Source organism: Elgaria multicarinata, chromosome 3 (genome assembly GCF_023053635.1).
Source record: "Elgaria multicarinata webbii isolate HBS135686 ecotype San Diego chromosome 3, rElgMul1.1.pri, whole genome shotgun sequence".
In the NCBI taxonomy this organism is placed as follows: domain Eukaryota; kingdom Metazoa; phylum Chordata; class Lepidosauria; order Squamata; family Anguidae; genus Elgaria; species Elgaria multicarinata.
Window position 1 is genome coordinate 66,041,809 of NC_086173.1, and position 72,089 is coordinate 66,113,897.

Here is a 72,089-nt window from a genome sequence, read left to right on the forward strand (position 1 = left end):
AAAGAAGATTCAATTCTGTTTACCCCACTCAAGTGCATGTGCAGAGAAGTTTAGTAAATTTTAGATGGCCAGAAAGAAGGGAGTGGAATGTGAGTGTGGCAGGATCTACACTACAGCTTTAAAGTGGCTTTCTAACAGTAGTGACAACTGTTGGGGCCCAGGACACACTCCATATATAGTTGTCAAACTATTTTCATAGTGTCATATCCTGCTTGGCATAGATCTGGCCTGAGTGTGGCTGATTTAGTCGGTTTGCAGAATCGTGAGAATCATGTTCTATTTAAATGAATCTGAAGTTCATCTTACCTGTAACACCATCTTGAGGATATGTAACCATCTAATTTATTATTGCATTCCAATCACATAAATTAGCATGTAATCAGTGGAACTTAAATTATGTGCCCAACTGAAACTACAGGAAGAAGAACATAAGTACAGGATTATAATGATCAAAATTGTAATTTAATCAGACTAATGCAGGCTTTCTTCTTATTTGTATGAAAGAGAATAATGCCTCTTTATAAACAAGTGTCCTCATCCAAAACTATACACTTTAGGGTGTCTCACAAGAAAATTAAGCTAAAAGTCTGAAGCTGAAACTTATTTCAAAAGATTTCCTATTCTAATGGAGTTATACCTTCTCTAACTGAGAGTAGAAATGGGCCCCATTATCTTGATAAATACTTTTCTACTCACTACCTCATTCCAGATGAAATAAATGTTTTCCCAGAAAAAAATAATATAATCCAATATGTAATGATCCAGTACTGAACTGGACTTCTTTAGCTGGGGGAAAAAAACCTTTCAAAATCCCCATTTAAAACCTTGTTGAATCAGCAGGCTTGGAACCAGAAAGACATTTTTTTGCTGATTCCTCCTTCTCCCTGCACTCAGAGGATTGGGAGACCCTCTGAAACAGAGTGGGGGCTGCAGAGGGAAAGAGAATTGGCAAAAATTGCCTCCTTCCATGGGAACCTCCACTGTAACTTGGTCCCTTCCATGAGTGGAAGCGACACTGTGGATCCAACCCATAGAAAAAGAAGATAAAGAACTAGGTTTGGGTCCAGACCTAGGGGGCTTGATCGCACTTTAAATATACCCATTGAAATTAATGCAGCTTAAGTCTGATTGATTTCAATGGGTAAATCTGATAGATTTCAATGGGTGTATTCTAGATATGATTCTTAGCATGAATGTTTGGATCTAACCCAAAGAATTTAGAAACGAAATAGAAAGTAATTCTCAAATCTTACTCTGATCATCTTTATCTTATAACTATACAGATATTAATTTCTCCACTTCATCTTTATCTAATAACTATACAGATATTAATTTCTCTACCCACCCATTCTCATTTGCAGCACATAACCAGTTTTGGGATAGCAAACATAACCAGTTTGAAATAGCAAACTCCATAACCTTGGACCAGCATGTCTGGTTGGGCTATGACCCATGTGTGCAACCCTCTGTGCACAGCATCCTTTGCTGGGCCAGACAGAGGGCTTTCAGATCAAGTTTTAGGACACACCTTGGATCGAGCTGATATGCCAACATAGAATGGTTGGGCACAAGCGGCAGGCATTCTGAGCACCTCCTGCTCACTTTATTTCAGCTGCATTGATCAGTGTCCTCCCTCAAGCTTTACTCATTCACCAGGGTGGCAATGATTAAGGTTTGCTTAAAGAAAATCTCTCATATGGCAAGCCTTGCTGACCTTCATATAACTCAGAAACGTTGGCCTGGCATCTTGATTGTCTGGCCCTGTTTATTCCCAGGCTCAATTTGAAGGAGGGTAATAACCACCAGGCCCTGGGGAAAACCTGGAGAAAAGTTATAGCAAAATGTTTCAAGGAGTGACTCAAACATGGTGATTTATTTATCATAGAATCATAGAAAATTAGAGCTGGAGGCAGCCTATAAGGCCATCTAGTCCAACCCCCTGATCAATGCCGGAATACACCTTAAAGCATACCTGACATTTACCTCAAACAAGCTTTTCTTTTGGTTTCTGAACCCCAAGCCGAGCATCAAAAGTCCTTCTGGGCCTTCAACAGACAGGCTCCAAGACCCACCTAAGGGCAAGTTTATTAAGGAGTTAACACAATTAACCAGTGCCAAAGACCACACAATTTTAAACCTATTTTAAGGTTTTAAATCACATTTATTATACTCACATAGGGTCACACTCCATGTCCTGCTGGACGTTGGTGATGTTGTATGTTTTATCACCTTAGAGGTAGGGCAGTCACATCTGGGGCTAGAATAACCTCTCTGTTGCGATATGGCAGGCATTCAAGGGTATTGTGTGGTTTTAGCATTGTGTGCATCATGGTGGCCAGATTGCTCAGCTGCTAGAAGGCATATAGGGGCATTGGTGAGTTTTTCCTATCATTGCAGCTCTCAACTAAGGGAAAACCAGTTCTCTAATCTTGTTGTGTATTTTGCTGTGACAACAATAACAGTTCAGCCATCTACATACTGCCCTTATGTAGTCCAGGGATGATGACACTTTTATTCTTGCAGCATAACATCTGGTTATTACATATGAAAGACCAGCTTTAGTTAACACATACTGACACCGGGTTGCACTAGCCTGTATAAGAGTTTGTGACTGCCCCCAACGCCCGGGTAAAGGCATATCCAGAGAACAGCCAGGAGCATGTGGAGAGATGTGCAAGCTGAAGCTGAATGACACAATCCTTAGCCACCAGCACCAGATCCCTTAGCAGGCAGGGATCCCTTGCCTTCAGGAGGAGTGGCATTTAATGTAGTATCGGCCTATTCCCATAGACCTTTCACTGTCTTTCAGTGTGTCTCACAAATGGCACTTTTTGGCGGGAACTATTGCTAGTAAGAGGCTGCTCAGGCTTTAGACCAAGGTCTGTGGGGTGCCGGATAATACTATATCATAGAGGAGAATTTTCTCGCAATCTTCCCACAATAAAAAGCAGCACCACAGCAGAGGTTTTTTGCCAAAATGATCCTGGGTAGGCAGGCAGCCCTGTTTTAGAACTGGGAGGCATCTGATATGGTGTGGTCTCAAGTTAGGCCTCTCTGCCTAAGTTATTCCTGGTAGCCCTGGACTTCCATACTCGAACAGAGGTATACATGATATTCAGGTGCACTTCGGATTTATGTCATCTGGCAGGGCAGGGGCCATGAATCTCTTGCAAATTGATGTCACACTGCCATCTCTATAGCAATGTGGCCTGTGAGGCATAACTATCTGTTCAAACTCACCTAGCGCTATGCCACAGCCATATCACTATTCCTGGGCGCATTGGAGTGCCTGACTGGGAGGTATCAGCCAGGGATAGTGCATCTGGTTGGACACTTTCTGGTTCAAGAGGTTGTGTCTCAAAGATTAAGACCAACCAACAAGGCAATGTCTCATAAGTGTGAATTACTGCTCTGGTGGCCAAACCTTGTCCAGTAAAAGTACTGGACAAACAGGGCACAATTGTCTGATCTCGGTAATGTTATTATTATTATTTTATTTATTATTATTTATTTATATAGCACCATCAGTTTGCTAGATTTGCAGCAAGGCTTGCTGGATAAGATCCTGTGCAGGTGGGGGGAGAACAACTAAGCACGAGGCTTGCCACTACATGTGGCAGGTATGTGCGGACATCTTGAGCACATGGGTTGGTGAGCATTCAGAGGCACCGTTGCGGTGATGGCTAATGCCTGAGGCTCCCCAGCTGCGAGCCCTGCGGCCCACCTGGCAGTGATAAGGGTTACCTTTGAGGCCAACCTTCCTTACCAACTCGGTAACATGGAAGGTCTCCCTACCCCAAAAGGGGGAAGCCTGAGAGATGGCGAACATTAAGGCACCACTCTCAGGCTGTGAATGTCTCTCCTGATAAAACAATGGCATGAGGCTGGATTAGAGAAGATGCCTGCTTAGGTTTTCCATTTCTGCAGATCTATTAATAAATGTGTCCCTGTTTAAATCACAATCTTGTGCCCGCCTCATTATTTCCCACACTCCACATTCCCGCAACTGCACATTATGAGAATGATGTGGCTTCTGACACATAAAATGGCAGATGAAATGAGTTCTTCCTCATCCTCCATCATGCATAGGAAAACATACTTCATGCACTGACCACATTACTCTAAGCATTTCCTTACCTCTATTAGTGGCAGCAAATGGTTTGGATTAGTGGTGGGAAAATGCACAGTGTAAAGTAAATCACAAGTAGACCCTGCAAGGCATTTTCTTTCAATGTGACTTGTGTGATGACATAAGACATGCCATAGAAGTATGCATTTCTTTTCATTACAAAATGGCGGGGTGAAGCTCAGTGCCCCTGACCTACAGGGTTATACAAATATTACTCACAAAGTAGCAAACCAGCTAGTGTAGACTTCTTTTTTAAGAACAGTCACAGCTAGATATGACTAACCCCAGCCCCTTAACTTTTCAAAAGAAGTTATGATCTCAGCGACCTTTATAGGTTTGAAAGTCTACTCATTTTGCCTGTGGACTTTCTTACATAATTTATTCACTGTGATGCATGGCCACACTGCTAAATTCATCTTCAGGTTTAATAGAGCAGACAGGGGAAGCAAGGCAGTTTGTCTGAATCCTCACACTGTTCCCACATTTAGCCTAAACTCTATGTCCTTACCTTCAACTGCTTATTTATTTATTTATTTATTTATTTATTTATTTATTTTATTACACTTATATACCGCTCCCATAGCCAGGGCTCTCTGGGCGGTTTACAGAAATTCTAAAATTGAGATAAAAACACGTATACAAAATTTAAAATTCTAAAACACAGAACATACACACAGAAAGCATTAAAAACCATTAAAAACTAAACATGTGGGTGATTAAGATGTGCCGCCATATGCCTGGGCAAAGAGGAAAGTCTTAAGCTGGCGTCGGAAAGATAGCAGCATTGGCGCCAGGCGAGCCTCGTCAGGGAGTTTGTTCCACAGTCTGGGGGCCACCACCGAAAAGGCCCTATCTCTCATTGCCACACTCCGAGCCTCTCTCAGAGTAGGCACCCGGAGGAGGACCTTAGATGTTGAACGTAGCGACCGGGTATATTTACGTCGGGAGAGGCATTCTGTCAGGTACTGTGTATTTATTTATTTATTTATTTATTTATTTATTACATTTTTATACCGCCCAATAGCCGAAGCTCTATTGACCTTTATAGGTCAAAAACAGCACCTTGAATTGGGCTCGGAAACATACAGGCAGCCAGTGCAAGTGGACCAGAGCAGGTGTTATATGGTCAAATGTTCTGGTTCCCGAAATCAATCTTTTTGCACGAGCTGCAGCTTCCGAACCGTCTTCAAAGGCAGCCCTACGTAGAGCGCATTGCAGTAATCTAACTTGGAGGTTACCAGAGCATGGACAACTGAAGCCAGGTTATCCCTGTCTAGAAAGGGGCTCTCTTGATATATTAGCACTTTTGATCCTGCAGTCTGCTGTCCTCAATCGTGCAAAGGTCTTCCACTCCCCCCTTCAGCACCCTCCTGAAAACACATATTTTTCATGAATGCCTACTCAATACACCAAGGGAAGACAACCACCTTGACTTCCTTTGGAGACCCAGCAGGAAGGCTAGATGATGTCAAGGGGGTGGAGACCCACCCTGAAACTCTGCTGCAAAGCCCTTCCCTCCCATGACATCATCCACCCTACCCATTCTTCCAAATGGTTTTTCTTTCCTCCATGCAGAAGAAGACAGAGTTCCTTGCTGCTCTTTGCATGGTGAAAGGGACTCAGGCGTCTCCTTCCCATACCTCTCATGTCCCAATCAGGCCATGAACAGCACAGCTTGGGGGTCTGCAAGATGGGCTCTGGTGTGGGGAAATCTCCGTGTTGTTTTTGATCTCTGATATCAAGTGGATTCCTGTTTGTGTGATTGGCCTTCTGATTGGGAGAATGAATGGTGCAAAGGGGAATCCTTTTGTTATCTCTGACTGGTGATAATGTAGGAATTCTTCTCTCCCAGTGAAGTGGCATGAGGAGGGGGAGGGGCTTTGGGAATGCAGGGGGCAGGACCCACAAAGGGTGCTCAACCCTGTGTGGACTGGATTGGGGCCTTGAATTGGCTGGAAGTTAATCTCCCCTGCTATACACTGTGGCCTTAGCTATAGCTAGACCGACGGATTATCCCAGGCAAATGGAGGGGTCGTCCGTCTGCTCCCAGGATCCCCTGTGTGTCATTTGGATGCACAGGGTTGATCCCGAGACAATCCTGGGATATAGGCCTGGTCTAGACATGGCCTATATTTCTACATGGGCCTCGCCAATTATTAAGATTATCATCTGAAGACCTTCTCCATCATTAGAAATCAAGCAGGTGGCAACAGGGGGAAGGGTCTCTCTCTCCCCCCCCCCAGCTCTCTTGCTTTCTCTTCATTTATAGTGTGCTGTCCCTAGGGATTTATTATGTATATATAACTTATATCTTGCCTTCCAGGGAAAAACCCTCCCAGGCAAGACAGAGAGATGGAGACAAACAGAATTATTCTCTTGTGTTGGGCCACATCCTGCCAGACATGTTTTTCTCAGTTCTATGCCTCAGTCTTGGCATGATCTTCTCAACTTGATGGTTTCGATCCTGGCTTACACTATGACCCCATACTGAGGGAGCACTAGGGGATTTCATCCACTGAGGTTAGGGAAAGAAGACAAATCTTTGAAGTAGAAAATCTGAAAAGCAGACAATGAGAAAATCAATGCCTCCGGGTTTATCCGTTTACTGGCAGCTGAAAAAGTCATGGAATCTTTACTATTGATTTAGTTAGGGCCAGAAAAATAATAATAATTGGCTTTCAGTGCTATGCTCTTAAATTTTTGTGTATGCACTTTTCAAACTCTTTTTTTAAAAAGGGAAAGGAAAGGAACCTCTCGTGCAAGCACTGAGTCATTACTGACTCTTGGAGGGACGCCAGCTTTCGCTGAAGTTTTCTTGGCAGGCCTTATAGCGGGGTGGTTTGCCGTTGCCTTCCCCAGTCGTTATTACCTTTCCCCCAGCTAACTGGGTACTCATTTTACCGACCTCAGGAGGATGGAAGGTTGAGTCGACCCGAGCCGGCTGCCTGAAACCAGCTTCTGCTGGGATCGAACTCAGGCTGTGGGGAGAGTTTCAGCTGCAGAAACTGCTGCTTTACCGGCCTATGCCACATGAGGCTTTTAAAAAAACAAAACCCAAAAATGATTAATTTTCTTATTGTTCTAAAAAGAGCTGCTAGAATGGTGTATATGAAATGTACCACGGTGGAGCTGGGAGTAAAAGGGATTTAACCTTTCCTCTCGAAATATGCTGTTTCTCCATTCAAAATCCCTTCTGAAGCTGGCATTAGGCAGCACTGATTGGGGAAAATAATAGGTCCTTATGTGATAGTTGTATCCCCACTGTGCGCCCAGGGGCTGGGGCAGAAGAGCCTGTCACATCACAAATTGTACATAGGCTGATATATGTGTATATATGCTAATATACAAAATATTATGAGAATAGACAGAGCAATTAATTTCCCATTCAATTACAATTCCCTTCAATAAATTACCTCTAATTCATCACCCCACAAATTAATAACCTGAACAGTAACCCAGTTCACCCCCCCCCAACCCAATACATTACAAATACATTAGCCACCCAGATCCTGCCCCAAATAAATCCATCTTCATTTACCCCCTCAGTCTATTCATTTAACCTCTGTACCCAGCTCCAAAGTAAAGGGGGGGGGAATCCTAATATTTATCTCTTTTGGCTGCATTAAAGTGCGCAAAAGCTCAGTTCTGCAGAACCCCCTCATTACATTCAGTGCAAATACTGAGAAGGAAAAGGGCCTGGAGGCAGCAAAGGAAGGGACTTTCCACTCAAACAGTTGAGCATAGAGTAAGAACTCTCCCCCACTACAACACAAATGTAAATCTGAATATGGAATAGTGTACTGACTGATAATGGCCCTAAAGGAAACATGGTTGCGATAATATTACAGAAGAAAGTGCTGCAATGTTGTTAATCTCATAGACAGAGGGCGGGAAAGAGGACTGAGAGGGGCTGCTTCATGGGCCTAGGAAAAAGAACTAGCATTAGAAAAGAAGGAGCTTGAGATAAAAGATTCCAAAAATTGTTGCAGTTAGGGATGTACGAGAATTTCATTTATGTTCACAATTCAATTTAAAATGTCAGGTTCGCAATCCCAAATGGGAATCCCACAAGCAGTAGATTTTTTAAAGGAATATTTGCAAATTAACAAAAAAATGTGATTTTTTTTTTTAAAATGCAGATTTTTACACTTTAGTCAATGTGGGGAAAGTGTGTACTGTTGAAAAAGGCTCAGAATTGCACATTTCCCCCCATATGAACAATCCAAAATATAGATCCGAAATGAAAACCAGAGTGAGGTGAAAATAGTTTGCAACTGCATTTTAGAGAATTTGGGTGAGCTCAAAATTTGCTGGTTTTTCCATTCCTAGTTCTTGTCCCCAGCCATGCCTTGCCTGCCAGTAATTCCTGCAGGACCTCTACAGGTTCTTAGGGCATGTCTACAACCATGGATTTTTCCCGGGGTCATCCGTGGATCATCCCTGTATGTCCAAATGATGCACCGGGGATCCCAGCGGCAGGCAGGGATGACCCCTCCATTCTCCTGGGATAACTGGTTGCCCAGTTATCCCAATTTTTCCAACAGTTCCAGGACCATGCCAAGGACTGTGGCAGGTGTGCTGTGCGCTCCTGGGGCCTGAAATGGGCACAGAGATGCTTGCGGTGGTTCCGTGCCCAGGGGTGGGGGGGAAAGCAATTTTGCCATCCCAGGGATGGCAGGGTGTGTGTGTTTGAGCATGTTATGTGTTGTTGTTGCTGTTGTTATTGTTGTTGTTGTTTTAAAAAACACTTTCGCCGCATGCGCGGCTCCTCCTGAAGAAAAAAAATGGCCTTAAGAAAATGCCCTTTGGAGATAGGTGTGTGTGGGGGGGGGGGGGGGGAAATGTTGGTGGATGCTTTAAGATAATGGCTCCTGAGACATTGTGCATTATGTACTCGCCCTTAGGAAAGGTGAGGAGGGCAAAGTATTGGAAGCCTGGTGTACCTTGAGGGAGAAACCTGCACTTCCTCACACTTCTATGGTGAAAGGTGAGGAGGAGAAATGAGGGACAACCACTCCTTGCAGATGCCAGGGGCAATGGTTGCTCATGATGGGAGGGTGCTTTTCCTTCCTCCATCTTCCATTAGAAATGCAAGGCTTGCAAATAACCACTTCAAGTGGGGGTAGAGAAGGTGTGGCATGTTCAAGTCCACATTCCATTCTGCTCTAATGCTGTTTTCTGCTACTCTCCCAGACCAGAGCTTGCAATGGCCATCTCACCCACAAGCCCCACCCCTCCACAGTGCTCTCAGGGAGGAGAAATAGCCCAGGATAATAGAGAGGGCAGGAAGGAAAGTTTGTAGGAGATGGGACCAAGTAGAACTGTCAGGATGGCCCTGTGATTGACTGGCAGATTGTGATAGACATTCTGCCTGCCCATGAAGTAGAGGGACTTGACCTACAGCTCCAGTTCTGGTGGTGGATTTGCCCTTGGCCCAAATCAGTGCTATGGACAGAGCAGTGCTGAAAATTCTCAGATCTCAAAATTTTGGATGGTTTTCTTTTTCTTGTCCCTCACCCATTGAAAAAGGCCAATTTGCAGAATGTTCTTATATTCCCCATTATTTCTTACAGCAGGCATTATTCGTCTCTCACATTGCCCAAGGATAACACTAAGCTCAGGGCACTGTGGAGGATGAAAATGGAGGCCAAGTACCCTCTGCTCCCACCCCTTAGAAATTACTTCAGAATTTGGTTGCCTTGGTAGTACGGTTGCTGTTGCTACCTTCTGCAGTAGCAAACAAACAACAACAACAATGGGGTGGGGGAAGGGATTTATGCTGCTGCAACTGCTAATGATGAGAAAATGCTAGAGAATCCCCCACCCCTGAAATTTTTTTGAAACAGTCCCTTCAATTTCTCTGTTTACAAATAGGATGGAGAGTTTCAAGAGGCTACATGCTCATCAAGTCATTCTCTCTTTTACGGACATGCTGGAGTGTCAAACTGGTTTTGTGTTATCATCTTCTCTAAACACTCTTTTCAATGGCTGTTTCTACACCAGCCTGATAGTCTGGGCTGGTCACGGCTAACTCCCTGTGTGTGCAAATGATGCACGGGGACTCCCGGGGTCATGGTGGGTTTGGGATGGGTTTTCTCATGGATAAAGAAACCCTGGGAAAATCAGATTCTTCTTGCAGTCTCAGGGTCATCCTGAGACCACGGTGGTGTGGGCGCCTGTCTCACCTGGTGCCGTGCTTACTTGCGAGTAAGCACAGCACCAGAAATGGGCACAGAGCCATGCGGTGCAGCTCCATGCCCATCGGGGGTGGGGTGGCAGCACTTTTGCCACCCCCGGGATGGCAGGGAAGGGATTAGGGGGCTGATTTTGTTATATGGGAATCCCACAAGCAGTAGATTTTTTAAAAGAAATATATATATTCATTCTCTGGAGCGGGGCCTCGCTCTTGCACGACCTGCCCTACTCAGGGAAAAATAAAACAGCATCCATGCCATCTCTGTTTCTTCCTGGGATGTCGTTACCACATGTGCATGCAGGGGGAGGTTCTCGTGATCAGGGTATTGTGAGAACCTCCCCCTCCCTCCCAGAATGCTGAGAAAGGGCCAAAGTCTTGTGTTTATGTGCAGAATAGCCTTAAACATCCTATGCATGTTTAGCGAGAAAAAAGTCCTGCAACTCCCATGCTGGCTGGGGCATGCTGGTTGCATCCCTTAACTACTTATCTTTAGGGGTCTTTTTGGAAACTTTTGGAAACATCTACCATTTCTGGAATGTTTGTATATTGGATACTCTGATCAATACCTAAGTTCTGCTCTTCTGCCAGGCTCTTAACTTTTCTAAGAAAGTGCTGCTCCCCCACCCACCCACCCAGCCCAACTGCAAATCAACTGACCATCACCACCATGCCATTAACCTCTCTCAAAACCTCCCCTTGCTGTGTATGGACAAGCCTATTATCTCTTCAAACTCCAGGTTTCCATTAATAGGAACATCTTTCTCCTCACAGACCTCTAATATGTTCTTGCAGTTTGAAAAGTAAGGCATTGACGTTTAATGTGACCTTTGTGGAACTCCTTATTTAGGAGAGCATTAATTTGGAACTCTGAGGCTCAGTTTTAACTCTTTTCTTCTTTCCCCCCTTCTGTGCTTGCTAGTTAGATCCATACATGAAGGTAACTTATACTGAGACAGTACATTGGTCCATCTAACCCAGTACTGTCTATTCTTATTGGTGACCATCTTCAAGGTATGCGGCAGGTGATCTTTCCCAGCTCAGCTACCTGAATTCCCTTTTAATAGGAAATCACCTCCTGCATGCAAAGCTGGAATTATGAGAACAGGCTTTGAGCTTTGCAACACAAGGCATTTATTTTGCACTCATCATTCCCTATTCACAGTTGATTACAGGTTCTTTTTTCTATTTTTAAACAGCATTTTCAGTGTCTTTTTTTTTAGAACAGGAAAAAATGTGGCATTATTTATGAAAGCAAAACAAAACAAAACACCTATGCTTTTTTCCACTTGTGTACTTGCACTATTCTGATACACCACAATGCCGCTTAAAGGTTTTGTAGTAGAAAAGCAAGAAAGACATTTTTCAACATTGTGAGACTTCGTCTCTGTATTCTATTAGGAATTCTGGATGTCCTCCCATTTTGTTTCACCTTATACTATAATAAATTATAATAATTGTATTAGACTTTGAACTCCATCACACAAGCATTTTATCATGCCTTCATCCTGCCTTGTTTACTGTTTCGCCCCACTACACACAGATGACATTGTCCCTGTCCTTCAGTCATCTTGCCTCTTCCCCTCCATTTTCCATGTTTTCCTAGAGTGGGGAAAGTCCGTTTTTTTCCTCCATGCGGGATAAAACTGCTCTTCTGTCCCCATGTATTGCCATCTTTGTGCGCTATGTCAGAATGACTCACTTTTGTGGAGATGTGTTTGTTGAAGGGAAATCTTGCTGATGAAAGAGGAGGGCATGCTGAGTTGCTCGAACAGACTTCTGCTGCTCCAATCCCACTCTCATTGCTCTCTCATTGCTGTTTCTCCCCCTTGAAAGGCAGAAACAGCACCTAATCGATCAAACGCTAAATCGTTAAAATAGTAGGTGAAAAAAACAGAGTGGGGAGGAAGGCGCCCATGTCCATCACAATGTCCATCAACCACAAGAATCAATGAACTGGAGGGGGAAGGAAAAGGGGTGGGGTGGGACGAGCACAGTGGCAATACCAGAAAGCATGAGTTGGTACAGGTGAAAAGGTAAATAAGGCAAAATAACGCACATGAAAGTGATCAGCACTTCACACGCTAATGAAATGGAGGTGGAAATCAATGGTTCATCCCAGGAAAAAAAAGTAGGTGTGATGGAGCCCTTTATGGTGCTACAGCAGTCTTCATGGTTTTGCTACAACAAATTTACACAGCAGCCCTCTGGAACCAATCTTTGGGCCACACGTTTAAACTAATACTCAGAATACATGAGCAGGAATGGCACTGATGATAAAAATACAAGCAAACCCAAACCATTGCCATCTAACCCTGTGACTTACACAGGCCACATGCTAGCCAGCAAAAATGGCATCTCTATGACAAGTCCACCCTCTCCTTGCTGTGAATTCTAGAACAACTTGCTGAATAACACAGCAGCATCACATTGTGTGATACACCATTCCACAGAAATGATAGCCAATATCAAATGCCCATTGATGTCATGGGGTGGGGGGATAGTATCCCACCTTTTGCCCAATACTGGGCCTCAAGGCGGTCTTACAAAGTTTAAAACATACATTGTAAAACCTAGGAAAAGAAACGTAAAAAAAAAAGTTTAAAATACACAACAAAATTATATTATTTATTTATTTATTACATTTCTATACCGCCCAATAGCCAGAGCTCTCTGGGTGGTTCACAAAAATTAAAAACATTCAAAGTATAAAACAACAATATAAAACCATAATATAAAATACAATATAAAAGCTCAACCAGATAAAAACAGCAGCAATGCAAAATTACAAATTTAAAACACCGAGTTAAAATTTATTTATAGACTGTTAAAATGCTGGGAAAATAAAAAGGTCTTTACCTGGCATCTAAAAGCATATAATGTAGGTGCCAAGTGAACCTCCTTAGGGAGCTCATTCCACAGCCAGGGTGCCACAGCAGAGAAGGCCCTCCTCCTGGTAGCCACCTGCCTCACTTCCTTTGGCAGGGGCTCGCAGAGAAGGACCCCTGAAGATGACCTTAGGGTCCGGGCAGGTACTTACAGGAGGAGGCATTATAATGTTAGTTATAACTCATTAACATAGATGGAAGACGAAATTACTCTTCAAAGGCCTACTGGAACAAACAAGTTTTAGCCTGCTTCCGAAAGCCCATCAAGGAGGGAGCCAGTCTAGCTTCCCCAGGAAGAGAGTTCCAAAGCATTGGAGCAACCATCGAGAAGGCCCTCTCCCATGTTCCCAACAAGCGCGCCTGTGAAGATGGTGGGACTGAAAGAAGGGCTTCTCCAGAAGATCTTAAAGCATGGGCAGGCTCATAAGGGAGAATACGGTCTTTCAAATAACCTGGACCCGTGCCATATAGGGCTCGGGCATGTTAAGTAGGCCTTGGGCATGTTAACTGGTCTGTTGGCTTAGGTGTTGTTTTTATTCTTTTATTGTTGTGGTGTGTGTGTTTGTTAATTGTGTTTTGAATTATTTATTTTTTGGTTGTTTTAACCAGTTTTTATTTTAAAAGTTTGGTTCTTATTAGTTTAGCCTCCTTGAGTGCCATTATGTTGGTGGAGAGACAAAAGATATGTGTGTGTGTGTGTGTGTGTGTGTGTGTGTGTGTGTGTGTGTGAGAGAGAGAGAGAGAGAGAGAGAGAGAGAGAGAGAGAGATTTTTCATATTTTAACTGTCATGGACACATGTGGAGGCATCATTGTGGCATCAGGCTCCGCCCCCTGATCCATATGCATGTATGGAATGCCTGAACGGAGCCACATGGCCACATGGACAGTGCCTTCTACACATACATAGTTGAGGTGCCCTGTCCCAGGTATTAAATAAGCATGCATAAATCGGGGAGAACATTGAATGGATATAAGAACAAAAACTAAGAACTTGCCTGCAGTATGACAAAAACTAATGACTTGCCCATAGCCCACCCTATGCAAACCAAATGTTCTAATCGTTGATACAGTACCCTGACATCATTATATGGGTCCAGTTATGTGTCTGGAACATAAAAGCCATTGGGACATAATTGAATTAGACAGCAAGCTCAACTTGGATGTACATCACTCAAATGCTCTTGCTAAGGGATCACTAATGAACCTCCCCCTTGATTTGGGGTGTTTCAGCAGATTATTTGTTGAGTTCGACAAAGAAAATCTCTAAAACCAGTCATTACTTTCTGCCGTACTTTTGTCATTTCCTCCTGAAATCTTTAATGCATTCAGTGACACTCTTTTCTTTAAGCAAAAATTGTTCTGACCTTGAATATTTAAGTAATTCTTAGGGGAAGAAAACACCCTAATCTTCTTGCAGCTGTCAATCTTTTATGTGCAGGCTCTGCAGTTGATTGTTGGAATTATGACTCAGAGGATTTTTAAATATAGAGTCCTACTGTATAGCCTTCTGATAGCAAATAGGATAGAATGTTCTAGGAAACTGAGACAGCTTGCAACATTTAATATGTTAGATTTATTTAAGTTATTTACAATTTTTATATACCACTCCATATCTAAAATAGATTCCAGAGGGGTAAACATAAGAAATAAAAAAGATACAATGATTAAAACAGTATAATAAAATTATTTTAAAACAGAATTCCAATAAAAACCAGTTGAGGAATGCTTCCTGGAAAAGGGCTGTTTTCAGGAGTCGCTGGAAGCAGCGTAATGTTAGTATCTCCCTGACAGCCAGCGGGAGGGAATTCCAAAGAAAAGGGGCCACTACACTAAAGGTTCTTCTCCTGGTGGATTCCAGTCATGCCATAAACTCACGTGGAACAACCAGGATCATGGTGGTTCAGCTTTTCTCACCGTGGCATCATCCAGGTGTGTTGGACTGCACATCTGGAGGTCACCAGGTTGTGTTAGAACAGTGGTCAATCATTCTTTCCAGTAACTGCAAATTGTTCTTTCTGGTAACTGCAATCTGGCAACTGCAATCACCCCTAAAGCACTAGGTGCTCAACAGAAAACTATCTTCCCAATGAATTTTTCTTAATTATTATTATTACATTGTATAGATTATGCCACACAGAGGCAAATAGCTGATACCACCTGCAATTAATTTCTTATTAATTATTTGAAATAAAGCATTCCCTTAGATTGATAAATTGAGCCTAATGAATTGATATTATAAAATATTGAATTAATCATAAGAGCAAAATTGTGTATTAACAAAGGAAGGTAGCAATGATCTAACTTAATTAACTGGCTCTATGAGTAAATTGCTTCTGGATTAATTCATCAAGTTATCACATATCCCATGGGTCTGTCAAGTTATTTCAATCCACAAGTAAAAAGTATTGGAGTGATTAGGATTAATTAATAATATTGCTAAAAAGAAACTATTAAGCAGAAATTAGTACTGGAGAATGCCAATATATTAAGAATTGATTTGTCATCATTGTTTTATATGGTTTAAGAAATACATGTCAGTTTTTCAATGAAGTATTCAGATGGGCATTTATGTTTATACATAATCTCTCATTTTATTTACATATCTAAATTGAATAGATAATTTACTTTTTTGTCTTGCAAGAAAAGGATCAGGATCCACACATAGCTGTGCTCCTGCTACATCTGTTTCCAGAACTAGCACAAGCAGCTGAGCCCCCCCCCCTTCCCAATTTGGGCTGGATCCAGGATCTGCCTTCTGTGAGAGTCAGAGACCTTCCATGAGCAAAAAGGCTCTGCTTGTGGAAGGGCCTTCCACCTGATTTTTTAAGGAACCCCCTCCCTCCACACCCCATCCAGCAGCTCACCTCATCCAGCAGTCTCCTGAGTCTATGTAGCATTTTCAGGGTACTGGAGGGGCTGCCCTGGAAAGGAGGGCTGGAGGAGGGCTGGGGAAGTCCACTTCCATCAGTGGAGGTGATCCAGCTTTAATCTGGAGCCAACCCTTCACAGGTCACCTGGACTCTGAGATATTGTCTGCCTCGCAAGCTATGCACTTCGGTGACCTTCTGCCAGCCCTACTTAAGACTGGTTTGAATAGCAGCAATTGCTCTGGGCTGCAATGGCTCTGGGCTGCAGTCCCTGAAGTCCAGTTAAGAGGAGGCTTGAGGGCAGAAGGTCCCATATAACTACTATCACATAGAGGAGAGCACCCCAAAATGGCTCATGTATCTCTACCCAGTGTGAGCGCCTCTTCACAACCTGCAACATTTCTTGTTCCTTCATTCCCCTCCACTTAATAAGTTGCCTATAAAGTTGCCTAGCCACAATGGGCTACATACCTGAACATGGCACAACTGATGCCTAAGACTGATTTCATCAGATTGCGGGAGTGTGGTCTCTATTCCCGAGCATGGTGAGAAAACCTAGCGATGGGCAAAAGTGAGATGTACGAGATCTCCAGGATTCTCTGAACACTGTTTCACTGCTTGTCTTGTGTCTGTTTTATGCTTGAGTTTGCAGTCACTGCTCACTCTGCATGAATGGGAAACTTGTGTAAATCAAGCACAGCTCGAATAGGAGATTCATGCAAGTTTCCTCAAATTTGTGCAACTTTCCCCAAATTCATGCAAATTTTATAAGTTGTGCTATTTTTCTCGATTGACTAAAGAAGGGCTGATGCAGTCCAGGGAGGAAATTTTTGCAAATCAAACTGGGAATCAGGAATGAAATGAATAAGAGCATACATTCAGCAATTTACAGAAGTCTTTGGTGTACACATGTTCACACTTACATTCGGAGTTTTGAATGGGGCATATTCACATGTTTTGCAAGCAAAAAACAAAATTCTCATATATCCCTGGGGAAACTGCCTGTTTTTGTATTGATGGTTTAAAGTGCAAGAAATATATGGCCTGGTTTATAATTCAGTTAGGCTGAAGTATTTGGATTGAGGCCCATTTTACTTTTATTGAAGGCACTTCCGGGAACTTCAGGCAATTGTATTGTGATATAACTGATAATGGGCCATGTTTTTCATCAACTACAAAGTAATAAGACTGATTAGCTGATGAGCTCACCTCTAAGGTCAGCTTATCCGTTGTCGTGCTCCAAATCATAGGAAGCCAATTTATCTATCAATTCCCTCTTCTTTCAGCACCTGGAGGAAGAAAAGGCCACAGCAGAGTCACTGTAAATACTGCACTCAGTGGAATAATCTCAAGAAAATCATACAGGTTTGAGATTAACTGATTCCATAGTGCCTGAAATTAGGGATGTACAAATTATGTAAAATCTATTTTGTCTGTGTTTCACGAACTGTCAGGCACACTGACAGAATCAGATTATTATTTTTTTAGTGTTCAAATCTGTGCACATGTGAATTTGCAAAAATGCCAATTTACTTGTGCACAAATTACTCCAAAATGTGCAAATACCCATAAAATGTGCCTTTCCCCACTTTAGTTTATGGGGGAAATGCACATTTTTGGCTGTTTTTTTAAAAATGTGTATTTTTTGATGATGATGAAATTTTAACAAAATTCCCAAAGGTCAGAAAAATGGTCTGCAAGACTTCAGAACCTGCCCAATGGAGAAAGCCATTCTGCTGTGGATCCCTTGAGTCAGATTCATAAAAATCCGAACTCATTTGTTTCCATTGCAGATTCCTCTGACATCCCTATCTGAAATATGCTATGACTGTTATTTATTATTTTGTGATCATTAGAGCCCAAACACAGTTTATTTTTAAATGTTTCCTTTCCCTAAATATATCCAAATCATAATCCAATTGATACCTTATTCATAGCATATATTAGTACATGTCATGATACACTTTCTAGCTTGAAGAAAAGTTAAGGAATCTTGAGCAAGGGAGGTATTCCATAAGCTGATTTATTGCAAATTATAACTGGCACTGTCTGAGTAAAATTCTCCTACAGGTTTTGTCTGATTACTCATAGTGTTTTATACCAAACAGTGCTGTGTTTCAGTGAAAGCCTCCTTTGCTGAGATGCTGTTGCTAAATGCAAGTACCACTTTGAGTAAATCAAAGGTAAAGATAAGCATACTTTAAATTCAGCACTGGAAGTGATGCCACCATTTTCAACAAAAAATATAAAATTAAGTGCAGGACAGATCCAGACTCTGAATACAGCATATGGTGATGGGACAGTTAAGCCTTTCCTGACCTTCAACTATCTTGAAAGCATCCCCCTCCCACAACCATGGGGCAAATAGGTACTGTTAAAAAAGAAGCCATTGGTGCCAAGAAGGGTTTTATTTACAATTGTTATTTGCCATGTAGTGGTGGAGTGTGTGTCTCTGTGTGTGATTTCATTTAGAATTAGGGTGGGAGGGTGGAAAAGTAAAACTACCCCGCCCATGATGTTGTTGTCCTGATCTGGGTCACTCCCTTCCACTCTTTGTTTTAGCTTTTAACAACCCTGACAGTGCTTCAAGCAATGCATTCAGAGAAATGTATAGTTAGGCCCTTCAACAACAAGAAGTGGGGAGATTAGCAGGAGTGTACATTCATTTTAGAAATGAATGGGAAATGAAATAAACAGAGATTGTTCGTTTCTTTCATTTTAATTGTAATAAATGAATAGGATGCCCTCTTACGCCTCCCCCCATCTGCAGATCATTCAATAAATGTGGCCGTATTTTAAATCCATAATTTTGTCTTGTCTCGCTATTCTACACCCTCCACTTCTGCAACTGTTGCTTCTTGTTTATGATAGTGCTGTGCTGAAATCCCCCCTGACCATTTCACAACCTCTTCATTTTTCTTAAAAGACGCATGGAGGTTTTGAGAATTTTGAAGTAATCTCTCTGGGCCTGTCTAGATGAGAGGTTTGCCCCGGAGTGGATTCAGAGTGGCGGCAGGCCATCTATATGACGCAGCTGCCATCTCGAAGCCATCCAGGGGCAAAGCCCTGAAACTATGCTTATAAAAAGTCAGGGACTTACCATGACTTTTTCAGGCAAGGAAGGAGCAGACCCGACATCTCCTGTCTATCCCCCTCCTCTGGCTTTGCTCCAGAGGCATGTCCCCAGCCACTGGTGAACCCTGATTGGGTCATATCAGCAGCAACAGGGGGAGGGGGTGGTGCAGCAAGGCAAATGGCCACTCGGCTGGCTAGTGGCTACATGCCTCCGCAGGCCAGCAGAGCAGCACAGTTAAAAAGAAAACCAAAAGGGAAACCCAAAGTGGAGCCAAGCGCAGTGGGAGGGGACAGCCAAGCAAACTGACTGAAAGCTGGGCTGCCTCCGGGCCTTTGCACAAAACTGTAAAAAAGAATGGCTTGGGTGCTGGCTAGGAAAGGGGAGAGAAGGCTCCTCCCTCCCCTCCTGTCACAACCCCATCACTCTCTCTTTCGGCTGCTGGGCCACCTCCCGGCCTCCTCCGGGGAGAGCCAAGATCAGCCCCATCTTCCCAGGAAAGCAAGTTAAAGTGGGGGACCGAGGAAGGATGCACCAAGCCACAGCAGCACCCATCTAGTAGCATGGCAGAGCGGCTCCTCCCTCCCCTCCTGTCATAACCACTGCATCCTGTCCTTCATGTGGGTAAAACATCATCATCATCATCATCATCATCATCATCATCATCATCATCATCATCCCTATTCTGCTTTCAGGCACTCACCAGGCATGTAGCACAGAACAGGACAAAGCTTGTAAAATAAGGAGTGCATACACACCCCTCAGCCACTTTCTTATAGCTCTGAAGTCAAGCACACCTCTTCCCACAACTTTTGGATGCAATTCCCCACCCCACCAATGGTTGAAAATAAATAGATAAAAAAAAAGTTGGCACATGCTAGTTTATGAACAAGGACATTCCGGGTTATTCTGCAAGGACACTCATGCTTTCAGAACACCACAGCATGGTCAGTTGGAGTATATGTATGAGGCAGAACAGAGCTTTGCTGGATGGGATTCAAGAACGTATTATCTGGATTGATGCTCGCCTACACAAACAAGAGGGGAGGGAGTTTGAAGGGGAACTTGTGTTCGAAAGCCCAGATTGCTCATAGCATCTTAAGAGTAACCTGACTAGCCTCATGGGCACAGAAAAGCAAAACAGTCAACAGAGTAGGCACAGATGGATATGAGAATACAATTGACCAAACTAGAGATAAGGAAAACTTTACAGGTAAATAAAAATAACAACTGCACAACCTTAAAAGAAGGGAACACAGATGACATTATATCACAAGAGATTTATGTTAATGACTTTGTTATATCAGATGCTTTGCTTCAAATATTTCTGTTCTGTTGTCAGTTTAATCTTGTGTTCATTTGTAATACAGCCACCAGATGGACACTGCTTTTAATCACTCCCTATTGGTTGGTTATTACATGGTGAGTCGTTGATATTTATTGACTCATTACACTGACAGGGTGATTTGCCTCATGTCATTGGGAATTTTGGTTTTATGGAGCAAGTCACTTGATCTATGTGGACATCTGAATGTGAAAGAGCTCGCTATGTGATCTAAACAGCTTACATGTAGTGATTTAAAGTGGACTCTGTATAGAAAGCAGAGAACATACCATTTGAATTTCTGTTTGACTACTTGCAGTTGGCTTCTCCCTTTCTGGCCCAGTGAGAGTATATTAGAAATAATATAAGGGAAGTGGAAAAATAATTTACTTGCATGCAATGCTGTACTTGATTAATTACTCCATAGCATGCCTGGTCAGCTTGTGAACCACCAAACCAAATGGAACCCACCAGCCATATGTTGTGGTCTGCCAAGTGCTTGACAACCCAACACCCCACTCCACCTCAAAAGGCCCTGTGTCCTGTTTTTCAGAGGACAGACTTCTATTTGAAGAGCAGTCAGAGGGCAGTCCTTTACTTGAAGGTGTCTTCTATTTGATGGGCTGTCTGGTCCAAGTCTGATTTAAAGTTGAAAACTATAAGGAGGGAAAGCAGGGCCTCCTCTTGAGTATTGCATCCAGTTCTAGGCACCACAACTTAAGAAGGATGCAGACAAGCTGGAGGAGGTTCAGAGGAGGGTAACAAGGATGATCAGGGGTCTGGAAACAAAGCCCTATGAAGAGAGACTGAAACAACTGGGCATGTTAACCTCCTGTTAACCTTCAAAGCTTTTCACGGTCTAGCTCCTTCCTATCTCTCCTCTCTCATCTCACACTATTGCCCCACTCGTGCTCTTTGCTCCTCGGATGCCATGTTTCTCGCCTGCCCAAGGGCCTCTACTTCCCTTGCTCGGCTTCGTCCATTTTCTTCTGCTGCCCCTTACACCTAGAACGCTCTTCCAGAACATTTGAGAACTACAAGTTCAATCGCAACTTTTAAAGCTCAACTAAAAACTTTTCTTTTTCCTAAAGCTTTTAAAACTTAATTTTGTTCTGACTTTATACTGTTAGTTTTACCCTACCCAGTGCCTGCTTACCCTACCCTGTGCCTGTTGGCATTCTCTTCCCCTCCTTATTGTTTTACTATGATTTTATTAGATTGTAAGCCTATGGCCTTGCTGTTTACTGTTTTACTCTGTACAGCACCATGTACATTGATGGTGCTATATAAATAAATAATAATAATAATAAATAATGTTTAGCCTGGAGAAGAGAAGATTAAGGGAAGACATGATAGCACTCTTCAAATACTAGAAAGGTTGTCACACAGAGGAGGGTCAGGATGTCTTCTCAATCATCCAAGAGTGCAGGACATAGACTATTGGTCTCAAGTTACAGGAAGCCAGCTTCCGGCTGGACATCAGGAAAAACTTCCTGACTGTTAGAGCAGTACGACAACGGAACCAATTACCTAGGGAGGTCATGGGCTCTCCCACACTAGAGGCGTTTGAGAGGCAGCTGGACAACCATCTGTCAGGTATGCTTTAGGGTGGATTCCTGCATTGAGCAGGGGGTTGGATTCAATGGCCTTATAGGCCCCTTCCAACTCTACTATTCTATGATTCTATGGTTCTATGATTGTTTTGAAGATGTCCATCAACTGTTAGCACTAGGAAACCAGACTGAGCAGGCACATAGATCACCTAGTTAATCTTTCTCACTATGGAGAGATGTATTATATTGCTTTTAAAATTATAGTTATTATCTCTAAATTTGCATTTTGCATTTAAATTAACATACGTAACTGTAATACAAATTGATGTCCTTGTTTGTCATCTTTTTGATGGTGCATTTTGGTAATGCATGAATGGGCATCCTAGACTCACCCTCTGGCCCCCATTCCAGTTTTAGTGAAATGCTTCAAGCAACAAACGGAGAAGGTTTATTGCACTCCTGCTGGTTTCCATGCATGACTGAAAGCCTGCATTCAGGCTGATGGACTACAAACAGTGAAAGGCTGCTTCAGAGGAAGTAATTTTAGATTTTACAGGTTAAGCGCATTATCCCACAGTGAGTGGTGCACTTTGGGCAATTTAGGGGGCAAGTCACATCTAACCAAAGTCTGTTGGAAAGTTCTTAAAGTCATTGGTTCTGTACTGCATCCTTAACCTTAACTGTTGGCTAACTTTAATACTGTTTATATAACTTAGTAAATTGATTGTTTGGGGAGTTCTCTCTTGGCCATACAAACCCAAATCATTTCTGCTGCTGTAAATTTCAGCATAATATGCTGCCAAAGGAAGTGAGGCAGGTGGCTACTAGAAGGAGGGCTTTCTCCACTGTGGCACCCCGGTTGTGGAATGAGCTCCCCAGAGAGGTCCGCCTGGCGCCTACACTGTACTGCTTTCGTCGCCAGCTGAAGACCTTTTTATTCTCTCAATATTTTAACACTTAATTTTAACTTAAATTTAAATCTTACTGTTTTAACTCTGTATTTTAATCTTATATCAATTTTGCTGTGTGGTTTTATCCTGGTTGTGCTTTTTATACTGTATTTTGTAATTGTGCTTTTAACCTGTTGGTTGTTTTATTGTGGTTTTAATTTTGTGAACCGCCCAGAGAGCTTCAGCTATTGGGCGGTATAAAAATGTAATAAATAAATAAATAAATAATATTACAACAAATTCAAGTGTGATATAACGGTTTTGTTGTGTATCCACCAGCTGATGATCTATTCATTGTAAGGACTTCACAGACATGGAAAGTTTCAACTGTCAAGCTATGAGTTTTCTGATTTTTTTTTAAAGGTAGCATTATTCTACTGAATGTTTATATAAATGTAGAAGTTAATGTCTAATGCTGCAAAGATGGGCTAAGTGTTCAACTGTTTTCCTTCAAAGACATCAGTATTATACAAGGATTTTCCTCCTTTTAATCAAAGTTTAAATAGATATTGTTAACTATAGTAGGCCTAATGAACAGCTTTTCTATCATTGCAAAGTTGTTTGCATCCAGATGTTTTCATTTGGAAAGAAAACCAAATATTGTGCTATAAATAGCAGATTAGCACTATTCATTCAACCGTTCTGAAAGAAATGTCCACACAGCTTGGTTATTTTCAGTTTCAAAAAGTGCTAAAGAATTTATATATTCATAGACCAACAAGTTTCTTGCTTAATTGCAACTGATTTTACTTTGCTCTGTACTTTTTTCCTTTTTTTTTAACACATTATTTTCAGACTTCCCTGGCATTTGAAATCTGTGTGCAACTAGCCTCTTCCACTGGATGAAATCTCACTACATGTACGGTGCAATCCTATGCATGTTTAGACACAGGGGGGTGGCGGGCGGTGGAGCCTAAACTATGTTTAGACAGAAAAAAGTCTATAACTCCAAGCATCTCCAGCCAGCCATACTGGCTGGGGAATGGTGGGAGTTGTAGACTTTTTTTCTGTCTAAACATGCATAGGATTTCACTTTAAATTAATTAACTGATTTCTAAACTTCCTTTCTGGGCATAATAGTCCTCCAATGGTGGTGTACAATTCCAAAATAAAACATAATGACAGAAATCTAGGACAGGCAGAAAGTAGATTGAAATTCACAGGTAGTTCTCTAGGTGATTTGCAGTAGTTCAGCCAGGGTTTCTACATGCTGAAACCTCTGAATGACTTCTCCATGTGGTTTCAGGTAGATGCTGAAAAACATGGGTGAGGGTGGGAGGAGAGAGAATCTTGAGGTGCCTGAAGGTCAATGGCCAAGAGGTGAAACAGAAGTCCCCCAGCATCACCTTCTGGACCATCACTCCAGAAACGATGAAAGCTACCATAATATTGTAACACCAAGTCCCATCCCAGAAAGTTGAGCCAGAAGAACACCATGGTTGTTGGTATCAAAAGATCCTAAGAGGTCCAGGACTGGAACAGAAGCTTGGCACCATCAATGTATCTAACTGCCATCCAGAAAAAACAAGAGCCACTATATAGAATCATAGAATCATCGATCAGTAGAGTTGGAAGGGGCCTATAAGGCCATTGTGTCCAACCCCCTGCTCAATGCAGGAATCCACCTTAAAACATCCCTAACAGATGGTTGTCCAGCTGCCTATTGCATGCCTCTAGTGTGGGAGAGCCAACAACCTCCCTAGGTGCAATCATGTCAATGGTCCTTCACATCTCATCATTCCACAGTGAGGCTAGGGCCTTGGCTGGATCACCAGCTCTCTCCACTAGAAAATCCCCAAGAGCATTCAGGAATCCATTGGATTCCATCAGTCTCCTGCGGTGGACTATCCGAATGGGTTCCCCACTTTTGCAGGAGGGGAGTAACACCATGAGTTCAAAGCGCACCAGGAAATGGTCCAACCATGACAATGGGGTTCTTTGGAGCCCCCCAATCTTCAGACTACCCATCTCACAGCTTGGAGCAAAAAACAAATCAAGGGTATGCCCTGCTTCTTGTGTTGGGCTGATCCCAAACTGAGACAGCCCTAAAGTTGTCATGGAGGCAATAAAGTCCCAAGCTGGAGCTCCAGAAACAGCCTCAGCATGAAAGTTGAAGTTGCCCAGAATCACCATCCTAGGTTCCTCCAACACAACACTTGAGACTACCTCCACCAGCTTGGTCGGGGAGGATGCTGGGTAGCAGGGTGGGCGTTATACCAGCAGCATCCCAAATCTGTTTCTATGGCCCAACACCAGGTGCAACCCCTCAAGGCCTGCTCCAAGGTGGAGTGGTTTCCTGGTGATAGAGATGGAAGATCTACGAACCACCATGACTCCCCCACCCCTGCACTCTAATCTACGTTGGTGCTGCACTGAGTACCCAGGTTGGCAGAGCTGAGTCAGGTCAACCCCACGCAGCTCACCCACCCAAGTCTCAATAATGCACGCCAGGTCAGCCTTCTCATCCATGATTAAATCATGAATAAGAGCGGTCTTATTGTGGACTGACCTGACATTAAAGGGCAGCACTGCAAGCAGAACAGACATTGTTGGTGGAATGGATTCCCCTCCCTCTGCACACACATCCCAAAACTTCTCTGAGAGACACGGGACCCTCCAGGGCAGATTAGGGAGGTGTGCTGTAATAGCTTCCCCATGCCCCATGGAATCCTGAAAATTGTAGCTTTATGGGTGGTATTGAGACTATGGCTAGGGTTTCTCTTTAAGAAAAACGTAGACCCATGTCTATGGTTGGCAGGGTCTCATGAGCAAATATCTGTCAAACAAGCCTGTAACATAGATATGCCCACAGTCTCTTGTAAATTGTCCTATAGAATCCATGACTAGAGCTGAGTTATGTATTCTTAAAACGAAAGGTCAGGACATGAGCCCTGTTCTTATTTTTCATGCATTTTCAGGTGAGACAAAACCCCTGTAATATTGTGTGGTGGAACAAAATACAGCTTTAGACCAAGATCAAACATGTTTCATACTTTTGTGCAATTATGTGTAGTCAGTAGCCACTGAAAATTTGAGATTTGGGAGTTAAATGACTCTTTGCCAAATGTTGAACCTCTCAGTCAGCACCCCTAGTGAAATGACTTTTTACCTCAAAGTGAATCCCAGGAAGGTCCCATTTGCTTGCAATGATAGCAACTCATTTTTAATGCATTCTTTAGAGTAATAAAAATTAATCACAAATATTTGCCTCTGCAAATGCCTGTTTTCCTCAAATATACGGTATTGCAAAATTGGAAATGTCACTGTAAATTACATTTATTCACAGCTTCGTATTATTATATTAATAATCATACCACAACTAAAATTCTACACGGAGGCTGTTTTCTGATCACCCAAACCTAAAATATGCTACACCAGCACAGAAGTGCCAAAAAAGGAAGCGAACAGTGATGCCAACATAATGCAGCAGAGGTTTGTGTTTTATGATTAGCAAATTGGTGAGTAAACCATGAAGCTGTCCTTGACTTGTTCCAAGAAGGAACAACAAAGGCAAAACCCTCTTACTTTCAGAATATACAGAATATTTCTGGTACAGCTCAAAAGCTCCTTAGGATGGGAAAGGATTGGCACAGTGCTGGTGCTACTAAGGGCTGGTGAAGCAGCAGTGTTCCCTACCATCAGTGGTGTCAGGGAGCTGGTGTCAGTTTTCAAGGGCTAGCCAAGGACCACCAGTTATGTGCTTCTGCTAGGACTGTGGCTTATAAAGCCAATCCTTACAGTTGCTGCAGTCTCGCCACAAGTCTTAGATTTAGGATCAGGCAATCAAGGCCGCAGTCTCACGCAGCATTAAATGGAAATAAGACCCATTAAACATACATTGACTTATTTCTGAGTAAATACATGTATGATTGCAGCACTGTAAGTTACACTCATAGAGAAAGTTGACAATGCAAGGCCATAGCTAGAGGGGGCTTTATCCCGGGGTGATCCCCAGGATCGTCCCTGTGCATCCACATGATGCACAGGGCATCCCAGGATCAGGGAGGGATCATCCCTCCCTTGCCCCAGGATCTTGCCCTCCCCTTTAGCCCAGGTTTTTCTGTGGTCTCGGGCTGAACCTGAGACCGTGGAACATGTGGCCGGGCGCCATGGGTTGATCCGGCTCCTTGCGATTCCTCATGAGGAGCCGGGAGCCGTGCATAGGGTGCAGCACTCCTCAGGAGCACTGTGCCCATCAGGGGTAGGGTGGGGGTGAGCGGGGAAAATAATTTTAATTTTTTTAAAAAATATTTACCTTTTGTGCACAAGCGTTCATGCACGGCTGGCCCTTTAATTAAAAAAAATGGCAGGCACGACGCCTCTCCTTCTGAGGTCGTTGCACGTTGCATGTAAACAGAGGAGGGATCTCATGATAAATACATCGTGAGGTCTTCCCTCCTCTGTCATGTGCTAACAGGTAGGTCTAGCTAAGGCCCAAGCTTATGTAGGCTGACTCAGGATTAAATCCCACTGAGGCCGATGCTGTTCCCCATAAGTATGATTGCAACCCATGTATACCTAACAAATATTCGGCTGTGCCTTATTTTATTACCTGACATTTCTTTTCATTGGTCAAATTTATGACAGTAAACCCTCTCAAAACAGTAAATGATTGGCAGTTATAACATTTGTGTCAAATAGAAAGAGTGGGAGAGGGACTTTTAAACAATAAAAGGTTGGCATTTTAGGCACCTTCTCTCTATTTCTGTGACTCTCTCACTACTGTAAAAACAACAGCAGCAGCAACAACAACCCACATACCATCTGTTCTGTAAGAGAAATATATTTATTTTCCCCCTATACACAGGGACTGTGTAGCTCTGATTATCCTTTACTTTGTATTGAATGTTTTGGAGGAGACTCAGGGCCAAACTACACATCCTGCTGATCATGTAGGTGTAGATGAGCCAGATACTTTTCTTTACTCTAGCGTAACTGCATGCATTCCTGATTCGACTCAAAACTGGCATGCTCCAGGAGAGAATGATTAAACCTTCCCCACAGCCACTTCTCCCCTGAAAAAGAAAAGAAAAAAATTCTGCATTGATTCCAACACTCAGCTACACCTACACAAGAAGAAGAACATGTAGTTTGGCTTTCTGGTATAGGTATTTCAGAATAGTGGAAGCTGTAAAGAGGTCGAGCAGGACATTCCATTTCTCTCCCCTGCGAGCACCCTCCATTTCCATTTTGTTTTCCAAGAGAAACTCACCCGAGTATACTGATACCAAAACATACTTCTCAGTACCCTTGTTTTGGCTCAATTTCTGTTTACACTCACCACCTGAGTTCAGAACTAGAAGGGCTGATGCAGTACTCTTGGGGTTCCTATAGAGGACTCAAAGCATTGTCTCTGGTTTGAGTCCACTGAAATAGCAATACACACAGTGATTCACTCTGACATACAATGGCTCTAGGATTATTATAGCAAAATGCCTGGCATCTTCAAACAATTAGTTCAGTGCACAGGTCTCTCAAACTATTTTGGAGCTTATAGGGACAGTTCTCACCTAACTTTTTGGGTGGGAATTTGTTATTCAGCATATACTCTGTTTCAAAGTGTCAGAAAGGGCTCATTAATACTCTAATTGTATTGCGTGATTTTCTATTTATAAGACTCAAACCAAGGAAGCAAGATCTGTGTTTGCTCAACGATGCACACTTCAGGAGTTTCAAAAGATAGAAACTGTTGCCTCCTTGACAAAACACAAAATGCTCTGCTGAAGAGTCCATTGTTGTCTTCTGTCTCCTGTTTTAAAAGTCCTTGCTCTTTGTGAGCTCATCTAATTGTCCTTCCTCTGATTCATTAAAGTAACCAACATTTCCCATGTGTGATTCCAGCCTCTAGAGAAGAATGGATTCCTCCAAAATTCCTCAGCAAAACACAGGAGGCAAACATGCTGTTTTGAGATTTCAATATGATTGTCTTTTCTGAGATGGGATCGTACAACAGGATACTGGGAGCAATTGGAGGCAAGTAGAAGATTCAGGCCTCAGCTAGATGTAGTGGTCCAGCGGGATGGAGGGGTGAAGATCCCACAATATTTTTTTCACGAGAACTCCCCATTTGTTCACATGCAGAGCATGAAGATCTCAGAGAGAGAGGCGTCGCACCCACCATTTTTTTAAAAGAGGCAGCAGTGTATGAGCTCTCGTGAGCAAAAGGTAGGTGTTTTTTTTAAAAAATAATTGTTTTCCCCACTCCCCCCACCCCACCTGCAATGGAGCAGAGGTCCCGGCTCCTCATGAGGAGCTGCAAGGAGCTGGGACAAACCGCAATGCCCAACCACACGTTCCAGGGTCTCGGGCTCAGCCTGAGACTGCAGAAAAACCATGCCTAAAGTGGAGAGCGAGATCCTGGGGCAAGGGATGGATCATCCGTCCCTGATCCTGGGATCCCCTGTGTGTCGTGTGGATGTACAGAGATGATCCCGGGAATTGCCCCAGGATAAAGCCCCATCTAGCTAAGGCCTCAGTTAGAACACTTGGAACTGGGGGGGGGGGGTTTGAAAAAGAAAGAACTTCTAGGAGACTAATATATATATATATATATATATATATATATATATATATATATATATATGTATATATGGTGTTCATGTTTTGTAGGTCAGGAGGAGTTAGCTATCATAAATTAGACTGAACTACTTGGCTTGGATGACTTTGTGCAAACTGATACAAAGTTGTTACTGTCATTTTAAAGAAGGATTAAATACAGTGTTGCCTATGAAGTGTGGCTTTGACAAATTCAATTCACACATTGTTATTCTCAAGGTTAACAGCTTTCACAGCAATGGCGAGGTTCCTTATATACACTTTAGGGCAAAGAGCAAGGAAAGGAAACCCGTCAAGTGATGGCAGAGGACTTGTAATAGGCCTCTTACTCCCACAGGGTGAGGCATTATAATTGACACCTTTGAACATATATAACCTCAAAAAGTTTATTCCATCAGTGTCCTCCTTCAAGAATTGTATACACCTAAAAGTCAACCAAATGCTAGTATAAACTGATCTTAAACTAATGATGATTCCTTTATTTTATTTTATTTATTAAATGGTTTATATATTGCTTTTCAGGGCACAATTGCGTTCCTCCAAGGTGTTGTACAATATTTTCCAAGGTGATGATAATCATAATGATGATGATGACAATAATAATAAAAGCACATGTTCAGATAAAAAACACACATTATACTCCCTTAAAACTAAGCAGCAAATGATAAGCTAGACAGCAGCAGGTGATAAGGTCAGCAGGAGCAAACTCTGTGTTATCCCTGTAGCCACGATGGTGCTATGGTTTAAGTGAGCTTAAAATTAACATTCTGTACATGCTCAGAATATTTACCACAGAGGTTCATATTAGCAGAATATGAGTAAAATATTAGCATATTTTGCCAGAACAAAAGGCAAGACTTTAAAGAGCAAGTGGTAGTTTCAGCCCTCAAGCAACGCATCTTCAAGTACACACTGAAAATAATCCATAAACAGAACCAATGAGAACCTGGATAGATTCATGTCTAACTCTGTTAAAACTGTCATGCCTAAGATACACATGTTGTTCTGCAAAATGCATTGTAAATTGGATACTACGGGTATTTAATGTCCTTCAAGTTGATCTACTGCTGGACTGTGCAGAGCCCTCACCATTTGAAAGAGCTTTATGGGCCAACATAGGTAATGGTGACAGAGAAGGAAAAGTTCTTCACTGCCATCATGGCCACAGAATAAGCCCCAAGATGTGCTCTAATTTGTGTTTGAATTTTCTGACAATTTTAAGGCAATGGTGATATCAGACATATCAAAGGCCTCACTAAAAAGGCTGTCAGAACCAACATTTGCTTCTTAGCCTATTACTGGCAGGCAGCTTGAGCTGAGAAAAAGAGAACATTATGAGAAAATGTCTTGCCCAATCATGTTGACACCCCAGACAGATCAAAACTACAGAGAACAAGTTGGGAAATTTCTATAGAACTGTAGAAGCAAAACCAAAATGTATTCAAATATGAAGAAATGCGAAGAAATGTGGAGGCAGGATTTAAAAACTACGGTAGCCTAAGCAGTGTATAGGGAGCAATCACATCACATACAATGTCCAACTGTAAGACTATGAAAGTAAAGGGGAAATACTGGATGGGGATGCTCCTGGCAGAGGGTAACTTCTGCTAGCACAAAGCTGCGTTGATAATGATGCACCACGTTTGTCTTGTTCTCTTTTCCTGCTTTAACCTCTGATTGCCTAAAATACATTTGCTTGTTGTTAATAAATGTTTTAAAATACAATCTATGTGCATATATAAATAAAGTAACTGTGTTGTCTTTGAACCATTCAGTCCTTCTTAGCATTAGGAAACCCAGATAAAGATAAAACAACAACACAGGAGCCTGTTGAGGAAACAGGAGGTCTGCTTAATTAGTTTTATTAACATTAGATTCTTTTTCATTGTCATCAGTTCCTTGAAATACTTTTGGCTTCACTGAGGATGTAACTATATCCTGGTTCAGTACTTTAGTACCTGCAGGAAAACTATATCCTGGTTCAGTACTTTAGTACCTGCAGGAAATTGCCCAGAAACACCAGGAAACCCTCAGGCTCCATCAGCCTCTTGAAGGAATGCCATCAAAATTGAATTTCTGCCCCTGAGAGGTTAAAGACAGCATATAGTCTAAAACTGACCAGACAGTGGAGTCATTACTGGCTTTCCCACCCGTAGATCTCCACCCTCCAAGCCAGTACAGAAGACCAAGTCTAAAGTGTGTCCTGCCCCATGCACTGGACCAGATATTTATTTCTTTGTTACATTTCTAAACCACCCAATAGCCAAAGCTCTTTCGAGACAGAGCCATGTTTGCCATAGCAGCCATGAAAACCTGAGTTCGATCAGCAAAGCAGCCTCAGGCCGTAGCTAGACCTAAGATTTATCCCAGGATCATCCCGGGTTCATCCCTGCTTGAGCGCTGGATGCCCTGTGTGGCACTTAGATGAACAGGTTTGACCCCAGGACAATCCTGGGATAAACCTTAGGTCTAGCTACGGCTTGGGATCAAACACCACTACAGCTACCCAAGCTGAGGGCTAGACCAGAAGGGTAAACCACCTTCCCCAACCACCGAACCATCTACATTTATGGTAGCCCCTTATTCCCCTTGACTTCTTGTGGGCACACTCTCCCTCCAAATAGGTATTTATGTGAAATTGTGCCTTGTCATACTAAATAAAATTAGCTAAGAGACACTTCTGCATTCCTTGAGAGTATTCCTAAAGAGCCCACTTTACTGTTAAATAAAATAGCATGATGGCTAACCAAGCAAATATTATTGTACATTTTGTTCCATAATGACAAAGCTTGATAGATATTTATGAGGATATCTTAAGATGCAGTATGCAATATAGTAAAATATATTGGCTTTCCAACGAGTCTGTGGCAGGGTGCTAAGACCTACTGTTTACCCAGTGACTACCCCCTTTTCATTTCATTAGCATTAATGGGAAAGCACCATTAAAAATACTACCATAAAGCCACAGAAAGTATTTCATGTCATCAGTAAGAGCCAGTGTAGTGTAGTGGCTAAAGTGTTGGACTAGGAGTTGGGAGATCCAGGTTCTAGTCCCCGCTTGGCCATGGAAGCTTACTGGGTGACTTTGGGCCAGTCATAGACTCTCAGCCCAACCTACCTCACAAGGTTGTTGTTGTGAGGATAAAATGGAGAGGAGGAGGATTATGTACGCTCATTGGAGGGGAAAAGGTGGGATATAAATGCAATAATGAATAAAAATAAATAAAATAAATCAAGAATTGGTGTTACTGAAAAAAATAATGCATTGTAATAAATGACAGAAAGATGAGAATATTGGCTGCCAGGTGTATCATAAAATTCCAATTTCACACTCTGACACTCTACATTACTGACAGAAAAGATATAAACTGGTGCATTGATTAGGAGGAAGCCAAACAAATGATTTCCCTTTTCCACTTGTTACTGTGAAAGATAGCATCAGGGCAGCATCAACATACATTGAAATAGAGAGAGAATGACATCTACTGGTTGTTAGATGCTGGCTTCAAAAACTGATGGAACTATTTGTTAGCTTTACTTTTACCTTTTTTGAAATATTCACAATCAGTTCTTTATGCACAGCCTGAACAGTGCAGCATATTTTAGACAGAGGCTATGAAAACAGTGGCAGTTATCTTCAGTTGTTTAACAATGTAAGCAGCCGTTCTCACATAATTACTTGAAACTAGGCTGATGGTTATTTTCATGTCTCTTGAATGTTGCATGTACATATTGCCCAAGAACATTTTAAATTACTATCAAAAGGAACACAATTAAATTTATCATTGGGAAAATATATGTATCTTAAGCAGCTTACCTTTACTTTAATATATTTGCAGTGTTGCTTTGTAAAAGCAATCCTCCTTAATGCTTCCTTCCCCCACCCCACAGAATGAATTTCGTGCATTAATGTTAATTTGCTGGCTATAAAAGATCAACTGCTCTTAGGGAAAATTCACCTTATATAATCATTCATTTTCTGGCCTCTGCTCTCCCACCACTATTTCTCGGTCTACCGTCTATGTATTTGATTCTACGAATTCACTTGCCATTGCTTCTCTCTCCTAATTTAACCTCACCATCCATGCTATCCCAATTTCAGAAGCCTTAGAAATTCTTCTGACTGGATCAAAGAGAAATCTAAATGTATGTATGCTTATTAAACACCCAGTTGAATTCTAAGAGTATAATCCTATGCATGTCCTACACCCACTTAAATGGGAGTAAGCCCCCTTGAACTCAATGGGCCTTATGTCCTGGTAGACATGTATAGAAATGCACTGTTACTGTGTTTTGTACAAAGATGAGTCACACTCATTCTTTCCCCAGCTGTAAATATGGATGTGTTGTTACTCTTTGTGGACAAAGAAATATTTACTAATGCAAACCATCTGCTCTCACCCCTAACCTTTTTGCAGCAAGATATTCCCCATCCATCCTAGAATTCTTTGTTCTTTATTATATCTCCCTCTAAATCAGAAAATATATTTTAAGTTTTTATACTCCCATCTTAGTGTTTTGTTTTTGTTTACTATTTCAACATGGAGATCAGATAGTTGTACAGTAAAATCCTATTCATATCTACTCAGAAGGAAGCCCCATAGATGTCAATGGGGTTTACTCTCAGGTAAGTGGGTATAGGATTGAAACCTCAATTTCAAAATGCAATGGGAATCCTGCAAGGCTGCCTCTCAACAGCCAGCTGCAAAAATCCTAAAGATCACGTGCAAAAAACCTTCTGACTTCCTAGTCCATTTCTTATTAGACTGCTTCATAGTGGAAAAGCCACTTTTTATATACACTATTGTATACACAGGTACAGGACTGAAAAACAACAACATGATAACAAACTGAGAAGTATGCAGATAGATGGCAGCCATCTCTCTGTACCACTCATTTTATTTCTCTATGGTCATACAGTATATACCTACATATACAAAAGTGTGGAGAAAATTAATATGGCTAGCATATGTGAAACAGCGGTTATCTATTCCTGATGAGAGTTGTAGAAAGCAAATGTTCTATACTGTATGGAAGCATACAGTATATAAAACATATCCTAGTATTATACCAACACTGGAACAAACAGGAGTAGAAAGCCTGTGGTGGACTACACCTTTTATCATCCTAGACCATTGGCCATTGGCTGGGCTGATGGGAGCTGGAATCCTAAAACACCTTGAGGGCCATAGATTCCCCACTCTTGATTCAAGCAAAAGTTAGAATAACAACTGGCAGCTGGGGACCACAACTACCTAAAATTAAATGTATTTACATTCCATCAGCTTTATCTTAAATAAGATTTACTTCCAGAAAGATGCTGATCAGCTTAAATCTTTCAATCAAATTGGACACACTGCATTCCTTTGCAGGGTGTACAAAAACTGTGCAATACATACTAATCGAATGTTGTTGCAATTTGCCTAGAACTCCAGAGAGCCGTTTATAGCTGTGTTGCGTGAAGAAAAGAAGGGATCATCTAGTCAATGACATTAGGGAACCCGAATTCACTAGTTCTTAGAATTCTATGTATTAATTAGAAGCTTCTTAGACAATCATTGATGGCCTCAATCCTCCACTGGTGCTGGGGAAAGAAATGCAGATCACAATATTACACTTTGTTTATAATATTATCACACTTCTGAGTCACAACTTTTAAAAGGATTGTATAATCCCGGATTATCTCAATGAAAGCTTATTTTAATCACATTAAGTAATTATTCTTTAATCTTTTCCTCTAAGCTCTACCAAACTATGATTTCAATATTGCCTCACTGCTAATTTTTGTAGGGTACAGACAACCACTTGCTCCCTTTTGCCATTTTAACTCTGTCCTCATTGCCTTGGGTAGCTGCTAAGACTGGCTCCACCCACACAAGGAGACAAGTGTCAACACATTCTGAGAGCCATGAGGATTGGAATTTTGTTAAGAGATGTGTTAGTTAAAATGCTGCATGACAAACGTGAAGACTATGGCCTGGTTCAGACAACATGCTAAACCATGCTGCTTAATCACATTCCCTTGAACATTTTGTGGCTAAGCAGCATGGTTTAACGTGTTGTCTGAACCAGGCCTATGGGAAGTATCCAATGGGACCACTGTGGTCCCACTTGTGTTGCACCAGCAGAAACTATTGCACAATAGGGGAAGTAACACTTCCTGTAAAAAGTGAAAACACTTGCTTCCAAATCAGGACATGTCAGTAGGGTGGCCTTCAGCTGACCTATGTCATTCTGGAAATGAGCATAAAAACTGTATGTTTTTATCTGTATGCCGCTTTGAGATCTTAATGATATAGGGCGGGATATAAATGTTTTAAATAAATAAATAAATAAATTTTGGGTTGCTTTAAAACTCCTATTTACTCATGCGCAAACAGTAAGTATTTTTTAAAAAATTTAAATTACTTTCCCCACTACGCCCACCCTACCCCCGATGGGCGCAGCGCTCATCAGGAGCGCTGTGCCCCATGTGCGGCTCCCGGCTCCTCATGAGGAATAGTGCAGAGCCAGGTCAACCTGCAGCACCTGGCCACATGTTCCACGGTCTTGGGCTCAGCCCCGGACTGTGGAAAAAGTGGGCTTGAAGGGGAGGGCAAGGTCCCGGGGCAAGGGAGGGATCATCCCTTCCTGATTCTGGGATCCCCTGTGCGTCATGTGGATGCACAGGGACAATCCCGGGGATCACCCCGGGATAAAGCCCCATCTAGCTATGGCCTATGATTGAGCTTCTCAGTAACACAGTTGGGCCATGGTTGCTCTTTATCCCAACTCAAATCCCTACAAATGCCATTGATAATATGATTTTAACTGTCATCTGGTAGACCATGTTTACAGATACTGGTGCATTTAAGAACACTGCATCATAGACTTGGGTTCAATTGCTGGTTTCTAACCAACACCTCCCCCTCACAGTTTCATCATGTGATAAGCCCTAACACTCCGTTCCAATTAACACACCCAAAGTCCAAATAGAAACAACTTGTTGCAGCTTTGAGAGGGTTCTACTCTTAAAGGTGGCCTAATAATAATTTTAAATAAATAAATAAATAAATAAAACCAAATCATTGGTTCTCTATGACACCATCAAATATTTGGTGTACCTGGATGTTTCAGTTGATGGTATAAGAGAAGTGCATTCATTTATGAAGGCCATCTATATTCTTTCAGAATCTTTCAGATATTTCCATGCATGAGAGGAACATCTCCCCAACATTCCCCAAATGGCACTTCATAAATCTACGGCAGGGTTTTTGAAGCTGACTAGTGTTCCCCACTTCAATCACCTATTTCGTGATACATTTCCTGATTAGCATATTTCTCAAATCTCACTGCATTCTTGAGAGACTGAGTTTTTCAGTCTTAGTGAATGCTTAATATTATCTTACAGTTAAAACCTAAAACACCAGTAAGATGTTTTTATGCCTAGAGCAAATTCTGCAACCTATATTTTTAAACATTATAATCATTTCTGAAAATGCCTAAGATGTATCTTCTCCTGGCTTAATTGAAAAATAGCAATAAGTACTGTAATTTTACTAGCAAATGCATATCATTAGGACAGGAATGTGTGAGGAGAGAGGGAGAGACTCCCTATATTGGAAGGTTCCAAGCAGGGATAATACGTGTTGGTATTCTCTACACACAGACACATTGCATGCCCCATATGGCTGCCAAATTTTTAGCTAGTTGCTATAGATGTGTCTTGAACAGCAGCTTGATCTGAAAACATAGGCAGAGGAGAGTGATTCTTTCCATGTAGTGAAAAACTTAACTTGCTGATTTCTGAAAGTCAAGATGCTCTTAAAGGGATGCCTCTTTTTTTCTGATCAGTTGGCAACCTAATCGATGGGTTCCTGGTTAAGACTGGTTCCTCCAGCATTAAGACTAAGGGGCGAAGTTTTTACTCTACAGCAATAGGTTCCCAAGTGCAATGTATTTACTTTGACTGAATGGTGCCCGTCATTAATATGAAATAAAATAAAGGGTTGTCCACAAAGATTCTCTTGTGTTTGGGGTTAAATGACACCAGGTTATGTGTGTTTGTGGCAGATGGAACAGGTTGTGTGTGTGCGTGCGTGCGTGCGTGTACCCACACACCCACACTCACCATAGACAAACTTGCCAGTAACAGTTTCTTACACTTTATTCCATAGAAGTTAATGGAAGCCACTGAGAATTAACCCCACTCCATCCTTTTATCTGTCTTGCTCTTCCTTCCTTCCTTCCTTCCTTCCTTCCTTCCTTCCTTCCTTTCTTGATCACAATAGAGTGTGGTAGAACCCAGGAATTTGCCAAGGATCCTGGAAATGTTAAGGTGTGTAGGGCTCACGTCCATCCAATATTAAATAAAAATTAAATTAAAAAGTGATCTCAACTGCACTGAAAAGACTTAATTCATGATCATTAGGGAATATAACAGTAGAAGAACTAGAAGCTCAGTCTTCAGTGCTTGGCCTTGTTACTCTTAAACTGAGTTCTGCCTCTCCACCTCTCTCTCCACACATTTGTGCTCAGTTCCTTTCTTCATGGCCACAGTCTGCTGTGAAGAAAGGCTCAGCAAGCAAGGTGCTGCAGTCAGTTGTCAGGTGCTAGAGCTACACCTCTCCATCTCTTGACAATAACAGTAGTATTTTATTGCCTGATCTGCTCTTCTGGCCAGTTCTATGGGGGAATCTAGCCAACCTGAGTGCTGTTTTTCTTGGTAAAAAGGCAGGGTACAAATCAAATCAATAAATAAATAGTCTCCTCTCCCCACAACTTTTGAGGCCCCTGGAACTGGCATATATGATGAGTGTGGACATGAGATGTATGTTTATCAGAACCATTTTAGGGTAAGGATTGGTGGAAGAGCTGCAATTCCAGCATAATCATTCTGCAGTCTAACCATTTATTCTATGGCTGGCAGTTGGATCTTCATTGCTGTTAACCCCAGCCACCTGAAATCTTACTGCTTGACTATTTGCTAGTGTGGTGAAAGAGCCTTCCTCAGATGTTGCTATCCCTGACTTGTCTAGCAAGCACAGAGATTTCTCAGGCTGGATGTGGAAGAATTGCCCCATTACAGAGCTTCTACAATTCCCCTTCTCCACATTTTTTTTAAAAAAACAGCACTGATTTTCAATGCACGTAACTGCAGCAGGTTTGATAAGGTTCATAAAGCATTGGGGTATAAATAATGAAATCATGGCCATCCTAGTCTGCTATTGATTGTTATATCATAGCACACAACTTCAAATGTAAAGCAAAACACTTTGAACAGTGCTTTGTCTTTCAATATTTATCTCACTAGCTAGGAGAAAATTACTTTTCTTGACCTTCTATATTGGGTAAACATTGCATGTATCATTTATTGACTATATGCATTTACAGCATAATGGAAAGGACAGGCAATGTACTCAGAAAACTTAGAAGTCAAAACAAGTCATAAATGAAGTTACCAGTGATCAATGTTGGGGGTTCTTACTAATAGACATAATGCAGAAACTCCATCCACCCAAAGTGGTATTGCAAATTCTTTCCAAACTTCTCCAAATTGTGACCCTGTTCAGAACACATGCTAGGCCATGGTGGTTAAGCATTTTGAGCCAAACATTATGGCTTAGTGTGTTCTGAACCATTCCTAACCATGATGGCTACATGACCATGGTTTAAACTAGGCGTGTGCTCCGCTCCGATTAGAAGCGCAGAAGCAGGAGCGAATTGGCCTGCTCCGCCTTGCCCAGAGGCGGAGTAAAAGCAGACCGCGGACCCCTAGAAGCAAGGCGAAGAGAAGCGCCCATTTTCGGAGCGCTCCGGTTTCCGCGTTCCGCTTCTATCGCCATCTTGAAACATTTCGCCCATAGGATTGCATTGCGGAAAAGAAAGGGGGATAACTGTGTTGTTTTTGATGCTATCTTTCTGAAAATTCTTGTGCTTAGAGACTCGTGGATGGGGGTCATTTTGAGACTACTCTCTGCGTGGTGCGGGTCGCACGCTAGAATTTTTTAAAAAACCGGCGGGAAAAATACCTTTTCCGAAGGGCTGAGGGGCAGAGTCAACTCCCAGTCATGATCACAGGATCCCAAAGTTGGAGGAGGGGATAGGCAAAACAGGTAACTTGGGATTCTGGGAACTTCTCTTTCTTAGTCTGAACGGACTTTTCCCAGTGTTTTTTAAAACAGTAGCCCCACCAAATGCACAAACACAACCTGAAATCATATACTAAGCCAATAATAAGAGATAGAAACACAGCACTGCTACCCACCCTAACTTTGGGGAACAACTGAAAAGATGTGGTGCAAGGGGATGAGCTCCCCTAGGGCATCCCATGTGGACATGCCCCCACTCTCTCCTGTACTTGGAGGGCCATTAGAGCCTTCCAAAGAGAGTAACCCGGTGGAGCAATGCCTATCATGAGTTGAAGTGACAGTTCCACTTTTCAGAGCTGTTGTGGTGAAGCAATTGCTTTCATGAGTTGAACTGACAGCCTTGCTTCTTAAAAGACTGGTTGACCAGTCAAATTGGCAGCTGCTGCTTCCCCCTCCCCTGGGCACATCCCCCTATTGCTGGTAAAAGACAGATATAGCCTTTTTAAAAAAGTTCTTCTTGTTGTTTATTCAGCAACACTGCTGCTTTTAATTCCACCCCTCCGTTGTTTATTTATTTATTTATTCCATTTTATATGCATTACTGGCTTATCCTTGGCTCACTTCCTTATGCCCCCAGAAATGTCTGCTGCCTGCCTGCCTTCCCTCTCTCTTCCCCTGCCCGCCTTGCAGGGATGTTGTGTGTGTCTGGCTTTGACTCAGGGGAGAAGTCCTTCCTGCGCTCACTTGGAGTTTTGGAAGTTCCAAATCCATTTTTCAAGTGTGGAAGAAGATTCATAGGTTTATCTCTACTCCCCAATTCATGGCATGTTAGGATTTCCTTTGAAATGGCCCCATTGAGCTGTCTGCAGGTTTAAGCCCCGCCAAAAACCAGGGGATGATGGGACTGCCTTGAGTCTGGGCATGCGTGTGTATCCCTGGATAAGCTATCATGGTGGTGAGTTTGAGGTTTTACTTTCTAACGTGCAAGTTGACGGAGCTATGGAAAGGGGTGTGAATGGGGTGTTGGATTTTCATAAATTCCCCAAAAATCAGGGGATGATGGGATTGCCTTGAGTCTTGGCGTACATGTGTATACCTCCATGAGGTGTCATGATGCCAAACATGAGGTTTCTAACTTGAACAGAAAAAAAGTTGTTTACTTTTTTAGCTTTCAATGCAACCCTATGGGGGGGGGAAATGGAGCTCCGATCCGGATCCAGAGCTCCAAGCGGAGTGGAGCGGACATGGGCGGAGCAGGGGTGGAGTGAAGCGGACCAATCCGCAAATCGCAGATCTGGAAGTGAAGCAGAGCGGGGGGTCCGTGCACACCCCTAGTTTAAACATGCTCACTAACCATTTTCTGCAAATGGTCTAGAGGCCTAACCATGGCTCAGTGTGTCATCTGAACAGGTTCTTTATCATTCTTTAGTCTGCTAGTTTAACTAGGTAGAAGTTTCATGGCCCAGTGTCATGGGCATCAAGCTCCCCATGTTTGGACACTAAGGCCATGAACTTTGAGGAGAAAATGGAAGGGGGAGACAATTCCCTTCAGTATTAACTCTTAACAACCCCACTTCCCCAGAATGCATCTTGCCACCACTTCTCTACCCTGAGAATTTGTACTGTCATTTTTGAGTCTGACAACTCCAACCCAGGAAATACAGTAGAGCCACAATCTCCCAGCACTATCAGAGCCAATGGCTGCTATAACAGACACAGATCCTTTAATTCAGAGGTGGACAGAAAGTATGTTTTGGACTTCAACTCCCAGCATTCCTGACCATTGGCCATGCTGGCAGGTATATTTGGGAGCTGAAGTACAAAACATCTAGAGATGTTTGGATGTTTTTGGAGATCTAGAGAGCTACCTTCTGCCACCACCCCTTGGTTTTAACTAATAGAGGTGGAACTAGCCACTCAGACCAAGCTGCAGCCCTGTTTTAGTGTGGGGCTGACTGCCATTGAAGCCTCCACTTGGAGCTGTCCATGGTACCAACTGGGACTTGAATCCTCAACTTGAAGTGAAACCCTCACCCTGCTCTAGCCTATCTCAACCCTAAACTCTTGCCTTTGAATTGGGACTCCTGCTAAGGTTGGAACCACCATCTGGCTGTGACCATCATCAGAACAGAATGGCTCTGCTACTTTATCATTAGAAGAGCTAGGCATATAATACATTGGGTTACTTTGTAAATTACATTTCTATTTCACTCCTCCAACGACCTCCCAGGCAGCTACTACTAGAAAGGCTACAGTGAGGATGCGTTTGCACCTTACCTCTCCAAACATCAGTTAAATGGGTTGACATACCAAAGTGGGCTTGGGTAAATTATCCCCTACTGCTTTGGCAGTGTGAACAATAAAGAAGAGATGTGCATGACACCAGCAGTAGCAGTGAACTATTTCTGCTTGAGAGGATGGCTGAAACTCCCCACCTAGCTTCAGGCTGATAGGAAATTTCCTCAGACACCTTCAGAACATGAGTCTGTGTGTGCACACATGGAAGATATATCCTAGACAAAATGAGTGTTAATAAAACTAATAAAACATTATGAAACTGAAAATTAAAAATCCATTAGGAGTTCCCCACTCTCTTTAGATTGGTATGAATCACTCTAAAGTCCTCATGCCAGACATTCTGCAATCACATATTTTATTTGTGAGGGAGCCACTATTTGATTCTCTCCCCCTCCCAAAAAAGGTAATTTGATCTAGGCTAATTTGTATTGTATAGGGCTTTTTGAATTGCATAGAGCCTTTTAGGGCCCTATAGTACTGTTTTCTGTGACTGATGGTCTACAACAATGGATATATAGAGGACAGTAGCAGTGTTACTTTATATCAGTGCAATAGGCCTTTGTTAGAGAAGACAGAAAATCAATCCAGGAATAAAGGATTATAACAAAAGTAATACATATTCATACAGAACTTGGAATGCCTAGGACTTGCTTTCAATTTCCAATATGCCTTTCAGGGAGTGCTTTCTCATCCACAATCCAGTGGAGCCAAAGCATATAAATATTTGGTATTTGGCCTCAGCACCCCATACTTCACTATATCCACTTCCTGTTTAACAGCCAGATGATGACACCATGACCTGATTCTTCTATTAACTGATGCATATTCATTGATCACATCCTAGATCAAAGTGTATTTCTATTAGCTTTCAAGCTACCATATATTATTTTTACTGGGTGCTCCTTGCTTAACACATGAAGTTGCCTTACAAGGAGTCATTATTGGTCCATCTAACTCAGTACTGTATAGTTTATATCTGCCTTCCTTAACCTGGTGCCTTCCTGGCATTTTGGACTTCAGTTTCTGTCAGTCTCTGCCAGTGTGGCCAATGGTCTGGAATGCTGGGAATTGTAGTCCAAAAATCTGGAGGGGACCAGATACAGAAAGGCTGATCTATATAGTATAGTCTGACTGGTAGCAGACCTTCAAGGTGTCAGGCAGGCATCTTTCCAGGGCATTTCACCTTGCATCCTTTTTAAGCAAGAGATGCTAGGGACTGAATTTTGGCTTTTCTGAACTCAAGATATGTACTCTACCACTAAGCTTTGGCCACTCTCCAATATTATGTAAAAGCATATTTTGTAAACAGTTATGGAAATATTTTAATTGAATAGAGGTACATAAATATAGCCAAATAAAATATGGCCTCTTGTTATGCTATTCATAAACTTCTATCCACTTATTTTCCAGGTCAATAATAACAGTTGCTTCATTGAAAAAGTTTTTGGAGTGCTGTGGAGTAGGTCCTCAGGTGCACCATAGATTTGTTAAAAGTTTAAGTAGATCCCCAAATGCACATTTGGGCAAAGGGGCTGAAAACTGTATCTAGAACATGGCCTATGTAAAAAAAGAGTTCCTTTTGGTTCTTCAATGCATATCTTACTGCTCATCCACATTGTGTGTGTGTTGCTGTGATTCTTTCTCTTGGCATTTTTCCCCTTTCAGAACTGTTATTCATTACTTCTCCCTTGCTAGAATTTAGAATAAAAATCTGACAAATACAGTTCTGCCAGAAAAGCATGATCAGAAATGCAAGCACTAGCACCCATAAAAATATTGTTGGCAATGGCAGTACTCATCATGACAGCACTAAATCTTACCGTATTTCTTCAATTCTAAGACACACTTTTCCCCCTAAATTAACAGCTCTAAAAATGGACCGTCTTAGAATCGATGGCGTCTTAGAATCGAAGCAATACGGTAAGAGGAAAAGAGGAAGCTCCTGCAGCAGCCTCGAGCCATGCGAGCGAGGATCTGGTTGGGTAAGCGCCTGGTTTTTTGTTAGGCAAATTTATTCGTAAGTCCCATCGATTTCCATGGGACTTACTCGCTTGTTGTCGTCCCCTGGTGCAGAGACAAGTAAAGAGCGGGACTGGAGAGTTAAGTTTACTCTTTGTTTCAATGCTTCCCTTCTTCCCGTGCAAATGGCAGTTTCTTCTCTCACAGAGGGAAAAAAGAAAAGGACACAACTATTAGAAAAAAGCGCGGGGGGGGGGGAGGAGGTTGGCTGGGCGGTAAGGGAAGTATTTCTTTGATTCTAAGATGCCCTTTTCCCCCCAAATTAACATCTCTAAAAATGGGGTGCGCCTTAGAATCGATGGCGTCTTAGAATCGAAGAAATACGGTAGCGCTTCCCATAGCAACATGTCACAGTCTTTGCTTGTCCAATTCAGCTATAATATTGATTTAACTGAACCAAATAGAAGAGGTGGGGTAGGACTCCTGGTGTGCCTGGTCTAGTATTATGCTCACACTTTATTGTTTTATTCCTTATGTTCCATCAATCTCCCACAGTATATGACATCTGCGTGGATTTGAAGTGGCAATGCTAATATTTGTTTATGTTTTGAACAGATTTATCCAGCATGTGTATGTTGAGACGTTAAGACATTGAACACTGAACACTGAACACAGTGTTTTTAAACTGAGAATCTTTTTTGGGTTTTTTTGTTGGTTTTTTTTTTTTTGACCATATGGTGCTGTTAAGTAATTTCCAGCGAACTGAAAACCCCCCTATTCTTATTGAAAAGAAGTTTAGATAGATAGATAGATAGATAGATAGATAGATAGATAGATCCTTTGTACATGTTTCATGTTAGCAAATAAATTGAGGTGGAAAACAGATGTCCAAACTGAAATAAATGTCAATTCTGGAAATATTGACTGAAGTGCTTTTCATATTTCAATAGAGCTCTGTTGTGTGCACGTACTAAAATGTGTTAACATTATATATTCCTGCTCAACAGAGTGGATCCATGCCAGCTTCCAGTCATCTGCTGCCTTTTTCTGAGCAAAACAAATGTTTATTTCTTTTCTGTGCTATTAGTCTTGTAGAGCAAACACAGTACAAGCTATCTTTAGTGAAGCCTATTTCTATTGTATATTACTTTTTAGCCAATTTGTGAATTTAGAAATCATGTGCTCTCTAGTAAATGTGATAGCATGAAGAAGTCAGAATACAATTGGAGAGCTGTAGTACAGTATGTTGACATAAATAAACCATACTGGTTAATTTAGTTGTGAGGCTATGTAGTTGCTATACTCCAGAATTTCCAACATTCATGGGGGAAGTGGTGTGTGCCTATGGGGAAAGGGTTTAGATTCCTGAGGCTAGAAGAAACATTTAAGACAAGCTGAGCCTGTACAATCGAGTGGGAACTTATTTAAGCCGCAATGGAACCAAACTGCAGATACTCAAAAAATGTTGTGAAGCAGTTTTAAATAGACTTCTACAGGGAAGTCAACAGGCACCAGGAGCATCCTGCTTAGGAAAGATTTATTTATTTATTTAAAACATTTATATCCCGCCCTATATCATTAAGATCTCAGAGCAGTGTACAGATAAAAGCACACAGTATAAAACAATAAATATGCACAGTTAAAAACAAATTAAACCATGAACCAAGTTAAAACAATATATAATTTAAAAGCAGTAAAAGCAGTTAAAACAGTTAAAGCAGTCAAAAGATCATCCCTTAGGAATGATGGTGCAAAGGTTTCAGGTCCTTGTTGTGTAGATAAAGTATAGATACATGACAACAAGTATCACAAAACAAATAAAAGGCATAAGGGACCCAAGAATTTTGCATAAAACAGAATTATAGAAGGATGTAATGTATAGGTGTTTATTTGCTAATACCAGGACCCTCAAGCCAAGATGGAAGATGTAGAGTCCTTGGTACTATGACAGACTTATGTGTATGGTGGAATTACAAGCTACTTCTAGTTCTGGGGCTTAAGTTAGTCATGATTTACCCTATGTCAGGGGGTGGAGGGCAATTGTCTCTATATCTGCTCAGGATGGGTTCTAAAATCCCCCAACATCAACCATTTATGCTAAATATTAGTTAAGTGGGGAGAGAGGATGAAGTTACATAATGTAAAGTCATAACCAATTTAAACTTTAAGTGAAATTTTGAAGCAAACATGGAGATTCTGGCTTGGCCAAAACACCCAAGAAATGTCAAGGGACGTTAAGAGATTCAATAGCAGGGATTAATTTTTTCAGGGTGGAGGGGTATGTGTGTGATGCTGGACTAGATGAGTCATTGAATCTGTTGCAAATCTAATATTACTTTGAGGTTCTTTGGAGCAGCATTCCATCTAGCAAGGATATAAATCAAATGAAACTGAATTTGGCAGAGTGAATGCCAAAGTAAACATTTCTCTGTGCTGCAATTATTATTGCTTCCATTTCCTTGATACCATTAATCTATTCTATACTCACCATAACTGCTTTTTCCCCCAGCCTAGTTGACCTTTCCAAGTTTTATGGTCTGACTCGACCACATTTGAATCTTCAATGAGATAATCGTTTAATAATCTGGGCCCTAGCTATTCATACCAGAAAGACTGACATTCCAGCTTTGGAAAGTCACATTAAACCAGCATCTGCTGTCACTGAAGTGCTGGGCTAATCCTAGCTCTGACCTATTTGTGTAATCCTTAATAGGCTCAACATTAATTATCATCATTATCATCATTTGTTCTTTGTAAGCTGCCTTGAGGTCTTTTTATAGTGGAACAAAGAAAGATAAATATTTTCATTATGTGCCTGCCAAGTTGTGAGTTCAAGTCCAGGAATTCCCTATGCAGAGAGAGGGAGGAGCATGTGCTGCTACTTTCACGAGGTGCAGGCCTAGTCATGCTGGAGCACAAGGTCCTGTTCTGGTATTTGTACTCAAAAGGATCTGAGATAGCAAGACTGGGAAAGTACCAACCCCATTATCTGGAGTAGAAAATACTGAACAAGATGGACTGACAGCATCTATAACAGAAGTTCATGCATTCAATTGTGCCAGTCATTCACTCAGGCCCGATACCTAGATTGAGGGATGCAGACAAAGTGTTCTCCAGTTCCTCCCCCCACCCCTGTATACCCCTCTCTGGGCCACCAGCTATCAACACCACCCTTTGCACACGTCTCCCTGGGCACCCATCCCAATCCCCTTCATGCACCTAAACTGTTTCTACGGAAACAAATTTTCTTGCCTATTAACAATCTGCTGAAAGTAGGGTGACCATATTTTGGAAACCAAAAAGGAGGACAAAATGGCCGCCCTCAGGAGGCGTGGCCACCCCAACATGCCCACCCCCAAGGTGGAGCCAACTCAACATGTCCGGCCCCCAAGGGGGTGTTGCCTCGGTCACATTTATTTATTTATTACATTTTTATACTGCCCAATAGCCGAAGCTCTCTGGGTGGTTCACAAAAAGTAAATGATAGCAACCAATGAGTGCCAAAGGCACACAACTACTATAATAATGTATTAAATACTAAAAAAACAATTAACACTTATATAAAACTATTTCTTTATTTTTATAACTTAATAAACAACCACAACAGTCATAGAACACATTAGAATAGTGGTTCCCAATTGGTGGTCTGCGTAACCCACCCAGGAGGTCCACCATGGCTTGGCATTTGAAAAACAATATACAATTGTAGAAACATATAATCACAAAATCTCAGCAATACCACCTTCAAAGCAGTTAGCTACAATTCACAGGCAAGTTCCTTTTAAATGCAATCTCAAACACGTCACTTATTTCAGCTCACCCTAAAAACCGTGCCACTACACAGTATAGCATAAGTATATGGATTTAAAGCATCCATTTTTCAGAAGCAGGTAAGATTCAAGGCTCAAGTACATTTTACACAACTGTTTCACATGCTAAGGAAATTTTGCAGAACTGCATCACATGCAAGTGAAATGGCCCAAAGTTATTTCCTTGTCTGGAGAGCTATGTAGAAACAGTGAGTAGCAATGAAGATGCAGGGCAGTTGTTAGATATCAAGATGTCTATCACATGAAAACACTTTCAGACAACATGTAAAATTACTGGCAAGAAAATGATAAGGTTTAGAATATGTCTAAAGTCATGAATGGCCACCTTTATAACTTTGATCTTGCATTTGCAATGCAATGCATAGCTACTGGGTTTAAAGGCCCAGAGCAGTTTCCATTAAAGATAATGGTTTTTGCAGGTTCAATGCTAATCTATTATCTCCATGGCACAAGGAATTATATTAGGGCGTGGAAAAGTAAAGGATAACTGGCATTATTAATATCATATTATCAGCATCAACAGCAAGAGACGGAGCCTTATTAATATTAAAATCACCATGCATTACACACCAGCAAGAGACGGAGCCTTATTATAGCATCACCACCCATTATCAACAGCAAGATTATTATTATTATTATTGTTTATTTATATAGCACCATCAATGTACATGGTGCTGTACAGAGTAAACAGTAAATAGCAAGACTCTGCCGCATAGGCTTACAATCTAATGATTGTAAGGAGCATTTTTAACATTATCACCACCCATTATCACATCATCAGCAAGAGTTTTATTAGCATCACCACCCATTATCTGGACACGTAGATACTGGGAAATAAGTTTGCATGGTCTTGCAACTAGTTTCCCTGGACCCCAAGCCTTGGTCAAATGTACCTGTTTCCCCACACATCCAGCATGGGAGCCCAGCCATCTAGCATGGGGAAAAGTCCTGCAATAATAATAATAATAATAATAATAATAATAATAATAATAATAATAATAATGGAAACAAACTCTGTGTACGCTCAGAGGAGCTTTAATATACTTCATTGTATTTAGCACTTTAAAAATATGGACAAATGGAAGAGAAGGAGCATTTTTAACATTACATCACCATTATCCATTTTTCAGGGACAAAACTTGTAAAATAGCCATTTTAAAGTGGCTGAAGCAATGAAGCCCCTCTCTCAAGCTCTAGCCTCCCCCCCCCCCGCCTTTCCCTAGCCCTGCGTCCTAGCCTCTCCCCCCTCCACCTCACCACCCCCATGCCAAATTAGGGAGGATGGTGGCCTTGCCTTGTCCTACCTTTTCCCACGTTATCGTTGCAGAGTTGCCTCCTCCCTCCTCACCTCGTGTCCTGCTGCTGCCTGGTGCGTGGCTGGTGGATGTCCTCCGTCTTCCTTCCGCTTCCACCACGCTGCTTCCCCCCCCCACTGCTTGTTCTGCCCCCCCCGTTGCCTTGCCATTTGTCTTGGTCGCGGCCGGAGGCACATTTCTCTCTCCCCCCCCCCCAAACAAACAAGAGGGTGTGCAAAGCAAGGTTGAAATGATGCAAAGGGGGTATGTATGTATGTAACCTTATTATTTTCTCCCCTTTGTTCCACTGACTTGCTCCACGCCGGGACGGGACGGGATGGGCCGCGCCGCCCGCCTCATTGCTTGTCCTTGTCGCGGCTGCGGCCGCGCCGGGATGGGCCGCGCCAGGCCGCGCCGCGCCGGGCTGCGCCGGGCCGCGCCACCCGCCTCGCTTGTCCTTGCTGCGGCTGCGGCCGCGCCGGGATGGGCCGTGCCAGGCCGCGCCACGCCGGGCTGCGCCGCGCCGCCCGCCTCGCTTGTCCTTGCCGCTACGGCCACTTGTGTGTTCTTGGCGGCGGCCTACGCCCGCCTCTGCCTCGCTTGCTTGCCTTGCCAGGGCAGGGCCTGTTGTTTGATTCTAAAGATGGCCGCCGCTGCACCCGAAAAAAAGGCTGTCAGACAAGTAAGGGTGGCCGCGGCCGAGTCCCCCCCCCCGCCCCGGTGTTTCAACGGCCCACTCCGGATCCTCCGGATCGTGCTGTTTCCCCGGTGGTTACCGGAGTAATCCGGTGCCTATGGGCACCCTAGCTGAAAGAGAGAGTGGCTTGGAAGAAAAAGGCCAAACTCTTCTAGATGTTTTCTTTCCATAGCAGGCACCCAGAAGGTAGCAAGGCAAACAAGTCATTGCAGAGCAGGTCCAGAGAAAGCTCCAAGTGAGCAACTTTCTCCAATGAAAGCTGTAAATAAACGGAGGCCTGATGAGTTCCTCCATCCAGTCTACCCGTCCTAATCTCCACCCTTTGCCCCACCTATGAAGTGTGAATCCTTAAAGGGCCAAAATCACAGCCTGAAGGTGAACACTTCTCATTTCTGGGGCTTCCTGCCTGCTGCCTTGTGCCGTTGGACAGGAGTGGTAGAGTGGGAAGTACTTGACTCCTCAGGGAGATCAGGCTAGCAGGAATTTATCCATCAAGGTCTAGGATCTGTATGTTCCTTATCCACTAGCCTCAATTTCAGGAACCCAGTCCAGTTCCTCCATTGTTGATACAACAGTCTTGGGCTCAGCCAGCTCACCCTTCTCTGACTCTGAGCTCAAGGCTGGGGCCATGACATCAATCCCAAAACCACATCGAGTGAGGGTGCATGAAATGCTCATTCCTTTTCAAAGAGGAAAAACTGTTTTCACAGCCGCTGAAGGAAATGGGAGGCAAAGGGTGATGGCTCAGGGAATGCAGTGGGAGCTGCTCAGCCTCCTCCACCTCCCATCACTGGTGGCAGATTGCGAGGAAAGCTGTTGGTGCACACTTGCCCTGAATAGAGAAACAGTTCAGGCAAAACATTTCAGGAATTTTGCAGCAAGCCGAAAGATATTTCTCAGAGGGTTTTGCACTTCTTCAAAGTCTATTTCTTTTCTTTGCTCTTTGGTGTTATTTTATATAACTGGTTTAACAAGAGCATCATGTTCATAATGTGTCCTGATACAACAAAGAGAGATGGATTTCCCCCCCACCTTACCAGGTGGCAGTTTTTTGTTATTAGGGGGGAGAAACAATACATTCTTACAAGGCTTTTATAAAATTACCCCGACTTTTCTGATTAATCTATTATGCCCGTTCTTGCTATATTGAAGAGTACTTTGGGGATTGAGAAAGAGATTGCTCTTTGATGTGTGCTCGTTCAGTTCCACAACCCAGTTAAGTCAAAGTACTTAAGTCTCAGCCAATTTTATTTAGTTCTTCAACTGAACAGGATTGCGGATTGGGCTGTCAGACCCCTAACGTGATTTTCCTGCTGACATGACTCTTTAAAAACCATTTATTCCTCTGACCTAGCATTTGTAGGAGATACAGTGTCACTGAAGTGAACTTGCCCTTAGTGATCCATCCAAGCACAGTTGGAACAAATACAAACTTTGCAAAAGGGATTGGAGCAAACACAGCTAGTTTTTTCTCAATATTAAATAAGTGAAAGGTTTGCACTGGAAGAAGTACAGGGAAGCTGGAACTGTTATTCAATATAAAGTAGGTCTAGGCAACATGGTAACCCACAGATATTTTGGACTACAAATTCCATAAACCCCATCCAGCATGGCCTGTGGATAAGATGGATCATGCATTATCAGGATTCCTGATTGTTCTTCTACTTGTGTTAGAGTGAATGCAAACAGAACTTCCTTTCAGACCTGCCAATTCAACATGGCAAGGTCTGAACTGAGGGGGCGGGGCCAGCCAACCCAGAAATGTAGGGAAAGGGCCAGTCTGCATGGATCCACGTTGAGCCCTGCAAATGAATGCCTGAACAAGACTCCTTCATTTATTTCTATGTATTGAAACTCAACTTAAGAAAGTAAGTAAATTGTTTATTTGTATAGCAAAAGCCATTATAATAAACAAAACATATTAAAAACAACAACAACCAAGAGCATATGCACCAGTTTAAAATAATAATAAAACCTAACAGTAAAAGATTGAGGCCCTCGCTCTGTAGTGGAGCTGGGAGGGTGGAGTCTGAAGCTGTTTGGGAGGAGAGGCTTTGTGGGAGAAGCCTTGAAAAGTCAACTGCTGTAAGGGTTCCAGCATGGAGTGAGAAAGCAGCAAGGCAAGAGGTCTTTGTAAGCGCTTTGCCAACTATAACTACATAAATTTTATGAAACTGAAACCCACATTTCTAATGAACTTTGAACGAATTCTATTTGCTTTGACTTGATCAATGATCTAATATTACTTAATTGTTGGTCTCTTAAGAGAGTATAAATAATCTCTGGCATGTCCACAAGACAGCATAAAAGAAAAGAGTCTGTGGAAATGGAGAACATGATTCTAAATGCAGAAGACATTAGGAAAATCTTTGCTGCCGAATTTTAAACATTTAATGACGCTTCGAAATTATTTGAAGATAAGGTCACTTCAAAATTAGACAAAATCAAAAGAGATATTGAGAATAGATTTCAAAACCTGGAACAAAAGTATGAACAACTAAAATTGGATAATGAGCAGCTGTTAGAGAAAGTTATTCACATTGAGGGAAGTCAGGAAGTTCAAACTAATTTGAAAAAGGAAGTCCAAAAGTTACAGTCCAATTTAAGAATATATGAAGCTTCTGTTGATAGTACAGTTAAGGAGTCCTCTCTGTTAGAAGAACAAGTAAAGACCTTAGATAACAAAATAGTAAAAGATTATTCAACAAGACAGAACCTGAACTGATAAGAATTAGACCCAATGCAGAATTCACGTAGAAACTGATTAATGAATTTAAGGTATTTCAAAAGCTGGGTCAGGGAATTCTATCATTTGTCAAAATGGTGTAAGGAATTTGTTTACAATTGAATAATCAAACATCTGTGCATTCAGACCAAGATTATATTTAATGTACCCTGGGTTAAATATAACTCTAAAGAATATTAATTAAAGAGTGAGAAAAAATAGAATTAGAATCAGATTAACACAGTTTCTACAACTCCAGTTAATATTGTTATAGATTACAACTAAACATGATGTAAGTCTAATATTCAGAAAGATGTGCTTGTAGACGATATTAAAAGGGAGATGAATGATTTCAGAACAAGTTATTCATTAATTACATTTCTCCTACTGATGATGACGATTACCTCTTCTTTCTCATGTAGTGTAAACCAATGTTAAAAAAAGTGAAATTTAGGCCACTTGTGGAGAAATGCTGCGTGAAGAATGGTTTATGTTTTGTTATGTTTAAAAATGCTGTGTGACCTCTGTGTGGCTATAATGTGTTCAAGTAGGTGAAAGGCCTAGCTTTTGACTGTGTTTGGAGCCTTAAATGGTTGTGGTTGCCTTGGATATGGTGGCTTATGAAGGGAGACATTAGGCTGTTTGATTGCTTGTTGGGAGTTCCATGGCAAACATGATTGTCCAGGAGATTTTAAAAGATCTGGGAGTAGTCAGACAGAGAGAGGATGTTACTGGTGGCTATGTGTGCTCAGAACTGGGAAAAGAATAGACAACTTGAGAGACTTCTTCTGGAGGGAGACCTGGAATCTGGAGCTAGTGACTGTAGAGAGCAGAAGCCCAGGCTGTTAGGTTGTGGTGATACTTCAAGTAGTAGAGCCCAGCACCAAGGAGATTCTGGCTATATCTACACTAGTGCTCTTTATCAGTATTGAATTTGATTGCTAGCTGTTGGGATGTATTATGCATTCCGTACACTGTTATTTCTTGCCTTTTGTTTTGCATTATTCAAAATACCGCAACAGCTATCATTGTGTGTGCTACGAGGTATAAATGTGAAGAGGGATATTATGACACCATGATGAGATTGAATCGATATGACAGGAGGTGTAGATCTAGGTCCAACTAGAGGGAACTTCAGTAAGTGATGCCTGATATACAGTAGTATCATCATTCCCAAAGACAGAGGCAGCAAGAAGGGCTGGAAGCAGAGGAAGACTGCAGTAGAGCACCTATTCTTGGTTGTCAGAGATTGGCTCGGGTGGTATTTAAGGACATTGGGGAAAAGTTATTCAGAGCTTATTAGCAGGGAAGACTCTCTTATTAGGTATAGCAACCAATGGTATTTATTTTAAAAATATATTCAAGCATTCTCATCCTATAATCTGAACAACACTCTATAAACAAAATATCCCTTAATAAAACTCTTAGGCCACAGCTAGACCTAAGGTTTATCCTGGGATCATCCAGGGTTCACCCCTGCCTGAGCACTGGATCCCCTGTGTGTCACCTAGATGAACAGGTTTGACTTCTGGACGATCCAGGGATAAACCTTAGGTCTAGCTATGGCCCTAGTCTCATAGTTCAAACTGTATCTAGTGTTGGTGCCTGTCTCATGCCTAAGCCTCTTATAACAAACTACTAGAAGGTTTAAAAGTATCCTACGAGAATTAGTGGCAGCAGAAAAGGGTCAGCCAGTTGTAGTCGCAGGGAGTTCCTTGGGCCCTGAAATATAAACATTGCTAAAAATAAGAAACCCCATAGGTGGGATAGTTTTCCCCACGGGGGGTGGACATTAGCAGTGGTAAACCCAAGTTTAAGGTGAGGCTCCCTCCCACAGATGGTGGCACCACTGGGATCAAATTCCCCACACCACTAGATGTAAATAAAGTTCATATACATTGAGGTCTTGAACAGCCAACCTGTAACACAGGCAATTTTGGTCTGTCTGGGGATATTTGGGGAATTTGATCTATACAAAATGGCATAGTCTGTTGCACGGCAGATTAGAATGTAGCTATCTATTGGACTTTGCACTTCTCTGAAAGTTAAGAAGTATTCTTTGCGCTTTAAATGAACCAAAAAGTATGTATTTAAATATGTGTTTTGAGAGAGAACACACATTTGTGAATATGTAGTCTGAGAGGATTGGGGGGGGGGGGAATCACAGATTAATGAGGAAAGGGAAAAGTTCCTTTCATAGTCAGTGGGAGTTTTGCCTTTGATCTAGCCCCCTACCATTGCTAATTTTAGCATTTGCTCATTTAAATTGTTCCCTTATTCTCAGTATTACTATCATAGGCACTCTTGCCATGGTATAAAATCATAAGAAACACAGAGCCCAAATTGAAGCATTGGGTTGCAGTTCACACATGAAGCTCCAGCACAAACAGGGCTTACCACTTCCAGTTCATGGTAAGGAAGACTCCTCAGCCACCTTGAGAAGTAAGTCCTCCATATGTTCAAAGGACACCTGGAGTGGGGGGGATCATGGTCACATGCACTGGCCCTTCCACCAACATCCCCAGGCCTAACAGCTCTGCCCCCAAAATTTGAATGTTAAGCAAGAGACCTACATGTGTCCAGCTGAAAATGCTTAGATTCCTTCAGGCAATCAGGATTCTTTGAATGTGAACAGGAATGACCTCTGAAGGGGACTCCAATGAACACTGAAGAGCTGTGTGCATTTCAGAATTGAGGCATTCTCAAAGGGTGGGGGGGTAGCAACAGTACTTTTAAAATGGAATTCAATTGTGTTGTCAGCATTCCCCATGAAACTTTTAGCTGAATTTCACTATAGCTATAATAGCAGCTTCTTTTACACAGTCTTCATTCTAGTTAGACGTATTTCTATCAGTGGAGACGATGGTTTCTGCACTAAGAAATAATCCATACTGTTCAAAAGGGCTTTCCGCCCTTTCTTATCTTCTGTACTGTGCTCTTCTTAATCCTCTAGGATGTTTCAACTTGCCTCCATCTTTTTTCATGTTGTTTACCCACTGAATCCTAAGTTCACAAAGCAAACTGCAAACCTATGAGAGAAACTGAGTTTCATATGTCCTGAAGGAACATGAATGACACTTGGGACATTGCTAGACCTACCGCCTAATCTGGGCGGGAGGAGCGGTGAGCCCGTGCTACAAGTAGCATGGGCTGTCGTGCCTTGCTAGACATGGACTCGATGGGGGAAAGCAAAGCCCCGTCCTGTCCGCCATCTTTTATTTTTTAAAGGGGCAGGACGCAGGAATGCTCCTGCGCGTAGGTAAGGCCCTTTAAAAAAAACCAACCTTCTCCCCGCTCCCCCCTCCCTGGCCATGAGTCCCCCCTCCCACCAGCTTTGTTTTCCCCCCTTCCCCCTGCCTCCGATCTTCCCCCCCACCTCCCCTGGGCTCCGATCTCCCCCCCACTCCCGCTGGCTTCGTTTCCCCCCATCCCCGCCAGCTCCCTTCCCCCCTGCCTCCAATCTTCCCCACACACCTCTCCTGGGCTCCGATCTCCCCCCTCTCCCACTGGCTTCATTTCCCCCCCATCCCTACCAGCCCCTTTCTGCCCTGCCTCTGATCTCCCCCACACCTCCCCCTGGGCTCCGATCTTCCCATCCTCCCCCGGGCTCCAATCTTCCCCTCCTCTCCCGCCGGCTTCGTTTCCCCCCACACCTCCCCCGGGCTCCACTGCTTGTCCCGGCTACTTGCGAGTAAGAGCGGTAGCCAGGAAAAGCGGTGGAATGAGCTAGACACCTGCAGTCTCGGGCTCAGCCTGAGGCCGCGGGTAATACCAGGCCAAAAGAGGTTCCGTTTAGCCCAGGCCAAAGGAGGTTTCAGCCCTGGCTGACCCCAGGATCCCCTGTGCGTTATCTGGACACACAGAGGTGAGCCCGGGGTCAGCCCGGTCTGAAACCTCCATCTAGCAAAGCCCTTGCTAATGACAACAACAGAGAAAAATGAGTAATGAGTAAATGGGACAATATGAGAACTGTGTGGGTTAAATCCAATATCACACTAGTGAAATTCCACTAGCGCAAAGGAACTTTGTCTCCTCCCTCCTGTAGCACTCCATGCTGCCCCAAAATCTGCTTGGGGGGCAGCGCTCTTCAGCCCTCTGGAGCAGATTTTCAGAACATATGAGAGGGGAGAGGGGAAGCTTCCACTTCCTGGTTCTGTTGAAGGAACAGCTTCTGTCAGCATAATGACATAATTGGATACTCAATCCAGAGGGAGAGGCAGGTAATAAATGAATACAGGAATTACACAATATAGCCAATTTAACAAGAGTATATTAATTGTATTTAACTTTCTTATAAGTTCAAGTGCCCTGTTTGCTTTAAAAGAGTAGTCATTGCTGTTCCTCTTTTTTCGATATCAAGCATACAGGCATTAAGATTAACAGTTGCCCAACCCCCAGATCTACAAGTGGTCTATAGAGCAAATCATTACAAATTGGCAAGTCAATGTTCAAAGATGAAAAGGACTCGCAGACCACCATGTTTCATAACACCTTTTTACACAAATTGTAGCACTCGTAGCTTTGTTGCACATTTTCTTCAAAGGCTTTTTCAAGGTTTTTTATTTCCATGGAAGCAAACAAACAAACAAACAAACACCATCCATACAGTACTCCAACAGTTATATGTCACAAAGATATGGACATTCTTGAGGAATCTTCACTTGATCATGGTAGCTAAACTAAACATGAATATATGCTATATTGGCAGAAGCCTGGAACTGCACTACCATTTCTGACCTTCCTCTAGTTTGGGGACATTTTGGAAGGTGTTTTAGTAGCTGTTAATAAACTTAGCAAATATGATTGTACAACATCAAATATTTATTTGTTGTTTTACAATTATATTTGTTAAATTTATTGCAACTAGAATGATAGTAATAGATCTCTCAATTTTTATAAGCCTGTTGGTTTGCTTTCTAAAAGTAAACCATGGGGCTGTATCCAATGCAACACAGACACAAACATAACTTACATTGCACTAACATAAAGGGCCTCTAGAGCAATGCCTGTAAGACCCACCTGAAATCCATTAAAATGTTTTAAAAGCACTGTTAAAATATATGGAACTACAGGAAACATGGGAACTCCAATTCCTGGTCATATCCCCATATTTGCCATGATGCCCTCCTTGGATCTCACCTCATTATTTGTTCGTTTTGAAAAAGTAGTAGCAGTAGGGTATCGCAGTGGAAAGGGTTAAAAAAGATTCCTTTCTAAATATTGAGCAGATTTTGGTTATGTTCAGAAACAATGCGTAGAGACAGGGCTAAATTCCATGTTGGAGCCCACACAGATTGAATTTTGGTGGCAACATTATAAGGTTACGTGGAAAAACTGAAGCATGCAGGAACCTTTTCACACAACAATTGCAGTCAAATACAGACAGTGTTGCCATATTTTTAATGTGTCTCTGAAATGCAAGTTGACATTTTCTCCCAAAGCCTTTAAAAATTATGATCCAATTCAGTAAGAAAGTGCTTTTGAGAGTCTGGAAATTGGTATTGGAATAATCAGGGTGACCGATTTGTCATACAATGGAGTCAACTAGAATTTTGAGGGCTTGGGGCAATGTATTATTTAATTTTCACTTAGAAACCATCTGAAGATGATGAACACAATGCTAGGTGACATGATGAAGTCAACTGGGGTTCACTCTCTCACGTCTGAAATGAATCGCTTTTATAACACTGAACTGTATTCAAAAGGTATTTTGTCAGTCTATGATCTCAACCATGAACCAGAAATCTAATAGTCCATACTTTGTCAAATTTCCAGGTGCTGAAGAGGAATAAGAACTATAGGAGAAGCTTACTTGACATTCTGCGTAACAGTCAACCCTATTTCATTTCTTTCTTGGACAGTCAAGAAATAAGAATTTATTTATTTATTCATTTCATTTCATTTCTATACTGCCCAATAGCTATAGCTCTCTGGCTGGTTCACAAAAGTTAAAACCATATGTACAGCATCAAAATATAATATGAAAGCTTAAAACCACAATATAAAACCAAAATATAGAAGCACAACCAGAATAAAATTGAGCAGCAATGCAGAGATTTAAAATGCAGATTTAAAATAGCAGAGTTAAAGATTAGTGAATTGCTTAAATACTGTGGGGGGGGGGGGCGGGGGGGAGGTCTTCACCTGGCACTGGAAAAAAGTATAACTCAGGTGGCCGGCAAACTTCTCTAGGGAGCTCATTCCACAGATGGGGTGCCACAGCAGAATGGCCATTCTGCCATGCCTGGCGTAGCCTGGGCATGGTGAGGCGTTTGTGGGTGGGGGAGAGTCGAGACGTGCCCGCCTGGTATTGGTCGGGCGCAGAGATGGTGCCACATGGGGGGAGGGGACAGTGAGTCATTACAGCAAGGAGCCCTTGGACATGTTGTTTTCCAGGCCATGTAAATAGTACATATGTTAGGCTCTTTAGAAATGATTTACCCTAGAGTGGCTGCATTGAGGAAGAGTTTGGGTTAGATGGCCTAAAATCCCTTTCCAGCACTATGATTCCAGATTTCCTGTGGGTTGCTGTGCTCAGCATGCTCACCAGGAATCTGGGACGTGTAATGTTCTTACTGAGTACCTGGGCGCAATGGAAAAATTACATGTCCTATGTTCCCTGTGTTGTGTCAGAGATCCAGGTGACAGAGAGGAATGGAGGTCTCAGAGAGATGTCGCTGGTCACCACAAGAGCCTCCACTAGCTTCATGTGGAGTGACTGGAAAGAAGCAGTGGAGTAGGGACAAGGAGCTTATGGGTTGAAAGTTTTTTGAGGATTCACAGGGATGGGGAAGGGGTCCATGCCCCATTGCACTCATATTGGCCTTTGTTGTATATCTCTGCCTCCAATTCCAAAACAGGTTTGGAACAAGAACATACATGTCCATTTAAGCAGTAAGGAATACATTGTAGGGTGGGGAGTGGAGGCTATGTGACAAATCAAGTCTACCCGCTTTTGATCATATAAACATGTATGAATCACCTGACTATCTACATGTGCACAGAAGGGCAAAATAACATAAAGATCACAGATTACTTTAGATTCCAGGCACTTAAATTTTCAACATGACAGTGTGCCAAAGTGCCTTAAATTTCCCCTATTGGTAATTAATGCCCTATAGGCATCTGTTTCCCTGAAAAAAATAATACATAAACCATGAAAAGATTAAATCTAATTATAATTATTTCCATTTCTGGGGCATGGCCTTTTCATAAATAATTATGTCTCCATGTAAAACTGGCAGGCTTTAAACCCTCGCCATATCATTCATAATAATGAGTAAGATAATAAGCCACAAGCCAAACTTTCACATGCTCATTAGTTACAGAAGGCTAATTAGGACTTTCACCAGAAATGCCACTAAGCATCATGCTCACAGAGGTAATTACAGAGTTGAAGTCATTAAGACAGCAAAACACCCATTGGCCTACCAAAAGAGCTCCAAAACTTGCAAGAGAGGACAAGAGATCACAAAGCCACCTGCCCTTCATAACAAATGTGAAATGTGAAATTGCATGATGGTAAGTCAGTTACACTGATGTTACTAGACAATATGGGGCATCATCCTTCCTCATTTGGATGCAGTACCCACGTGCAGAGGAATTTCCCAGGCACAAGACAGAGCCCTGTTCTTGGCCAACCTCTGCCCTTGGCATATGTACATGGGTCCTCAATGCACCAACCTCACTTTTTCTTGACTCAGCGGATGGGTTGAGCTGAATAGAGATTTGAGAAGTGGATATTGGCTTCTCATTTCCCACCACAGCTTGATGGGGAGAAAGAGGGCTCTGTGGCATGGGTGGAAATCCTCTGGGCCACCAGATGGTGTTGGAGTCCAATACCCATTACCACCAGCCATTATAGCCAATGTTAGGGATGGTGGGAACTGTAGTCCAACTACACCTGGAGGACCACCCCCTGCCATCTGGGGATTTCTTTGTACCTGGGCGCTGGCCCATGCAGTGAAGTTTCAGACCAAGTTATCTCATGTATGAGATGAACATGGATGTTTGCCACTCTGCATACATATCTAGACCAGCCTTCCCCCAACCTGGTTCCCTCCAGATGTGTTGTACTACAAGACCATCATCCACAGTGAGCCATAAGCTGTCATATCATTTTTAGAAGCACTGTGCTTCCTGCTCAGTTTAAATAGTAGGAATTCTAAACTAATTTCTGGAATTAGAGCATTCACAATTTTCTGCTGCTTTCATTTCTTTCAGTTTAATTGCATACTCCCTGCACACAATGCTAGACTATATAGGCCTTTTGTCTGATTCAGCACAGCTCTTCTTATGTTCTTATGTTGACAGCGCAACTGTGCAACATTTGAAAATGAAAAACAGAACAACTAAGAATTCGTAATGCATCATTCCCATATCAGAAACTAGTCCAGGTAATTTGAGAAGTTCAGACATACTTATTATTTAAAATATTTCTAACAATGGCAATGTAAAGCAAGACAAAATGGTAGGACCACAATATATTTTAATCCCAAATCAAGAGCAGTTTTTTTTAAATACGATTTTTTTATTGATTTTCAAGTAAGGACAAATACAATAAACACACAGAGTAAAAGAAAACACTCAACAACAATACAAATGTTCCCATAGCACCACTATAAAAAAGAATGGGTGTTCATACCTTCTATAGCAGTTTTAAATAATCAGACCACTTAAAACAATTAAATAAATGCCTAAGCAAACAAAATAATCTTCACATCAACAAGATGAAGAGAATGCCAGCAGCATCTCTAGTTTGTAGAGATGATATTGGAGACATGATACTGCCATGATATTGGAAAGGTATTTGAAAACTTGTTAATAGTCTCCAGAGGAGAGAATAGTGAGATGTTGGCCATCTCATGGATGCCTCCTTGTATATGTACAAGAAATTCAGATCAGTTCATGTTTGTTTGTTTGTTTTAACAGAATTTAGTCATTTCTGACCCCCTGCATCCAATAAAGATGTGAACACAATCTGAAGTCAAAGTCCATACATTTCTGAGTTTGCAATGAGATCAGCAGAACAAAAATCAGTATTTGAAAAATGCATACATTTGAAAAATATGCATGAAAAAAAAAGTGTACTTTTGAAAAAAATGAACACAAACATGCTTTAATAATTGGGAGAAAAAATGCCAACATTTTAAAAACTGCACAGAAGTGGTGTTCATGTTAAAGGAAAAAAGCACAAGTCAGAACAGTGAGCTTGAGTTTTGCTGATTTGAACATCCCTGGTAACAACATGACAGACCTATATTCTTCTCTTGATACTACATTCTTCCTTTTGCAAAAAATACCAAATGCTCTCAAAACACAGAGACTTTTCAAACTAAATTCTTGTCTACTTGGAAGATATCCCCACTGAGTTTAATAAGGCTTATCCTGATGTAAGGGTGAAAGGGATAGCAGTCTTAAACCTACAAAATGAAAACAGTGTGCAAAACAAGCATGCAATTGTATAGGTGAACTGATTTCATATATTACACTGAGAACTATCACACAATCGGGATGAACATTTTGTTCTATTTGTAATCCTGCTGGGATTTCATCTATCTGTAGTAGATTTCTCAAATTTGCAAAAATGAGGAATCAGCCATTGTTTGTCCCAGCGTCCCAAGGTGAATTTGGAACACCCAGGACAATCAGCACCTGGAATGCCTAATCCAACTACATCTTGCAGCCTCTTTGTCTGCTCCATTTTAAGACTGTGACCAATGTATACTTTAACATCAAGTAAGTTCCTCCTCTCCCTCCTTTGCTTAACATCAAGCCTAATGAAGAGTTCCAGAGATTTCGAAAGCTTACTCACTATTTTCTGAAAGTTCTAAGAAAGGTATTGCTCTACTCTGGATTTTGGATTTTTTCTTATATAGAGTACCAACATTTTGTTATAGACAAAAAGTGTTTGGGTTTGTTTTTCCCCCCTTTCTTTTTTTATGTTGGCAAATAAACGCTGGTACTCAAGAAGCAAGTAGCAGAATGAAGAAGGAAATAGCCCTGCTCCATAGGTCAAGAATCCAATCTCCAGTTGGAACTGAAGTGGCTAATAAAGTTATTCTATAAATGCTTCAATAATTGGTTTTCAAATGCAGATCTCCTGGGGAAACATCAAGGATACTTAGGATTCACATTCAATTCTTCATTGTCCCTATGGATGAGACTCAACATCTAATTCTGAGCCCAGATTATTTTCTTTGCCATAACTGTCCTTATATGTTAAGCAACAGAAACTCATGAAATAGCAGGCCTGTAGAAGGAAGGCTGAACATTTTGATACCTTCCTCCTGGCAACAGAAGAAGGGAATGGGAAGAACGGGAAGACATTTTGTTTTTCTTTCAGTTGGCACTTGTAAGCAGCTGTTTTATGTACCATTAAACATAGCTAAAATTACGAACAATACATTAGGCTATTTTCTCCCTCAGGTTTTCATTTTCTCCCTGAGGCTTTCATGAGCATCTCTTTTTGTTTCATGTTTATTTCATTGCTGCTTGTGAAAACTGATTTCTGTTCACCAGCACCACCATCTTTTTTTTTAAAGAGTTCAGGGAGAAAAATGAATGTGATTGAGGGCAGAAGAAAGAGACCCCGTTTTGTAGGTTGTGCTTAAGATGGTTGTCAGGTCTAAAACAAATTGAAGTTTATTGCAATATACCATAGAACAGAAAAAAGTAAATTCTGCCTAAAATGGAAGCATTAAAATGGAGGGGGGCTATATAACCTACATAATATTGTCTATTAATCTTAACTTTTTCACCTTGTTATGCATCCTAATTTACTAAATTAGCTACAAGATCAGATCCTGAAAACCATTACATGTGTTGTTAGTTATAACGAAACACATGCTATGCTTCATTTAAACAATCAGTTATACCTATTACTAGTCATTTATTTCACTTTTTGTTATTGGTTGCATTTTGCTACTCTGGGTGATTGAAATTAATCCCACTGGCACTCTTGCAGAAGATATTAGTCACAAACATGTTTCAAACCTTGATGTGGGGGTGGGGGGAACGAGAGGAAATGATTGTGACACTATAACTGAAATCCTTACTCCTATCTTGCAGTAAGCTCCATTGAACTAAATGGCACCTACTTTTAAGCAGACAAGTATGGGATCACTTTGTATGTATATTGTGAAAATAGTCACTCTCCTTTCTTAAATATATATCCAGCATTCTCTCCCTTGTGTACATTGATTGTCCTAGTCCAGCATCAACATAGACAGGAGGAATGTCACCCTCCTAATTCTTCTGGAACTAGGTGTGAGCGGACTTCTCCTGTTCCATTCCTAAATTGTACTGTGCTCCCTCTATCTTGTATTGAACTGAAATCCATAATGTAATGGATCGAGGACCTAATAACATTATCAACTTTTGAACGAGTGTTATATAGACACAACTTGCAAGTGGATAAATATATGGATATCTGGTCTGCTTTTCTTGAAACCTTTGTATAACTCTCTCCTTTTTTCTTTTGTTTTTTTGGAACAGGACATACGATGGGAATGATCATAATTCTATATACACAATGTATGGGTTTTTTCCTGTTTTCATGATGTATTTTCTGTTCTGTTTGTTGATATTCACAATTTTTTTAAAAATAAAAAGATCATGTTCTGAGGCAATGCTCTATTCCAGGGGTGCACAACCCACAGAGTGCATGGGGTCCCTAGAGACTCCTATGCCCCCCCCCACTGTTGAATTCCTCCCTCCTTGCTGATCAGAGTCTCTGTTGCTGCAATGCTAATGGAAACACAGAAGCAGTGATGATGATTGGAGTTGCTGAGAGGGGGAGGAAGCTAAAGCACCCCTCTCTCCCTTTTGACCCAGAAGCAGCTGGCTTCAGCGCTGCTAATACAATCCAGATCAGGGTTGGAGGGAGGAAGCTTTACCTACTCCTCCCTCAATGACCTGGAAGCAGCCTGTCCTCACCCAATGGTCTTGCACAGGCTTGCAGGGATAGGGACAAGGTTAAAGCTTCACCCGACCCCAGTGAATGGGCACATGGGTGGTCCCCAGGTCTTCCAATGACACCAGATGCAGCCTTTGGGTCTGGAAAGGTTGTGCATCCTTGCTCTGATCAGAAGACATAAATCTGTGTATATTTTTTTTAACTGAAGCCTTTCTTGTGACATGGTGGATTACTAAGCTCCCAGGTGATCTGCAGAATTTGGTTCATGTGTGTTAGTGAGAGATCTACAGTGACTGCTCCTCTCTCAGTTTATGGGTCATCTTTGCTGAGCCTGAGTTTGTCAAAGCCAATGAACCATGGCACTGAAAATTGAGGCTGTGGCTTATGCCTGCTGTCAGCATGTTGCACCTTTGAAAGACTAATCAAAGGTATAGTGTCTGGGGATCCCTGCTATAAGCTCAGCACTCTAGCATACTTACTCTTCAAAGTACACCAACCTGACTTGTGTTTCCATTTTGTCACATCCAATTAATCATGTACTGGATTACGATGATCCCTTTTTAGCTGGGCAGTGTAATGTGCCCTTCTAAGTGTAATTAAGACACATTAAGAATCAGTATTATTGGGTCTCCCTTCACAATTTAGCTTGATCCAAACGCGATTAAAATCACCACACATCCATTTGGCAGTCACAATAAAGCCACTTGACACTGAGATCCCTTTACCTGTCTCCTGAAATTGCTGGAAAAACTTTTTTTTAAAAAAAGCCTCCTTTCTACTATGCTCATTCTTCATGTTGACATGATATCAAAGCATTTGACTTTACTGGTGCAGTGATATAGAAATTCCTGAAATTTACTGTTCAGCTGTTAGCACTCTTCAGAGCATTGACTGACAACATTCCTGAGCATCACATCCATTGAAAATAAAAGGGCCCTTGAAAAGGAGGTTATATATCACCAAATTAAGCAGAACAAGGCAAATCATTATCAATATTCCCATTGACCTTCATAAACTAGAGTTGAGCTGATTATTATTATTTTTTTTTTGTGATGTTGGATTTTCATGCTGGAATTTACAGGTTTGATAAGGGAGAAACTTCTGTGGAGCAGCTAAGCAAATTGTACAAACATGTGTTTCACTCCTTTTTATCCAAGGCCGTAGCTAGACCTAAGGTTTATCCCAGGATTGTCCTGGGGTCAAACCTGTTCATCTAAGTGCCACATAGGGCATCCAGCACTCAGGCAGGGACAAACCTGGGATGATCCTGGAATAAACCTTAGGTCTAGCTATGGCCCAAGTCTCCAATACTATTTATATTTGAAGTAAAAAAACAACTTGGAACAAATTATTAGGGCACTGAAGATGGTCACAGAAAAGATGAATATATTCATAGCTTGTGATGTCGGCACCTGATGGAACATATCCTGCCAGATGTGAAGGCCATTGACAGATCATCTTCCCTAAGTGCCTCTCATTCCGAAGCTTAGAGGGCAGCTGAGAGAGAGAGAGAGAGAGTCAGTCTTCTCAATGTTTCTCTTCTGCCAGTTATGAATTATCTCCCCAGGAAAATTTGCCTGGCACCAACTTTCTTTCCATCACCAGGTTAAGATGTTATTGTTCGCCCACACCTTTTAACTCTCCTTTTAATCTCCGTTTGAATATGTATATTTTTTTATCATAAAGCTTTTGTATTGTTATATTTTTACATCTGTGTTTGAATTTTATTGTATTATTGTAAAACTATTATTTATTGTATTATGATTGTATGATGCCTTGAGAAACTAGTTATAAGGAAAAATCAGTTAAGGGAATCAATACACAATATAAGATCAATAAACCAATACATTTGCAGGTAAATAGTGGCTATGTCAATTTGTCCTCCAAACCGCATGTATACATTTCTCTCTTAAACAATCTTCTGATTTCCAAATATAAAAGTGCAACATAATTTTAGAGGTACAATGCACATAGAAAGCTAAAACATGTGAGCCATCCCCCCACTGAATACTTTGACCCATTTCATGTCTGGTCTAGACCCATGCGAGTCTTGATTTAACTTGAAATAGGGCTCACTTTCCACCCCACATACTAACCTCTGCTGCCAGTTCTTCCCTGTCCTCACAACCTAAAGTAAGGACAGGGATAAAATTTCAAATCACTTACCTTTGACACTTTCCCACCTGTGATTTCCTCTCCCTATCAGAAATAGGACTTCCACTTACACAATAGACATTTTCCCAATTTCACCCCATTTGCAGCCGCCCGCCCCCTCTCCCCCCGCCAAGCATGTCCCAAATCTACTCCTAAAGGTCTCCCAATCCTCCAGGTAGATTTGGGGCATACAGATGGCTGCAGGAGGGAAAGAGGGAAATCTCTTCCGCCAGTGCCTCCCTCCTGCTGGCAAAACAATACAATTGGATGCAAAGCCCACTGAGACAGTGTGGAAGCATCCAATCACTGAAGCATTTAGAGATTAAAGATAGAAGGCTGTGAGAAGCTTCTGGGGTAGGAAGTTAGAGTTGAGTTTCACCAACATATCATTTAGTCCTTTATTTATTTACTTAAAATATTTTTAGGTTGCCTTTTAGGGGGTGAAACCTTGTCAATACAGTTCACAAGATAAAATCAATGCAATGATAAACATCAGAATTTATAAAAGCTAGTGACAATAATAAAACTGACATCCCACCATCAAAATATTAAATCAGAAAAACAATTGGAATAGAAACTATAGCTGTCCCATTTAAAAAGGCAACTCAGGCCTTGGCTAGACTTAAGGTTTATCCCGGGATCGTCCCGGGGTCATCCCTGTTCATGTAAATGACACACAGGATATCCCGGGAGCAGGCAGGGACGACCCCGGGGCGATTCCGGGATAAACCTTCGTCTAGCTAAGGCCTCAGAAAAGGTAAAGCAAGACAAATGAGGGTTTTCCTAAATGCCTCTAGTGATGGGCTTGACTAGGGATCCTGGAGAAATCTCCAGTGGAATCAAATAAGGTTGCATTTCTGTGAATCTGAATTGCAGATGCCACAGCAGACCAGTTTTTCCAAAGTCACACGGATTGCGCAGGCTTGCAGACCAGTTTTTTGTTTTTTGTTTTTACTTCCAAGAATTTTATGAAATTTTAGTCATAGAAAAATACGTAAAATAAAAAGGTGCATTTTCCCTATTGGCTAAATCATGAAAACGTGCATGGGGGTGATTTGTGCATTAAGGGACTTGTGCATTTTTGCATGTGCAAATTTGCACGAATTGGAAAAAATCCAGTTCCATCAATGAGAGGACGATGGAATGAAAGGCACCTGACATTCCACAAAACGCAGATGGAACAGATTTTTTAAAAACCCATACACCCCCAGGCTTGACGGAATTCAGCTAAATTGCCACAAAAGACACAGAAGTGAAAATGACAGCAAGAAACTGTCTTGATCTAGTTCTTCCCCCCTGCCATGCACCACGAGGGAGACAGAATACTTTATTTTTCTACAGCCATAAGAACAGCTACTGCTTATTTCACATGTTACATTTTTGCCTATCTGGATGTGTGCAGGTGATGTAGAAAAATACACCTACCGGGGTGTGCTGTCAAAAAGTTGGAGTTATATGCTGGCTGAAATATTTTAAATCTCTTTAGCTTTGGGGGCCTTTTCGTTTTGTTTTTTACTGAGGAATAAAAATACTATGAATAAATAAATGGGATTCTTCCACTCATTGGCTAAGTTACCGGAAAAGTTTATAAACATTCCAAGCAGCCATTTTTTTTAAAAAAATAACAATGCCAGCATACTAGTCTGATGGAGAGATGGTTGTTGTTGCTGCTGTTGCTGTTGTCATTTTGAAAGACTACAAAGAAGGGAGGAGGCAACGCAATCACAACATCTGGATGTGGAAATGGCATGTGAATGGGGACGTAGAAGACTACCCCATTTTTACTTTAATTTCCTTTCCCCTCCCTATTTCTTTTACTTTTTTTCTATCATAGAAATATGTTATTCCACAAAATAATCTGCCCATAGGCAAACAGAAAAGTATGACATAATTTAGCCATTGACCTCACCAGGATTTTGCCATGGTCCTCCAAATGTTTAGAAACAAAAATTCTCCCAAGATTTTTCTCTTCTCCCAGGCATTTTAACAGTATTTAACAACGTTAAGTTTGTTTTTAATGGACCCCAGAATTGTTGTTTTTAAATGGATACTGTTGTTTTTATACTGTTTTTATGTTTTTAAAATTTTTGTATGCTTTTAATGTTTACTATTTTTAATTGTTGTAAACCGCCCAGAGAGCTTCGGCTGGGGGGGCGGTATATAAATGTAATAAATAAATAAATAAATAAAATATAAACAAGGGGGATCTACACTACTGCTTTGAAGCGCTTCAAAGCACTTTATAACAGTTTTGACAACTGTTGGGGCCCAGGACACACTGCATATACAGGTTTCAAAACGTTTTCAAAGTGCTTTAAAGCGCTTTAAAAGCAATAGTGTAGATCCCCCCCAAGATGCCGTCTGATCCAGCCATAGTCAGAATATGCTTGTTTTCCTTTAGCTGGAGGAAAAGCTACGTTTATTTCACACATCACATTTCTTTTTTTTTAACTACAATAGTTTTTGTTTTAAAAAATGTTGCTAGACAGTAGCAAATGTATCTCCTCGCCCAAGAGGGAAAAATACGAGAAAAATGAAACAAAGAAGCTTTTAAATTTCATTTTAGCTTAGTCAAAATAGTATGGATTTTTGATAGCTTAGTAGGGAGATGCATAGGATATCTCAATGCCGCACTTTCTCAAGCTGAGAGTGGAACTGTTTTTCCACTGCAGATCTGGGACACAACGCAATGCGGTGTGCAGTACTTATTATAATTCTATTTTTTATTAACCACTTTATGGGTCAGCATGGCCCTGAGCCACAACTAAATGTCTCGTTGGATAAGCAGAGATATACTATTGTTGTTATGTATTTGGGTTAGAGAAGCTTTAGAAACTGGAGATTCTGAAACTGAATCCCAAATATGTCATCAGTATGTGGTGACTTTGTTTTCTTGGTACATGAAGGCAATCTTGGTTAATCTGGAGCAAGCAGAACTGATGCTAAACAGAAGGGGAGGGTGTTTGGAAAGATTTTAAAATTAGAATTCCAGAGATTCTGCTTCTCAGAAACTGGGGTAACCTTGGCAGCCATGCAGATTACTGTTTTAGGACAGGTGAGGTGTGTGTGTGTGTGTGTGTGTGTGTGTGTGTGTGTGTGTGTATTCTACTATTAATAAAGCATTTGCCCATAGGTGGGCTGTGTTTAATTTTTTCTATGGTAGGCTTCAGTGGGAACCATTGATGCCCTTGGGAGAAAGAATATTATTGGAAATACCTTCCCATTGTAGTCTAGCTGTGCTGGCAGTGTTCACATGAAGCAGGATGGTGAATACTGCCAAAAAGGTGCTGTTACTAAATAACAAAAGCCAGAAAGTATGCCTGTCATTCTGCTGAGCAGAAATGGGCATCAAGAGAGGGAGATATTTCACTCCCTTTACAGTTCTAGTTCTCTTTACTGACCATTGCTGTTATGCCATGGCATTATCAATAGCAGTAGGAGATGTGGGGGGAGAGAGGAATAATTAGCTACCCTTTCCCCACCTATTTTGTTCACTCTCTCATCCCCAGCTGACTGAGTCGCTTCCATGGCAACCTCTGAAGTGAAGTAGGGTCTCCAGGTCTTCCAAGCTCAAAAAATGAAACAGTGGCCATAGAGATGACTTCTTCCCCCAGGGTTCTTGACATTGGGTTGGACCAGTGGTGTTGATCCACCAGCAGAGGGGAACTTCTGGCAGAAGAGATTCATTCCTCCCCACTGCAGCCCCCTGAGCCCCAGACAACATCTCTCTGGACCTTCCAGAGCAGATTTGGGCATGTGCATGGGGCTGCAGGGGGAGAAGAGTATAGGGATGCCCCACTGCCCATCCAGTATACATGTTCCCTTTCAAATTTAAGCATAACTCAGTGATGAAAGCACTGACCTGCCTTTTACATATGCAGTGCCACCTCCATACATGCCAATGAGTAGAGTACAAATACCTGACTTCAAGCCCTCAGCAAGAAGAAATGAACAGGTCTCTAGCATGGTTCAGTTTTGAATACCCACCCCACAAGAAAATAATATGACTGCTTCCTGTGATTGTGCTCCTTTAGGAGTATTCCTTCCTGTGCATTCTGAAGTAATTTGGGTGTTTAGATTATCTATGTTGCATTTTTTTAGGGCCTGCTCAATCTGTAAGTCTCTAAATAATCACTCTCAATATTCTATCTCTGGAAGAGTTCACTTGGTTTCTTGGGCCCAGGGCTCATTGCCCTAAACTGTGAAGAAAACGAGGGCTATAATGACAAAATAAATGCTGGCATTAATTCTCAGCCGTCAGGTTTTACACTTCAGCCTCCTCTAATTCTGGAATAATTTCCTCTAGAGATCCCATGGCTAAAGGAGCATTCAATTGAGCAGGAAGCTGGAAAGCAATTTATCAAGCAGTAGAAAAACATTTTCATGTGTTAAGTTCAGTAAAGCAAACCCTTCCATTCAATTTACTAGTCCAGGTGCTTGAATCAAAATCCATTGGAGAAGTCTTCTTGGTGTCAATGGGCTGGTGACAGAAAACTATTGGCCTATTTCTTTTCTGAATGTGTAAGAGACAGGAATAAGGATGAGAGGTATGAATACATAAAAAGAGCTTTCAGGTGCTTCCACATGAGGCTTTTTATTGTGTAATCACTCTGCCTCATTCTCAGAATGTTACAGGGAGTCCAAAAAATGCCATCTTCCATTTGTCACCCTCCTCAATGTTTCTGTCATCTTTCTTCTTGCCACAGAAAATCTATTAAGGAAGGAAAGACAGTATAGCTATGCAATGTCTTTTGACTGATCACATTTGCAGATATTAATCCATCTGGAATCACCTTTTGTTAAAATCCGTCTTCTGTCACACAAACTGCAAGTTTAAAATTGTTGATTCATTATTATTACCTTCATAACATTCACCACACAGATGGGTGGGAATTTCACTTGGGCCATAACTAGATCTAAGGTTTATCCCTGGATCGTCCAGGGGTCAAACCTGTTCATCTAGGTGACACACAGGGGATCCAGTGCTCAGGCAGGGGCGAACTCTGGATGTTCCCCGGATAAACCTTAGGTCTAGCTGTGGCCTTGGTCTGCATTTTGAACTGGGGTTCCACAATTCAGGCCCCGTGAACCAAAACATGGACTGGAATGAAGTAAGGACCAGGAACCTGCATTTCCGAAAGTGCCATGTTCAAGTTCCATCACGTTAAAAATAACGCACAAAATATGTATATTTAAAAATATACACAAATATGCTCACATCTAGAAAAAAATATATGCACATCATATGCTCAAATCCTATGGAGGGTTTGTACAGTCTAAAAACATGCACAAAAATGCACACATTTGTGAAAATGCATACACAAACATGCGCACAAAAGCATGTATTTGTTTGCATTTTTTTAAAAAAAACAACAACACCCAACACTATTCTGTATAGTGATGCAGGAACAGGTCAGAATGATTTTTGGTGCACACATCTGGCAAACTGTTTGGAAATGGACTTGACAGAATCACTCACCCTTAATTCACCTTTCAGTCAATGACGGTGACTGAAGCATTTAAATCAGTTCCATGACACAATGCCTTCTTTGCATGAATACATGGACATGTCACAACTATGTGGTGAGACTGCAGACCATCACATGCCCCG